The sequence below is a fragment of the Pistacia vera genome, unplaced genomic scaffold, assembly GCF_008641045.1.
Source record: "Pistacia vera cultivar Batoury unplaced genomic scaffold, PisVer_v2 Contig32, whole genome shotgun sequence".
Taxonomy (NCBI): Eukaryota; Viridiplantae; Streptophyta; class Magnoliopsida; order Sapindales; family Anacardiaceae; genus Pistacia; species Pistacia vera.
In genome coordinates, this window is record NW_022196135.1 from 819209 (window position 1) to 884499 (window position 65291).

A 65291-nucleotide genomic window follows, 5' to 3' on the forward strand; every position below is an offset into this window, starting at 1 on the left:
TGATTAGTGTTAGGGATAGCTAGATTAGTAATGTCATTCTCTTCTAAATTATTCCTAACCGTGGATGGCGTGTCTAGACTTGGGTCCAAAGATGGGATCACTACAAGTTCAGGAGATATTGCATATTCAAAGGCTTCAGGGATTTATTGAGATGGGAAGTTTTGAGATTTTGTTTCTGTGAATGGAAAAATCTCTTCTCAAAATACCACATCCTTGCTTGTAAAGAATACACCTTGATCTGGATCAAACAACTTGTATCCTTTTTATAGCATTGCATAGCCCATAAAAACACATCTTCTAGCCCGTGCATTGAGCTTATCATGTATCAATACAATTGTAGCATAACATAAACATCCAAAGACCCTTAGATTAGGGGTGGGATAAAAAATCCGGAAACCAAACCAAACCGGTAACCGAACCAAAAATTAGGTTTTTTTACAAACTGGTTCGGTTTTCAGTTTGGGGAATTCAAAAAACCGGAAAACCGGTTCGGTTTTCGGTTTGAAAACAAATTCAAACCGGTTTTTAAACCGGTTTAACCCTAAATATAAAAGCAAAAAAAAATTTTAACTCCTCAGTCATCAGTCCTCACGTAGTCACGCTACTCCATCCACATTCGTCTTTCTCTGCCTCCATTCTCCAAATCTGAAAATTTCAAATCTCTACACTTCCACTTCGTCAATCCTCAATCGTTTATTCATCACTTCCAAAGTTCCAGACTCTAGTTCGCCGGTAGTTCTAGTCTTCCACACCGTGACTCCATCCACAGTTCGTCAGTTTCCCACCGTGAGCTACTAAGCAGAGCTGACTCCATCCACTGTCCAGTCACCGTGAGCTACATTCGTCGTTCGCCAGCACCCAGCTCTCCAGCAGACTCCACCGTGAGGCGTGAGCAGACCCACCGTGAGGCTTGAGCAAACATAAACTAGCCAAGTGCCACTAAACCAAACACTGACTAATCAAATACTCTCTTTCACTCACTCTTTTCTTTGTTTCCAACGTTGTTGTAATTTCTCGAACAGATTCTAAAGATGGCAAGTGCAAGGAATACTAGGATGAACAATGGCGGTGTTTTTTATTCTTCTCCTAGATTTTCTTCAAGGCGTTTGATTCCAAAGAGAGGTCAAGTTAAGCTGGGGATTGTGTTGGGGTTGGCTCACTCTTTTGCCTCTATCTTCTCTCAATCTCTCTCAATAACAGATGCAAAAGTGCCCGACTTTCTCAGTAATTAAACCCAGAAGCATAAATTTTGATAGGAGTGAGAGAGATGGAGATTATTAGAGGGTAGTGGATGGAGGGAGATGCATGAATCTGTTAATTTGACTCGTTCATGTAATCTAAAGAGCAATTTTGAGTGTTTGTACAAAGGAAAGTTGAACGGTATTAGAATGAATTTCTCTTGTTTAGTATCTCATTTTTTTTTTTTTTTTAATGTTAAAATAGAAATGTATTTTTCATAAAAAGAATACAATAATAATACAAAATAAAAGAGAAATATGAAATTATATATAAAATAATAAATATTTGAATTTAGGGACTTGAATAAACATTGAAGAATTTTAAGGATTAAAGGGTAATTTGAAAACCGGTTAACCGGTAACCGAACCGAAAATTCGGTTCGGTTTACATTCGGTTTTTAACCGAAACCGATTCGGTTTTCGGTTTGGCTAAACCGGTTCGATTAACCGGTTTATCCCACCCCTACCTTAGATGGCTGATATCAAGTTTTTTTTTCCGAATAAAAGTTCATAAGGTGTTTTTCCTTTATGAACTGAAGTTGACATTCGATTGATGAAATAAGCTGTTGTGACCACACATTCACCCTAGAAAAAGTTTGGAATGTTGGCTTGGTATTTTAGGGCCCTAGTTACCTCTTGTAGGCGTCGGTGTTTCCTTTTGACTATCCCATTTTGTTGAGGCGTGTATGTGTAGGACTTTTCATGAAGGATTCCATTGGAAATGAAAAGTGTTGTGCTTTGGTTGTTGGAAAATTCTAGGCCATTATCAATATGGACCCGTTGTACTTTTGTTTGGAATTGAGTTTGTACCATACTTAGGAATTGCACAATATGGGAATAGGTTTGAGCTTTGTTGTTCATAAGGAAAACCCATGTTTCTCTAGTGTAGTCATGTACAATGGTTAGGAAGTACTGAGGTGAGCGGTTCTGGGTACCCTGCATTTTCCGAGGGAACCGGAACCACACAGTGCAGGTTCCCAAAAAAAGGAACCGGAACCAAAACCGTACAGTGCAGTGCAGGTTCTTCAATTCAAGGAACCGGAACCTAAAATGCAAGTTCCGGTTCCTTTCTTAGGCACCCTGTAAAAAATTAATTACCCCCTATTAGTTTAAAAAATGACAAAAATACCTTAAAAGTTTACAAATACACCCCTAACAAATTTTGATTATTCATTCATTTGTGTCCAATGTAACTCATAACATGTAATCTCTAAGCAACACTTGAATTCAATCAATTCATCACAATTCACATAAAATTCATCAATCAAAACCAAAACACAAACAATTATTCATCATAATTCACATCAAATAACTTCACCAAAATCGTTCAATTTGAGAATGGAGAAGAACCAGAAAGGTAGACAATACGGAGAAGAAGATAGCAGAGTCGCAGAGAGAATGGAGAAGGAGAGAATTTGTCAATTTGAGATACCCTAATCGAATTGGGTATTTTGCTTTGATTGTAAATGTAAAATTACAAGATACCCCATTATTTATACTAATTTCTAACATTGCCAAGGGTCTATTTGATAAATTAATTGTAACAACTCCTCTTTAGTACTATTCTTATAATACATACTATGTAAAATATAGATATGTATATAATATGAAAGATAATGGGCTCAAATTTTTCTTTACTCATAAAAATATACTTCTTTACAAATACAAAATACTATGTATTAACAACTTTCTAATTAATACAAAATATCATAGATGATGGACAGTGGTGCCAATACTCTTCGCTCCTCGACGTCCATCCGACCGCTGCTCCTATTTCCTGCAAAACAGAGAAGAACAACGGGGTGAGCACAACAATGCTCAGTAAGTAAATCCTCTACTACTATCCCCGCAACTCACTCTTTGGTTCTTTCCTTACTCGACTATTCTGCTATTTCTATTTCTCATTGTTTTTCTCTTTCTTTCTAATACTGTTATTCTCCTTTAACTATGTTCTGCTCTTTACTCTTTCTTTCTCTCTGTTCTTTTTTCTCTTATTCTTACTCACCATGAAGGACAATCATGGTTCTCTCTTATTCTCATCATACTCACCATGAAGGAAAATCATGGTTCTCTCTTATTCTCATCATACTCACCATGAAGGAAAATCATGGTTCTCTCTTATTCTCATCATACTCACCATGAAGGAAAATCATGGTTCTCGCCTGTATAAGCTCTACATGCAATTAATACAAAAGAACTACATGTTTCTTCTTCTACTCTCTATTCTTTTTATCTCATTCTTTCTCAAGCTTTCTCAAGCTTTCTCATTCTTTAAGTCTTTCTATTATCTCATTCTCATTTCTGTTTCTCTTTTTCATAACTCTTTTCTGTTAACTCTCTCTTTAGTAGTCAGGGCCTCATATTACTGGAGGCACAGCCGGGACTCGCTCCCGCTCTACGTGACTTCTTCTCATTCTAGCCGATCGAACTTGGTTATGCATGGATTCGGAACCCTTGGCCACGTGAGTTTATATCTCTCTCTCGGGTACTCAGGTATAGCCCTCATCCGCATGCACTCTCACGGGCTACACCACTTCTCTATCTGATACTCATGTCGCTCTCTCAATGCGGCGTACATGTGGGCATACTCTACCCATTACTCACAGGTTCCCCATCGCATAACCTACTCTATGCTCTTATCTCTCTCTTATTCTTCTCATGTTTGCTCATCTCTTTCTCAAGCTAGTACTCATACTCAAGCTACTACTCATAATATAGCTTAACTCTTAGCTTTTTCTCATCTCTGTTCTATCTATTTCTTTTCTTTCTCATTCTTACTCATCGGAATGTCACGACCTCATCTGACCGGAGGCACGGCTAGGCGCTACCACTCTACGTGACTTCCGCTCAATTCGCTACCAATCGGATTTAGTTATGCATGGATTCGGAACCTTTGGCCATGTGAGTGTACAATCTCTCTCTCTCTTCTGATGTCACGACCCCATCTTACGGAGGCATGGCTGGAACCTCATGTCCACTCTGCGTGCGCGTCACGGCCTCATCTGACCGGAGGCATGGCTGGACCTCGTGTTCCACTCTGCGTGACTCATCATCACTACAGGTTCCCATCGCACAATTTATTCTCTCTTTCTTAACTCTGTGCACAAGATCTCTACTCTTCTCTAGACTCATCATAAGGTAGCTTAACTCTTAGAGTAATTTCTCTCTCTTCTCAACTTTTCTCTTTACATCAGAGTATTCTCAGCTCTTAGCTTAAGAGTTGCTATTCTTAACATTCTCTTTTTCTCACTCAATATTACTCATAGTTAGCTTATACTCAAAATTCTCTACTCTTAAGTAGTACTCACAAGGTAGCTCATACTCAACATTCTATATTCTTTCTCAAACTACTCTCAATGCACCATTAATGCATGGATGGTTCATACTCATTAATGCACTTTTGAAATGCCAAATGCAAGATTTCCTCAAAACCGTTATTCTGCACAGGTCGCACTAAACAGACCATAACTTGCGTTATACACCTCGGATTGCTACGGTTTTGGTTCGTTTTAAAGCTTAGAAACAGGGCTAAACTTCTAGTGTGGTCTAGCCCAGTTCAATCTGTAAGATGCCCAAAAATTAATTAGAAAGTCACGGCAGTGACAGGGCAGATTTCACTTAGGCTTCATTAAAAAAACTCAGTGCATATAAAAACTCTTCCTAACTACAACTTATTTCTCTCTTTAACCATCCAAAATTGGAAGAATTCCTTCCATGGGCATAATCCCTACCATAGAAGAACACTCCCAAAATACATACTCAATCTCCTCCAACTCATTCAAACTATTACTCATAAACACTTCCCATAAAGGAAATACCCAACCAACATAACATAAAACTCTTCTCAACTCAATTTCTCCACAAATAGACACATCTCTATTCAATTTCTAACAAGCATCATATATACATGCACAAATAAATCTCTACTTAGAATTTCTTAAACTTTAGCTTGAGTTGGATTTACTTACTTCATACTTTAGTAGTTTCCATTAAAGCTCTTTACTCTTGTTGGATCATAACTTTCCCTTATTTCCTAAGCATAAACTTAGTAAGAACTTAAACCTTACATAAATAAAACTCAACTCTAAAGTAGGGATTCTTACCTCTTTTGCTTAGGATCACTTCTTTGTCAAATTCCAACTCAAAACTCTCAAAAATCCCTTGGAAGATTGAGTGAGAAATGAGAGAAAATGGGAGATGAAGGGGCGGTGGAAATGGGTAAAAGAATGGGTTTAGAGAACACCCCTTATTAACTCATAAATTCCACTTTCCCATTTTGCCCTTACTCTTTCTTGAAATTTCACCTTATCCTTTAATTTTTTTTCAAAAACCACCCATTTTACACTATTTTCCATGAAATTTCCTTGCATTCTAACCCCACTTTTCCTGTAATTAGGGGTAGAATGGTCATTGTGCCCAAAAGAAGATTCTCTAGAAAACTCAAGAAACTTTTCTTGGTCTCGTCGCCGCGGCGAAGAACTTTTGTTGCCCGGCGAAACATTCTAGAACCAACACAGAACCAAAGTCGCCGCGGCGAAGCTTCTCCCTCGCCCCGGCGAAGACTGAAACTCCAAAATTTGCTAAGTCTTGATCAATTCCAAGGTACACACTCAACCAAAGAACATGAATCATATATAAACTCATTTAGGGGCAATTCAGGAATCCTTAGGCCATACCGTAAACAGTGGCTACGTATTTCAAGTGGGGGTGTACATTAATAAATTATTAATGTTTATAAATTTTATTAATTTAATGTTATAATTGGCCAATTGGGTATTTGTATTTATAATATACTAAATTTAATTTAGTAAATTTAATATATAAATTATTAATGTTATAATGTAATATATAATGTGGTAATTAATTGAGTAATTATTAAATTAAATGCAATGTTATAATTAATAAGTGATCATATTATAATATAATGTTATAAAAACTTATAATTATTTAAGTAGTTATTTAACAATAAGTAATGTGGAATCAATTAAATTTCTAATAATTAATAATTAATTGTATTTAATGTTATAATGTAATGTCATAATTAATTAATTAAATAAGTAATCATTATTGTGCAAGTGTATAATATAAGTGTTATACTCAATATAAATTGTAATGTTATAATTAATTAGTAATATACTATTTAATTATAATGTAATATATAATTACTTAAGTTGTAATATTTAATTAAGTATTGTAATGGTTTATAATATAAATTATAATTAATTAAGTAATCATACCATAAGTTATAATGTAATATTATAATTAATAAAATTCTAATCATTTAATTAAGTATTGTATAAATTAGTAAATTACTAAGTTTTATATATAATGTCATATCAATTAAGAAATAATTTAATTAGTAATGTTATATAATTATATGATCATACTATAATAGTTAATGTAATATTATAATGATTAAGTAATCATAATATAAAGTTAAAATTTAATATTATAATTATTAAATTTCTAATTATTAATTATATACTGTGTTTATAATAGAATGTTATTTAATAATAATAATATTTAAATATATAAGGTAATGTTATAATTAATTAAATTTTTAAGTTTAATTAAGTAAGTAATATATAGTAAATTACTAATGTTTAAAGTAATGTTATAAATTCATAAATAATTTTTAATCATTTGATTATATAATGTTATAATTAAGTAAGTAATGATGTTATAATTTAATTGAGTAATATTTAACTAAATATAATGTTTAATAATGTTAATAATGAAATGTTTATAAGTAATGTTATAATTAATTAAATTTCTAATCATTTAATTAAGTTTTGTGCTAATGTTTAGTAGTAAATTAGTAATTACTAATGTTTAAAACATAATATCATAACTTATAATCAATTAAGTAATTATTTAATTAGTAATGTTATAATTAATTAAGTGATCACACTATAATGTAGTGTTATAGTGGAATAAGTAATCTGATTATAGATCTTTAAGTTATGTTACAATTAATTAAATTTTTAATCATTTAATTATGTAATGTAATAATAATAATGTAGAAATTATTTATGTTTATAATGTGATGTTATAATTTATAACTATAATAAACATTTAACTATGTAATATTATAATTAATTAAGTGATCATATATAATGTAATGTAATAATATTATAATTAATTAAGTAATATTTAACTATAATGTATAATTTATAATTAAATTTCTAATCATTTAAAAGTAATCATTGTTTAATAATATTTATAATATAATGTCATAATCAATTAAATAATCATTTAATTATGTAATGTATAATTATTATGTAATTAACTAATCATACATAATGAATATAAAATGTTACAATGAATTAAGTAATCATATTATAAGTTTATATAATATTATAATAATTTGTTTATAATAAAATATTAAATTAATTAGTAATCACTAATTATAATGTAATGTTACAATTATTACGTAATCGTACATAAATTTTAATTATCTTGTAATTTATAAAATTCTAATCATTTAATAAGTATTATGCTAAATTATGTAGTAAATAGTATTACTAATATTATAATAATGTCATAATCAATAAGTAATCATTTAATTTAATGTATAATTATATGTAATCATACTGTAATGTAATGTTATAGTGAATTAACATAAGTAATCGTACTATAAATTTATGTATAATATATAAATTAATTAAATTTTAATCATTTAATTAAGTTTGTACTAATGTTATAATGCAATGATAATTAATTAAGTAATTATATTATAAAATATAATGTAATACTTAATTAATTAAATTTCGATATTTATTAAGTAAATACTAAATGTATAACTATAAGTCAATTAATTAAGTAGTAATCAATTATGTAAGTTATAATTAATTACACTATAAATCAATTAAGTAATGTTATAAAATTATAATTAATTAAGTAATCATTTAACTATAATGTAATGTTATAATTGATTAAGTATGATATTTAACTAGTAATTAAATTATTATGTTTATCAATTTATCATATTAATAATATTACTAGTTTATTATAGACTTAGAACTTGATAATTGAAATAAATAACTAAATGTATTATTATTCAATCAAATATGCTATTTTATTCAAAAATAATCTTTTAATAACATTAAAAGTATAAAACACACTTTAATTGGATCATAATTCCAATATCATTAATTAATCAAAACTTTAATATTAATGATTATAATATATTAACGTTTTTATATGGTGTAAATTTTAATGAATATAGTATAATTGTATTAGTATATTTAATTAGGTTATTCTGAAAATTTACTTTTTCTATTTTAAATTTTTTTATATGTAAAATAATAGAAACCCCCCATTATTCACATTTCACAAATATTTTATGGCAGTCCAGGTTTCAAAACAGGTTCCAAAATAGGTTCAAAAACATGTTCCAAACAGGTTCCAAAACAGGTTCCAAAACAGGTTTCAAACAGGTTCCAAAACAGGTTCCAAACCGGGTACCCCCTACAGGTTCCAAACAGGGTACCCTTTTTACAGGTTCCGATTCTGGTTCCTCCATACATAAGAACCAGAACTGGAACCGGAATTGCACAATGTCGGTTCCAAAAAATTGGAACTGGAATCTACCCGCACAGTGCCGATTCTGGGTAGGTTCCGGTTTCGGTTTTTACCCCAGGTTCCGGTTCTACCCGCTACCCGTGCTCACCCCTAGGAAGTAGCAGGACCCATCATGGTTAGGAATGTGATAAGGGCCCATATATCCATGTGAACTAGGGCAAAAGTTCTAGTGGTTGTAGATTGACTAATAGGAAAACTTGGACTTGTTTGTTTGGCAAGGGGACAAATTAGACAATTTCGGTAAAGAATAATACTACTATGACCCAGACGTTGATGATAAATAAAAGAGTTTTTATAGCTATTTTTTGTATTGTATAGAGTAACATTTTTATTGCTAATACAATTATTTAACTCTTGTATTGTATTCAACATTGTAGGAATGGATGACCAGAAGTATAATCCTTGATGAATCCTACCCAAGCCCATCAGTTTGCTAATAAAACGGTCTTGAAATGTACACACAATAGGTAAGAATTGAACATAAAAATTATTGTACGCAAAAATCTTGGATATGGAGATAAAATTAAAAGTAAAGCTAGGGACACATAAGGCATTTTTTAACACTAAATGTTTTGTGAGTGTGATATTTCCTATATGTATGGGTAAGGCAAAGTTCCCATTAGGCATTTTGACTAGCGTGGATGGTGAAATTGGTTTGGGATTGTCAAACCATTTCTAGGTGCAAACGATATGGTCAGTGGCTCCTGAATCAATAACCCATGTATCAACAGGCAAAAAAAAAAGAGTATTTAAGGAAAAATACGTACTAGCATATGTCCCTAAGTTGTTGTCAGTCTTTGGAATCTTATTTAGAATTTGAATGAGTTGATGTATTTATCCTGGCTAAGTATGGGCACTAGGATTTGACATCCTGAATTTATCATGATGTGGTTGGCCATCAGAGATTTAGTTTTCCCTTCGATGGAACCCAGTCAACCATGTACCTTCCAGCTAGGGGTGAGCACGGGTAGCGGGTAGAACCGGAACCGAAATCTACCCGGAACTGGCATTATGCGGGTAAGTTTCGGTTCCAATTTTTTGGAACCGACATTGCACGGTTCTGATTCTGGTTCTTGTATGTGGAGGAACTGAAACTGGAACCTGGAAAAAGGGTATCCTGTTTGGAACCGATTTTTGGAACCTGTTTTGGAACATGTTTTGCAATGAAATATTTGTGATATATGAATAATGGAGGGTTTCTATTATTTTACATATAAAAAAATTTAAAATAGAAAAAGTTAAATTTTTAGAATAACCTAATTAAATAAATACACGAATACAATTATACTTATTACATATAAATTACACCATATTAAAAGCTTTAATATATTATAATACATTAATATTAAAGTTGATAATTAAGTGAATAATTGGAAGTATGATCCAATAAAAGTGTTTAAAATTTTTAATGTTATTAAAAGATATTTTTGAATAAAATAGTATATTTGATTGAATATAATAATGTAGTATTTACTTCACATATCAAGTTTTAAGTATATCTCTAGTAAATTAACAATTAATTAATATATGATAAATTGATAAACATTAATAAATTTTATTATTAGTTAATATCATACTTAATCAATTATAACATTACATTATATAATTAATTATAATTTTATAACATTATAATTGATTATGTATAATTAACAATAGCATTGCATTAATTGATTACTACTTAATTAACTGACTTATAAGTTATAACACGTTATATATTACTTAATTATAATTAGAAATTTAATTAATTATAGCATTACATTATAGATTTATAGTATAATTACTAATCAGTTATAACATTTCATTATAAAAATTAGTAAATGATTAAAATTTAATGAATTAAATTACATTAAAAATTATAATATGATTACTAATTCACTATAACATTAATTATTATGTATTACTTAATTAATTATAACATTACGTAATTAACCGATACTTAATTAATTATGAAATATATATAAATATAGTAGTACTAATTATTACCTAAATATTGCACAATACTTAATTAATTCTTTTACATAAACATTAGCACGATACTTAATTAAATTATTAGAAATTTAATTAATTATAACATTGTATTATAAATTTATAGTATAATTACGTAATTAATTGTAACATTACATTATAATTAAATAATTACTTAATTAATTATAATATTATATTATAAACAAATTAATTATAATATTATATTAAAGATTTATAGTATGATTACTTAATTCATTGTAACATTTCAATATTTCATTATAGTATGATTACATAATTAATTATAACATTACATAATTAGATGATTATTTAATTGATTATGACATTATATTATAAATATTAATTATAACATTATATTATAAACAAATGATTACTCAATTAAATGATTATTTAATTAATTAAATATTACATTATAGTTAAATAATTACTTAATTAAATTATAACATTATTACATTACATTATATTATGATCACTTAATTAATTATAGTATTACATAGTTAAATGATTGCTTAATTAGTTATAAATTTATAACATTACATTATAAATATTAGTAATTTACTACATTATTACATTACTTAATTAAATGATTGAAAATTTAATTAATTATAATATTACATTAAAGATATATAGTCTGATTACTTAATTCACTATAACATTATATTATAATATGGTCATATAATTAATTATAACATTACATAATTAAATAATTACTTAATTGATTATGAGTTATAACCTTATATTATAAACATTAGTAATTATTAATTTACTATATAAACATTAGCACAATACTTAATTAAATGATTAGAAATTTAATTAGTTATAACATTATAGTATAAATTTATAATACGATTACTTAATTAGTTAATTAATTGTAACATTACATCATAATTAAATTATCACTTAATTAATTATAATATTCTATTATAAATAAATAAATTATAATATTATATTAAAGATTTATAATATGATTACTTAATTCATTATAGTATGATTACATAATTAGTTATAACATTACATAATTAGATGATTATTTAATTGATTATGACATTATGTTATAAACATTAATTGTAACATTACATTATAAACAAATGATTACTTAATTAAATAATCTGAAATTTAATTAATTAAACATTACATTATAGTTAAATAATTACTCAATTAAATTATAACATTATTATATTACATTATATTATTATCACTTAATTAATTATAACATTATTACATAATTAGTTATGAATTTATAACATTACATTATAAACATTAGTAATTTACTATATTATTACATTACTTAATTAAATAATTAAAAATTTAATTAATTATAACATTACCTTATACATTTATAGTATGATTACTTAATCAATTATAACATTCCATTATAAACATTAGTATATTAATTAAATAATTAGAAATTTAATTAATTACAATATTAAATTATAGATTTATAGTATGATTACTTAATTTATTATAGCATTACATTTTAGTATGATCATATAATTAATTATAACAGTATATAATTAAATGATTACTTAATTAATTATGACATTATATTATAAACATTAGTGATTTATTAATTTACACAATACTTAATTAAATGATTAGAATTTTATTAATTTTAACATTACATTATAAATTTATAATATGATTACTTAATTAATTATAACATTCTATGATAAACAATATTACAATATTTAATTAAATTATTAACATTTTAATTAATTATAATATTATATTATAATTAAATAGTATATTACTTAATTAATTATAACATTACAATTTACATTGTAATATGATCACTTAATTAATTATTACATTATATAATTAAATGATTACTTAATTTATTATGATATTATATTATAAACATTAAACATAAGTAATTAATTAAATTATTATAAATTTAATTAATTATAACATTACATTATTGTTAAATAACTACTAAATAATTATAAGTATTTATAACATTACATTATAGTATGATCACTTAATTAATTATAACATTACATTATGTATGCGTTTGATTTATTATTTTGGGTAGGATTTTGGGGATAGTATTGGATAATTGAATATGAGAGTATTACGAGGTAAAATTTAAAAATTTATAGAAAAACCGCCTAAGTTTGCTAATTTCATAAATACCCCAACATGTAAATTGACAAGAATACCCCCACCACCTGCAGTGCCAGATTCTGGCCACCACCGTCGGAATCTGGCCGGAAAATCGAGTTACAACACAGACCGGTCGGATCTGTGTCGTAACGAGTCGTTATGGCCTTTTCCGGCCAGATCTACGGCCTGCCGTGACCGTCGACGACCGAAAAAGGCCAAAACGACGGCCAAAGATATGACCGTCGTTGACCTCAACGACGGCCATTTTCGGTCGGCCGTGATGGATCTGGCCGGAAAAGGCCAGATCGGTGAACTTCCGGCCATTTATGGTCGGCAGGTTGGCCGTTGTATAGATTTCGGCTACCATCGACGGTGGTTGCCGGAATCTGGCGAGTATGGGTTGCGGGGGTGTTTTTGATAATTTTTAAACTTTTTTTTTTAAGGTGTATTTGATGAAATTAATAACCTTATGGGGTCTAAAAGTAATTAAAAAAATAGGGTAATATTCTTGGAATAACGTGCCAAACATTATTTGGAGAATAGGATCCAGAATCTGGATAAAAATAGTAAGCCAAACATAGTGTATAATTTAATAATTACTTAATTAATTACAATATTACTATATTATATTATAAACATTATTAATTTATAATATTAAATTTACAGGTTATGAGTTACATTGGGCACAAATGAATGAGTAATCAAAATTTGTTAGGGGTATATTTGTAAACTTTTAAGGTATTTTTGTCATTTTTTAAACTAATAGGGGGTAAAAAAAATTTACAGGGTACCCGGGAAAGGAACCGGAACCTGCATTTTAGGTTCCAATTCCTTGAATTGAAGAACCTGCATTATGTGGTTCTGGTTCCGGTTCTTTTTTTTGGGAACCTGCAATGTGCGGTTCCAGTTCCTATTCCCCGAGAAAATGCAGGGTACCCTGAACCGCTCACCCCACTTCCAGCATGTATCTCAAGTGTGATTTTTTTTTTTGCAATGATCACAATATATTTTACTCTTTTTTTATTTTCTCCCCTGGGGTTGAAATTGCGACTACTGGAACCTTGAGCATTATTTTTAGAACAGTAATCTATGAGGACTGTTGTGAGAGGGATGCACTTGGGGGACCACTTAATATTTTACCATCGCAATCAAGTTTTAGCCATTAGATTGCATAGATTGATCCTGGCCATCTGTTAGTTTATCTATACGAGCTCCTTTTTGTTGTAACCTTAAACCCTTCGCTTCTTCATTGTCGGCAAAAAAATTTCCAGCCATGAAAGCAACTCCTCCTTTGGATTCGTCATGAGCTGCCTGTTGATTTTCATCCTGCACAGTCAATTGATCAAGCCGGCAAAATTTTGGGGTTGTTGTAGTAGCAAGGACTTGAGTGCAAAAGGGAAGAAATCAATCGTTCAATCCCATTAGAAATTTTGTAACACGCTCCTGGTTTTTAATCTCTTGATATTGCTTTAGTGTTTTAGGTGGTCCCTGTAATGGAGTTTCGAAGGCGTCCAAATCGGTGCACAATGTCGAGAGTTTGTTAAAATATGATGCAACAGTTGAGTTGCCTTGCCGGATTTCAATGAGATTCTAATGCAGCAAAAACACTTTTGCCAGATCCAGCTTTCCGTGCATTTCCTTTATAAATCCCTATAGTTCTCTGGCATTTTTTGTTACTGGTAATCAGGCAACTACCTCCTGCGTTACACTGTTCGTCATCCATGATCGAACTAGTGTATTTAGTCATTCCCAAAATTTTTGGAGACTTGGTTATGATGACATGGGGACAGTGCCTTCAATGAATCCAAGTTTATCTTTGATGCTTAAAGCTCACCGAAAATCGCAAGCCCACGATGCATAATTCTTCGGTTCGATGAGGGGTTGTTATACTAGGACTAGATCTGGTCCATCCGACGATGAAGTGTACAAAGGGTCGTCGGGTTCTGGTCGGTTTGGATTGTGAAAAGGAATGAATTGGAAGGGAAATTGAAACGGGTTCTGACCCGGTTGATCTTGGTTTTGGGTCATAAAGGAAATGTGTGGCGTTTTGGAATTTTGGTTTATTTTAGAAGTTGGGATGAATGATCTTGAGATTTTTGGCTGGTTGTCTCCATTTGATTGAATCTTGGGTTGTTGGTTTGATTATGTATCTTGAGGAGTCTTTTGTTTTTTGTAGAGAAAAAAAAAAACAGTGACAGGAGAAGGATAGGCTGAATCAATTTGGAAGAGACAGGCAGAAGATCAGAGTGGGCTCTGATACTATGTAAAGAAGATTTGAGCTAAAGAAGACATAATTTAGCAGAGAAATAATTTACCAGAGAAAGCTTAAATACAAGATGTGAAGAAAAGAAGTTTGTATTTTATTTCTTGTGTATTTCCATGTACAATTGTTTTGTATTTGTATAAGAAAAGAATGTAACATAATGGAAAGAAAATATTTACCATAAAAACGAAATCTGTATGAAGAAGGAAATGTAATATTTGAGAATTGATTTCTATTTTGATTCCTCAATTCAAGCCTTCTTTCCAATATTTCCATAGCTTTTAATATGCATTCAATCATTCACTTTATGACACATCAATTTGTTCTGGAAAAAGGATTAGTTGATTTGTGATTTCTATTTCATTTTTGGTTTTTTTTTTCAAGAAATATATCAATCAAGTTATATTTTTTCTTTTTATATTCATTCTTTTCTAGTCTATAATTTATAGATTATATGGTACTCTCAAAGCTAAAAAAATAACAATTAATGCTACAAACCAATGTTTTAAAACCCGACCCGGCCTGACCCGTTCGGTTCAATCGAGGCCCGACCGGTGAGTCGGGCTAGGTGAGGCTTAAACCTAAAACCTGTTATTATGAGTCTGCCCAGTTACATCTGCGATTGGACTGGTGCACTATAGCACCCGCTGGTCCAACCGAATCTCGTCGCTTCAACCTTCACCGTCAACTGCTTAGTTTGTCGTCAACTGGGGTACCGTGAATCTCCTCCCATTTTGCGATCTTCTCTGTCCTCTCTTCACTCTTCTTCATCGCCAATCTACTTTGTTCATCTGTCATCATCGATCTCAGAGCTACACTGTTGTTCTTGTCTTCTTATTGCTTAGGAATTGTCGCCTCTTCCTCACATTTTCTTGATCTCAGCAGTCTGCTCTTCACACTTTCACAACATAGTTGACACTATTCATAGTCGAGCTCCACCTCTCTAACAGTCAACTGTCAACAGCAGCTCATCTTCACCAGCACCAGGTAACTGTCGCCTTCCTGATGTACATTCTAGCAACAAACCCTTAATTTTGTTTATTAATTGCTTTCCTTGGATATTCGGTCAAGTACTTCGAAAAGAGTGCTTAAAGTTTCCTTTCAAAGTTTTGGTTGAGCTAAAAATGAGTAGAATGTGCATGAAAATCTTTGTTAAGTTTGAGATTTCAATTTGCATGTAGCTTTAAGATTATGGCCTTTAAGTATTTAGAGCTTGTGTTGNTCTCAATAACAACATGCTGATCGGACCTAATTTTAATAATTGATTAAGGAATTTGAGAATTATTCTTAATTCCGAAAAAGTCGGGTATGTCTTGGAAGCACCCCTTCCACTTTCTTTGTCTCCTGATGCCACACCGCAAGAAAATGAAGTTTTCAATAAGTGGCAGGAGGATGACTTACGAGCTCGAACCTACATGCTAGCATCAATGAATGTTGAGCTCCAGGTTGAGCATGAAAAGATGAAAAGTGCGAATGAGATAATGATCCATTTACAAGAGTTGTATGGTGAGAACTCAGTGGTGAAGCAATACGAATTGTGTTTGACACTATTCACAATGAGGCTTAGGGAGGGAGTTGCCCCAGATGATCATGTTATGAAAATGAGTAATATTATAGGGCAATTGCGTACACTTGAGATTGTGATGCCACACAGTCTTGAGGGGAATTTGATTCTGCAATCCCTTCTACCAAGGTCCAGCCCTTCATCATAAATTATAATCTCAATAGGACTGAGCGCACTCTTGCAGAACTGTCAAATGAGATTCAACAGTTCTATAAGCAGGGAAGAAAGGAAAAGGGGCAAGAGGATGTTTTTGCAGCTTCTTCTAGTAAGACTAAGAAGAAGCAATGGAAGCAAAAGAAAGGTCCAAAAGTTGAACCACAGAAAAGGCCTTTTAAGAAGGATGCTTCTAAGACCGAGAAGGGCAAAGAAAAGTCAATGATAAAGGCCAGTGTTTCCACTGCAAGAAAGATGGACATTGGAAGAGGAATTGTCCTCTTTATCTGAAGAGCTTGAAGAAAGCTCCAGCAGGTATGCTCCATTCTTATGTTATAGAATTTGAATTAAATGTTAGTTCAAATGATCATTCCTGGATATTAGATTCAGCTGCTACATCTCACATTTGTGTTTCATTGCAGGCACTATGGAATAGTTCTGCACTGTTAAAAGGTGAAGTAATTTTGAAGATGGCAAACGGAGCAAAAGTTGCGACCGAGGCAGTGGGGACTTGCCATTTGACATTGCCATCAGGACACATTTTGTATTTGTACAGAACTTTGTATTTTGCCAAAGCAACTAGAAATCTCATTTCTATTTCTGTTTTATGTAAATCTAATTAAAAAAAACAGTTTAATAAAAATGAATGTCTAATTTATTTTGGAAATGAATTAGTTGGCAAAGCAATTAATACAAATGGTTTGTATGTTTTGGTAATGAATGATTATGACATAATTAATACCATTACAAATAAGAGATCTCGAAATGAAATTAATTCGAAATTAATTCCTCCCCATGCTGCTACATCCCGGTGGTTCTAGAAGTCGTCCTCTTAATTGTCGTCCTCGTCCAACTTCATCTTAAGCAGAAGCGGGTTCATCAACTACTCTCGAAACCAACACAGGCACATATCAACATTTGATGCATTTCGATAAGTTTTACAAGACAGAAAATGGAGTTCAAGTGAAGAAAGCAAGATGCAAGTATTGGAAATATATAAAGCTGATTCTGGTAATGGTACTAGTACTTTAAAAAGGCATGCTAATAAACATATTACTCAACATGGAAATAGAGAAACCAATCAAACTCAATAACTATATGGGTACACTTAGCGTTATATCTGATGTATATAGGGAACAATTAGCTTTATAATTGCTGCAACTGATCAACCTATTAATATGGCTGAAGATAATATTTTGAAAGATTATTAAAAATTCATTTTTTCCAGGATTTAAAAGTTATTCTAAAACTGCAACTAGAAATGATTTAATAAAATTATTTGGGAAAATGAAATTAGAATTAAAAGATAAAATACATAGTTGTCATGTTATGTGGCTCTAACAGCCGATATTTGGAGTGGTAGAGCTCACAAATTATATTTGTGTGACTAGTCTTATTTATGAACGAATGCAAATTAAATAAATCTTTATTGGATTTAGATTATGGATGTGGATCATAGTGGTCAACGAATTTATAATAAATTTGAAGTTTTAGAAGATTATGATTTTGTTAATAAAGTATAATTTAACTTTAGATAATGCAAGTGCTAATAGTAACAACTATAGTTTTTTTTTTAATTAATCATCATTTTTATGACAATTTGAAGTTTGTTCACCAACGCTGTGTATGTCACATTTTAATTTAATTGTGAAAAGTGGTATGAAAAAATTAGAAATAATATTGATAAAATTAGGATTCTTTACTTGGATTACTAGTAGTAATAAAAGAAATGCTCAATTTCAAGATGCTTGTATAAAATCAAATATGTCTCCTAGAACTTTTGAACTTTTGCATTAGACATGCCTGTTAGATGGAATAATACTTATTAATCTTGATTCATGCTACTTTATGAAAATTTAATTAGTTATTTTGTAGCAAATAATAGAGGCCTCATCATTTGTAGAAAATTAGGATTGGCATTAGCTAAAAAATTCATTCTTTCTTAAATTTTTTTCCCAATCTACTTTACATTTTCTGGTGTGTATTATCCTACTAATCTATCGGTAATATATACAATTATAAATATTTCAGATTTATTTAGAAAAATAGAAACAATGAAATTTTAGCGAAACCAATACGGCAATGGAAATTTTTTTAAAAATATTGGAAACTCATTCCTTTTCTTTATTGTTTAGGTGCTATATTTGATCCTATAATTAAGCAGCAGATTTAGAAAATGGTTTAGACACATTAACTGAAATTTACAAAACGAGCATATGCCAATTTGTTAGCGTTGCCCTAGGAATAAATCGTGTTATTGGTTTCAGGACATTATATCTTGTAAATGTATTTTGAATAAAAACAGTGTTCTAATTTCAAATGTTATTTTCTGCTTCATTATATTTATTATATTAATATCGCATGTGAAATGTCCGGATGACACAGATCTTCAAAGATCAAATCATCAAAGAATTCCCTACGCAAGTAATGTTAATTGGGCAATAACATTGCTATAGGCATGTTGAATTCTATATGAATATCATGTGATGGTATTTGTGTGTGATTATAAGAGTATGTCACTAGGGCATTAGCATAGGATAACGGTAGTGAACTGTTTATCGAATATGACCGATTACAATGAATCACATGGATTGTGTCAATGATGCATCGTAGGATCGTGCTAGTGTTCCACTTATCCTTAGACCTAAGACATCACGTTGGATTTACATAGGATGCATATAGTTCATATGGTGTATAAGCACGAGACTAGTCATCTCTTGTGTAATAACCGGTTTGGTCATATGTTATCCATGCGAGGACAAGTGATGGTCAAGATGGGATCCGTTAACTCAAAATAGTCCAATCTTGAGTTCCCAGATGAATGTCATAAACATTGGAAGGGAAATCTCTGGCCAGATGTATAATGAATGTTAGATGAAAAGTAGTTTCATGTTGACGAGTTCCATTGTATCGATTGACAATCGATTAAAGATTAAGTTAAAGGTTTTGACATACCATGAACCATTCTTAATCGAGATAAGATAACAGAGGGATTTGACTACATGTACGTATGATCAGAATAGGTTCATTGGAGTTTACACTTCATTGTGGTTTAGGGGTTATGGAACTTGCTAGACGTCTACCATAATCATGGGAGTTTCGATTATAAAGAGTTATAACAAAACATATCGAAATCCGATATTAGGCCCATGGCTAGATCACAGTGAACCAAGATGGTCACACATAAAACCAAGCTCAAGGAGGAGAGTAATACATATCATTAATCAGATTAATGATGTTCAAACGTAAACGGTTGCATCCAATTAATGTATTGGTGAGAAATGATTATCCATGGATAGCTAGCACTAACCAGGTAGTAGATTTAAAAATATTATTATTGAATTGAATTCAATGATGGGGGCAAAAGTACATTGGTTTTATTCCAAAGGGTTAGAATACTTAATGGAATTAAAATTTAGTCTAATTATGAATTAACCATAAAACCAAGGACTTGACATAAATGTTTATTCTCAATTTAATTTTAAATTGTTTGAGGATTTTAAATTGTTTGAGGCTTCCTAAAACAATTTAAATTACATTTTGTGCCCATGGTATATAATTAAGTATTATACCATTTTAATGAAATTGCAACAATTGAAAACAAAAAGCACTCTCACTCTCTCGGCTCTCTCTCATCTTGGCTTGGGTGGATTTCATTTTGAGTTTCTTCATTCTCTTTTGAGACTAGACTCCAAGTTCAACATCAAGCTTTTAATAGCAAAAGGAGTGGGTAATTTTCTATCATTTTCTTATTTAATGTCCATCATCTTGATCATCATTTTCTCTCCATTTCCATGTCCAAATGCATGAATCCCAACAATGGTATCAAACATGTTTAAATTCATGCATGCATGTAGCATTTTTGGTGAAAAATGGCTTGGTTTGGACATGAATATGTTGTTGCTTTAGATGCATGTTGAAGTATAGGTGTATTTGAATACAAATGATGATATGTGATATTCATGTTTAACATGCTTCTATGAAATTGATATTTAGAATACAAATTTCTTGTTCTTGAAGTCATATGTAGCATGCATGTTTGTTATTGCATCTTGATGCATTTTTGTTAAATATGAATATTCTCATTCATATGATACATGCATGTGTAATGTGAGTATGTTTGATGCAAAATTTGATGACTTTAAAAGGATAAATTCGGCCAAACATTATATGGATGCATAATGTACTTTGAATGCTTGTTTGAGATTTTATATATGATGTATATTCTATAAATGCATTTGAGTTGGATTGTATTTGATACAAGTTGGTTGATTCACTTTGAGTAAATAATGATGATCTAAATATTGTTTAAGTTTTTTTTGATGATGGTTAATGTTGATTGAATGAAGTATAATGGATTAAGGTGATATGCATGCTTGTTAATTCTTTGCTCATCACATGTTTTCTTTTGGATGGTGATTCAAGTAAAAATCGGTGCATGATCATAGGTTTGCAATTTTTAATTTTATTTGATTGAATGTGATGTGAGAAATTTTTTAATGTGATGGGTAAATATATTTTTTATAATATTATAGTGATAAATTATGCATGTACCTAGTGGTGGATCCAGCCACTGGCTCACCCTCAAATTTTTTTTTTTTTATATTGATATGTAAATTTATATATTTTGGCCCACCCTAACAAAATATTAATGGATAAAAAAATAATGTATAATAAATTTTATTTTGGCCCACCCTAAAAGAAATTTCTGGATCCGCTACTGCATGTACCCTTGGCTTAATCATGGCATATTTTATACATTTTGCATGAAATCCTTAGGATATATAAATGTTTCTTTATATTCATTTGATGGATAATATAATGATATTATAATTTAAGGGTAGTAAAATTATGCATGTACCCTTTGTTCAATCATGACCTATTTTTATGTATTATTACATGAAGTCCTTTATTTATAAATATTGCAACTTGCATAAATATTTATTTATATGCCCTTGATTGAATTAATATTTATTAATGTGATAGATGAATATTAATTAGGGGATGATCATGGGTTTATATTTATTTTTCCCAAAAATATTTGATATTTCGGTATGTAATATTCTTTCAACGGCTTAATAAAATTAATTTTATTATTAGTTTGTTATCCAGGCCTGCGTGTCTAAATTGGTTTATGTAATCGTACAACTGGACGGAGATGGAGATTTGATCAATCACCGGATGAAGATCCGCAAGGAGTAATAGAATTAGGTGAATAGTTTACCTAATTAGGATGTATTTTCAAAAACCCCCATGATCACCGCACCATGTTTTATATTTAGATGGATGCATTTGAATTAATGTATGTGATAAATGTAAAACATTTTTTAATCAAAGGTTAACCTAATATCTCCCTAACAAACAATATTAGATCCAAGTCTTCCATTATGGGCTAATTAATTCCTTGACATAAAATTAGAGATCCCAAGAATTCTATTATGTGATGCTAATTTTATGACATGAATAGTTGTCTTAGTTCTTGATAGAAATTTTCATATACCCAAGATTTATTTATGTGAGGTATCCAAAACTAGAGGCAGGAATGAATCATACCTTATATAGTGATATAAAAGGAAATAGTTTCCTACTTGTTAAATTTAATTAACCAAGATTTCTATTGTATGAGGTTTAATTAAATTTAATAAGAATTTGATTCCCCACTTGAAATTTATTCCAACGAAATTCCAAATCGTCTCTAGGGGAGTATGAGATTTGAATAAAATACTAGGAGCTAATAAGATTAGCATTAAAGGGTTTAAATTTTAAGACACTAATAAAACTTATTTTTTCCTTGTCGTCTCTTTTAGTATTTTGTGATATTTAGTTAGTGAAAATGAGCAATACCTGCTTTTTAAGGATCAACTTGTAACAATTTCTAGTCAAAAGCTCTTCAAAGATCCTTGGAAAATTGAATGAAAATTTGAGAGAATTGAAGGATGAAAGAGGCGGTGGAGAAGAATCAAGTGAAAGGGTTTCTAAAGCTAAACCTTTAATATCTCATATTTTCTCCACTCTTTCCCAATATACCCTTACTCCTTCTTTGAAATTCCACCTAAGACCTTTCATTCTTTGCAAAAACAACCCCATTCAAACTATTCTCCATGCAATTTCATTGCATTTCGCTCCCCACTTTTCCTGCTAATAAGGGGTAGAATGGTCATTGAGTCCCAAAAGAAAGAATTCTCTAAATCTCAAGGGACAATTTCAGTCGAGTCTTCGCTGCGGCAAAAACTCACAGCAGCTACACAAGGGTTGTAGCACTTCATTGCCGCGGCGAAGCTTCTTCTTCGCCCCGGCGAAGGCTGTAACAACAAGATTTCGCCAAGTCTTACAAATTTTCAAGGCAATCACTCAACCAAACCAATACACCCTTTCAACTAAGGGTAAACCAAGCAATACTAACAACATACAGACTCAAATAAGGATAAATCAACAAACATTCAAGCCATTCATCAAACCTTAACTACATACCTCAAGTGGGGCGTTACATGCGTGCAGCCAAACACAAGCGAGCTGCGATACCACGGGCACAACAAGACCATCAAAGCGAGCCGTGTCCGAGGTATGACAATTCTTCATCAAATCAAAACAGGCAAATCCAAATGTAAAGGGGGAAGAAACAAGCGGGGTATGTAATTTTTTATCCAATTGTTATCGGTGCTAAGCACAAGACTTAGATGATGCGGTGGCACTTGGAGAAGAAGCACTCCCAATATATGTAGTTCAGACCGTCCGATTCAACTTTAACCACACCCAGTAAGCAAATTCAAACTCAGCTCAATTTTAATCCACAATCTTCAACTCTCTTACTCTGGCAATAAAATGCACTGAAAGCATGAGAGGCAATAGGAAGTTACATAGTTGCTACGAACTCTCCTCTTTCTTTATCTGAAAATCTTATTTTGTTGAAATGACTAAACATGTTTTTTGTCCAGCATATAGCTCTATTAGTAGAGGTACAAGTAGAAGAGACATACTAAAACTTTATAATTAAATAAGAGATCAACTTAAAATAGGATTTGAAAATTTTAGGAATATATCTATTGCACTTACTTCAGACATATGGGCTGCTAAATCAAAAACAGTTTTTTTGAGTGTCACAATACATTACCTAAATCATAGTTGGCTTTTACAACAAAAATTGATAGGTTTTAAATCATTATATGCCAAACATAGTGTTGAGACTATTTCTTTTACAATTATTGAAGTTTTGCAATATTATTCATTAATTGAGAGAGCTGTGGCGCTAACGCTTGATAATGCAACTGTTGACACCGTGGTAATTTCTTTATTTGAAAAGAGATTGGATCCGCATGGTGACGACAAATTTTTTCACCAGAGATGTGCTTGTCACATCATCAATTTGATTGTTAAAGCAAGTTTAAAATTTATACATTCGAGGATTAAAATGGTGCGTGCAACTATTGGATTCATCACTGGTAGCAATACAAGATGGACTAAGTACGTAAAATATTATCACCAAGAGGAGTCGTCGATTCGACCACATAAGTTATGTACAAACATGTCTATCCGTTGGAACTCCATGTACTTAATATTGCAAAGAGCTATGCCAACCGCAAAACAAATTACAAAGTTCGTCATCAACTGGAAGAACTATTCGAACGAAGTCGTCAACGATGATGATTAGAGGTGGAACAAATGGGCCGGGTTAGATGGGTCAACCCTAACCCAGCCCGCATTAAGGTGGGTTCAATTTGGACCGCCTAAAAGGCGGGCCGGGTGCATATACCCCACCGGGCAGGCTGGGTTTGAATACGTCAACTTGGTGACCCGCCGGGTTACATTTGTTATTTTTTTTAAAAACCTTCCAACCCGCCGAGTTGGTAGTTTTCAACCCGGCAGGTTGGACGAAAAAAATTAAAAAAAAAAATATTTTTTTTTTGGCAAATACCCCTTTTACCCTTGAAATATAATCATTTTATAGCAGTTGGAGAGGTCTTTTCATCATTTTCTTTTCCCTTTTTTTTTTTCTATAAATAGGGTCTAAACTCTCATATTTTCTCATATCCCAAATTCTCTCATTCTCTTATTTTCTCTAATCTCTATCGAAATCTCTCAATTAATCTCTTTGTTGTCAATTTACTCTCATTTTAATTTTTATTAGTTTTTGCAATTTTCAATTCATATTTCCAAATTCCAATTCTCCTTCTTTAATTTTGTATTTCTTCTATATCAAATTTTTTTTTAACTACAATGGAAAGATATTTCCATCCCATCGATTTCGATGACGAAGGAAACTATCCTAGTCCCCCTGAATTTACTAACATAAATGCAGTAGATTCAAATAGTCCCGCTTTCCCAGTCTCAGAATCCGATACACCTCATAATATTCCCCCGATTCCTCCCCATGCTGCTACAGCTCCCGGTGGTTCTAGAAGTCGTCCTCGTAATTGTCGTCCTCGTCCAACTTCATCTTAAGCAGAAGCGGGTTCATCAACTACTCTCGAAACCAACGACAGGCACATATCAGACATTTGAGTGCATTTCGATAAGTTTTACAAGACAGAAAATGGAGTTCAAGTGAAGAAAGCAAGATGCAAGTATTGTGGAAATATTATAAAGCTGATTCTGGTAATGGTACTAGTACTTTAAAAAGGCATGCTAATAAACATATTACTCAACATGGAAATAGAGAAACCAATCAAACTCAAATAACTAATATGGGTACTAAATAGAATTATAATTCTGATGTATATAGGGAACAATTAGCTTTATATATTGCTGCAACTGATCAACCTATTAATATGGCTGAAGATAAATATTTTGAAAGATTTATTAAAAATTCATTTTTTCCAGGATTTAAAAGTTATTCTAAAACTGCAACTAGAAATGATTTAATAAAATTATTTGGGAAAATGAAATTAGAATTAAAAGATAAAATACATAGTTGTCATGTTATGTGGCTCTAACAGCCGATATTTGGAGTGGTAGAGCTAAACAAAATTATATTTGTGTGACTAGTCATTATTTTGATAACGAATGCAAATTAAATAAATCTTTATTGGATTTAGATTAATGGATGTGGATCATAGTGGTCAACGAATTTATAATAAAATTGTTGAAGTTTTAGAAGATTATGATTTTGTTAATAAAGTGATAAGTTTAACTTTAGATAATGCAAGTGCTAATAGTACAACTATAGATTTTTTTTTTTAAATTAATCATCATTTTTATGACAATTTGAAGTTTGTTCACCAACGCTGTGTATGTCACATTATTAATTTAATTGTGAAAAGTGGTATGAAAAAAATTAGAAATAATATTGATAGAATTAGGGATTCTTTAGCTTGGATTACTAGTAGTAATAAAAGAAATGCTCAATTTCAAGATGCTTGTATAAAATCAAATATGTCTCCTAGAACTTTTGAACTTTTGCATTAGACATGCCTGTTAGATGGAATAATACTTATTTAATGCTTGATTCATGCTTACTTTATGAAAATTTAATTAGTTATTTTGTAGCAAATAATAGAGGCCCTCATCATTTGGTAGAAAATTAATGATTGGCATATAGCTAAAAAATTTCATTCTTTTCTTAAATTTTTTTACCAATCTACTTTACAATTTTCTGGTGTGTATTATCCTACTAATCTATCGGTAATATATACAATTATAAATATTTCAGATTTATTTAGAAAAAATAGAAACAATGAAATTTTAGCGAAACCAATACAGGCAATGGAAATTTTTTTTAAAAATATTGGAAACTCATTCCTTTTCTTTATTGTTTAGGTGCTATATTTGATCCTATAATTAAGCAGCAGATTTAGAAAATGGTTTAGACACATTAACTGAAAATTTACAAAACGAAGCATATGCCAATTTGTTAGCGTATGCCCTAGGAATAAATCGTGTTATTGGTTTCAGGACATTATATCTTGTAAATGTATTTTGAATAAAAGACAGTGTTCTAATTTCAAATGTTAATTTTCTGCTTCATTTATATTTTATTATATTTAATATCGCATGTGAAATGTCCGGATGACACAGATCTTCAGAAGATCAAATCATCAAAGAATTCCCTACGCAAGTAATGTTAATTGGGCAATAACATTGCATAGTAGGCATGTTGAATGTCTATATTGAATATCATGTGATGGTATTAGTGTGTGTGATTATAAGAGGTATGTCACTAGGGCATTAGCATGGATAAACGGTTAGTGAACTGTTTATCGAATATGACCGATTACAATGAATCACATGGATGTGGTCAATGATGCATCGTAGGATCGTGCTAGTGTTCCACTTATCCTTAGACCTAAGACATCACGGTTGGATTTAACATAGGATGCATATAGTTCATATGGTGTATAAGCACGAGACTAGTCATCTCTTGTGTAATAACCGGTTTGGTCATATGTTATCCATATGCGAGGACAAGTGATGGTCAAGATGGGATCCGTTAACTCAAAATAGTCCAATCTTGAGTTCCCAGATGAATGTCAATAAACATTGGAAAAGGGAAATCTCTGGCCAGAGTATAATGAATGTTAGATGAAAAGTAGTTTCATGTTGACGAGTTCCATTGTATCGATTGACAATTCGATTAAAGATTAAGTTAAAGGTTTTGACATACCATGAACCATTCTTAATCGAGATTAGATAACAGAGGGATTTGACTACATGGTACGTATGATCAGAATAGGTTCATTGGAGTTTACACTTCATTGTGGTTTAGGGGTTATGGAACATTGCTAGACGTCTACCATAATCAGTGGGAGTTTCGATTATAAAGAGTTATAACAAAACATATCGAAATCCGATATTAGGCCCATGGCTAGATCACAGTGAACCAAGATGGTCACACATAAAACCAAGCTCAAGGAGAGAGAGTAATACATATCATTAATCAGATTAATGATGTTCAAACGTAAACGGTTGCATCCAAATTAATGTATTGGTGAGAAATGATTATCCATGGATAGCTAGCACTAACCAAGGGTAGTAAGGATTTATAAAATATTATTATTGAATTGAATTCAATGATGGGGGCAAAAGTACATTGGTTTTATTCCAAAGGGTTAGAATACTTAATGGAATTAAAATTTAGTCTAATTATGAATTAACCATAAAACCAAGGACTTGACATAAATGTTTATTCTCAAGTTAATTTTAAATTGTTTGAGGATTTTAAATTGTTTGAGGCCTTCCTAAAACAATTTAAAATTACATTTTGTGCCCATGGTATATAAATTAAGTATTATACCATTTTAATGAAATTGCAACAATTGAAAACAAAAAGCACTCTCACTCTCTCGGCTATCTCTCATCTTTGGCTTGGGTGGATTTCATTTTGAGTTTCTTCATTCTCTTTTGAAGAATCTAGACTCCAAGTTTCAACATCAAGCTTTTAATAGCAAAAGGAGTTGGTAATTTTCTATCATTTTCTTATATTAATGTCCATCATCTTGATCATCATTTTCTCTCCATTTCCATGTCCAAAATGCATGAATCCCAACAATGGTATCAAAGCATGTTTAAATTCATGCATGCATGTAGCATTTTTGGTGAAAAATGGCTTGGTTTGGACATGAATATGTTGTTGCTTTAGATGCATGTTGAAGTTATTGTGTATTTTGAATACAAATGATGATGGATATGTGATATTCATGTTTATTAACATGCTTCTATGAAATTTTGATATTTAGAATACAAAATTTCTTGTTCTTGAAGTCATATGTAGCATGCATGTTTGATTTATTGCATCTTGATGCATTTTTGTTAAATATGAATATATCTCATTCATATGATACATGCATGTGTAATGTGAGTATGTTTGATGCAAAATTTGATGACTTTGAAAAGGATAAATTCGGCCAAACATTATATGGATGCATAATGTACTTTGAATGCTTGTTTGAGATTTTATATATGATGTAATAGTCTATAAATGCATTTGAGTTGGATTGTATTTTGAATACAAGTTGGTTGATTCACTTTGAGTAAATAATGATGATCTAAATTTTTGTTTAAGTTTTTTTTTTTTTATGATGGTTAATGTTGATTAAATGAAGGTAGAATGGATTAAGGTGATATGCATGCTTGATTAATTCTTTGCTCATCACATGTTTTCTTTTTGGATGGTGATTCAAGTAAAAATCGGTGCATGATGCATAGGTTTGCAATTTTTAATTTTATTTGATTGAATGTGATGTGAGAAATTTTTTAATGTGATGGGTAATATAATATTTTTTATAAATATTATAGTGATGAAATTATGCATGTACCTAGTGGTGGATCCAGCCACTGGCTCACCCTCAAATTTTTTTTTTTTTTAATATTGATATGTAAATTTATATATTTTGGCCCACCCTAACAAAAATATTAATGGATAAAAATAATAATGTATAATAAATTTTTATTTTGGCCCACCCTAAAAGAAATTTCTGGATCCGCTACTGCATGTACCCTTGGCTTAATCATGGCATATTTTATACATTTATTGCATGAAATCCTTAGGATATATAAATGTTTCTTTATATTCATGTGATGGATAATATAATGATATTATAAGTTTAAGGGTAGTAAAATTATGCATGTACCCTTTGTTCAATCATGACCTATTTTTATGTATTTATTACATGAAGTCCTTTATTTATAAATATTGCAACTTGCATAAATATTTATTTATATGCCCTTGATTGAATTAATATTTATTAATGTGATAGATGAATATTAATTAGGGGATGATCATGGGTTTATATTTATTTTTCCCAAAAATATTTGATATTTCGGTATGTAATATTCTTTCAACGGCTTGTAATAATAATTAATTTTATTATTAGTTTGTTATCCAGGCCTGCGTGTCATAAATTGGTTTATGTAATCGTACAACTGGACGGAGATGGAGATTTGATCAATCACCGGATGAAGATCCGCAAGGAGTAATAGAATTAGGTGAATAGTTTACCTAATTAGGATGTATTTTCAAAAACCCCCATGATCACCGCACCATGTTTTATATTTAGATGGATGCATTTGAATTAATGTATGTGATAAATGTAAAACATTTTTTAATCAAAGGTTAAACCTAATAATCTCCCTAACAAACAATATTAGATCCAAGTCTTCCATTATGGGCTAATTAATTCCTTGACATAAAATTAGAGATCCCAAGAATTCTATTATGTGAGGGATGCTAATTTTATGACATGAAATTAGTTGTCTTAGTTCTTGGATAGAAATTTTCATAATACCCAAGATTTATATTATGTGAGGTATCCAAAACTAGAGGCAAGGAATGAATCATACCTTATATAGTGATATAAAAGGAAATAGTTTCCTACTTGTTAAATTTAATTAACCAAGATTTCTATTGTATGAGGTTTAATTAAATTTAATAAGAATTTGATTCCCCACTTGAAATTTATTCCAACGAAATTTCCAAATCGTCATCTAGGGGAGTATGAGATTTGAATAAAATACTAGGAGCTAATAAGATTAGCATTAAAGGGTTTAAATTTATAAGACACTAATAAAACTTATATTTTTCCTTGTCGTCTCTTTTAGTATTTTGTGATATTTAGTTAGTGAAAATGAGCAATAACCTGCTTTTTAGGATTCTCAATGACAACAAGTTGATCGGACCTAATTTTAATAATTGGTTAAGGAGTTTGAGAATTATTCTCAATTCCGAAGAGGATGGGTATGTCTTGGAAGCACCCCTTCCACTTTCTTTGCCTCCTGATGCCACACCACAAGAAAATGAAGTTTTCGATAAGTGGCAAGAATATGACTTACGAGCTCGAACCTACATGCTAGCATCAATGAATGCTGAGCTCCAGTTGAGCATGAAAAGATGGAAAGTGCGAGTGAGATAATGATCCATTTACAAGAATTGTATGGTGAGAACTCAGTGGTGAAGCAATATGAATTGTGTTCGACACTATTCACAATGAGGCTTAGGGAGGAACTTGCCCCAGATGACCATGTTATGAAAATAAGTAATATTATAGGGCAATTGCATACACTTGAGATTGTGATGCCATACAGTCTTGAGGTGAATTTGATTCTACAATCCCTTCCACCAAGTTTCAAGCCCTTCATCAAAAATTATAATCTCAATAGGATTGAGCGTACTCTTGGAGAATTGTCGAATGAGATTCAACAGTTCTATAAGCAGGGAAGAAAGGAAAATGGGCAAGATGACATTTTTGCAGCTTCTTCTAGTAAGACTAAGAATAAGCAATGGAAGCAAAAGAAAGGTGCAAAAGTTGGACCACGGAAAAGGCCTTTTAAGAAGGATTCTTCTAAGACTGAAAAGGCAAAGAAAAGGTCAATGATAAAGGCCAATGTTTCAACTGCAAGAAAGATGGATATTCGAAGAGGAATTGTCCTCTTTATCTGAAGAGCTTGAAGAAAGCTCTAGTAGGCATGTTCCATTCTTATGTTATAGAACTTGAATTAAATGTTAGTTCAAATGATCATTCATGGATATTAGATTCAGCTGCTACATCACACATTTGTGTTTCATTGCAGGCACTGCGGAATAGTTTTGCACTGTTAAAAGGTGAACTCATTTTGAAGATAGCAAATGGAGCAAAAGTTGTGACCGAGGCAGTAGGGACTTGCCATTTGACATTGTCATTAGGGCACATTTTGTATTTGTACAGAACTTTGTATTTTGCCAAAGCAACTAGAAACCTCATTTCTAGTTCTATTTTATGTAAATATGGTTACAAAATATAGTTTAATGGAAATGCATGTCTAATTTATCTTGGAAATGAATTAGTTGGCAAAGCAATTAATACAAATGGTTTGTATGTTTTGGTAATGAATGATTATGGCATAATTAACACCATTACAAATAAGAGATCTCGAAATGAAATTAATCCAAAATTACTTTGGCATCATCTATTAGGTCATATAGGAGATAAAAAGATAATCAGGTTAGAAGCAAATGGGCTTTTAATCCTATTGGGTTCAGAACCCTATCCAACTTATGAATCCTGTCTTCAAGGAAAAATGACCAAATCACCCTTTAAGGGTAAAGGGGAAAGATCCAAAGAATTATTAGAGGTTGTACATTCAGATGTATGCAGACCATTTAATGAAATGGCTCGAGGAGGTTTTCAATACTTCATTACCTTTACCGACGATTATTCTAGGTACGGGTATTTGTATTTAATGAAATACAAATCTGAATCCTTTGAAAAGTTCAAAGAGTTTAAGAATGAAGTAGAGAAACAGACCGGAAAGAGTATTAAGACTCTGCGATCAGATCGTGGTGGTGAATACTTAAGTACAGNGTTACAAAATACAGTTTAATGAAAATGAATGTCTAATTTATTTTGGAAATGAATTAGTTGGCAAAGCAATTAATACAAATGGTTTGTATGTTTTGGTAATGAATGATTATGACATAATTAATACCATTACAAATAAGAGATCTCGAAATGAAATTAATCCAAAATTACTTTGGCATCATCGATTAGGTCATATAGGAGTTAAAAGGATAATCAAGTTAGAAGCAAATGGGCTTTTAAGCCTATTGGGTTCAGAAACCTATCCAACTTGTGAATCATGTCTTCAAGGAAAAATGACCAAATCGCCCTTTAAGGGTAAAGGGGAAAGATCCAAAGAATTATTAGAGGTTGTCCATTCAGATGTATGCAGACCATTTAATGAAATGGCTCGAGTAGGTTTTCAATACTTCATTACCTTTACCAACGATTATTCTAGGTACGGATATTTGTATTTAATGAAATACAAATCTGAATCCTTTGAAAAGTTCAAAGAGTTTAAGAATGAAGTAGAGAAACAGACCGAAAAGAGTATTAAGACTCTGCGATCAGATCGTGGTGGTGAATACTTAAGTACATAATTTCGAGATTTTTTAAAGGAGAATGGTATAATATCCCAGTTGACTCCTCCGTATACGCCGCAACATAACGGTGTGTCTGAAAGAAGGAACCGTACTTTATTGGATATGATACGATCGATGGTAAGTTTTATGGACTTGCCAACGTCACTATGGGGATTTTCCCTTGAATCCGCTGTGCATATTTTGAATATGGTACCATCTAAATCTATTGAGATGACACCATATGAGATGTGGTATGGTAAACCTCCCAGTCTCAAATATATGAGAATTTGGGGTTGTCCAGCTTATGTCAAGATTGTCAGGACAAACAAGTTGGACGTTAAATCCAAGAAAGGTTAGTTTATAGGGTATCCCAAAAATAGTTTGGGATATTATTTTTACTTCGACACTGATCAACGAATTTCGATCAATAGGAATGCACATTTTCTTGAGAAAGAGTTCTTAGAAGAGAGTAGTGCTGGAAGAAAAATTGTGCTCTAGGAAGAGTCTAGGGAGCCTTAGACCGAAAATACTCAAATGGGTGGTCCCTCTCAAGAAACATTAATACCTGAAACAGTTTCGATTCGTAAATCATCTAGAGTATCTCAACCTCCAGAAAGATATGGTTTACTTCATGAAGAGATTTTTGAATCTATGATGATTGGAGAAGTCAGTCATGGGGATGATCCTAAAAGTTATGAAGAAGCGATATTAGATATCGATTCTGGAAAATGGCTAGAAGCTATGAAGTCTAAGATAGAATCTATGCATGGTAATCAAATATGGACTCTCGTTGATCCTTTAGAAGGAATAGTTCCTATTGGATGTAAATGGATCTTTAAGAGAAAGATTGACAAAGATGGAAATGTAGAGACCTACAAAGCAAGACTGGCTGCGAAAGGTTATACTAAAAAACAAGGGTTGGATTATGAGGAAACTTTCTCACCAGTCGCTATGCTTAAATCCATCAGAATTATGCTAGCCATAGCTGCACACTATGATTATGAGATATGACAAATGGATGTCAAAATAGCATTTCTCAATGGATTTATTGAGGAAAATATCTACATGCAACAACCTATAGGTTTTGTATCCAGTTCTGAAAGAAATAAAGTGTGCAAGCTGCATAAATCCATTTATGGGTTAAAACAAGCTTCAAGAAGCTGGAACATTCAGTTTGATGAAATAATCAAAACGTTTGGTTTTATAAAGAATCCGGATGAACCCTGTGTTTATAAATGGACAAAGGATCATGCAATCATNGATTATTCTAGGTACGGGTATTTGTATTTAATGAAATACAAATCTGAATCCTTTGAAAAGTTCAAAGAGTTTAAGAATGAAGTAGAGAAACAGACCGGAAAGAGTATTAAGACTCTGTGATCAGATCATGGTGGTGAATACTAAGTATAGAATTTCGAGATTTTGTAAAGGGGAATGGTATAATATCCCAGTTGACTCCTCCGTATATGCCGCAACATAACGGCGTGTCTGAAAAGAGGAACCGTACTTTATTGGATATGGTACGGTCGATGGTAAGTTTTACAAACTTGCCAACATCACTATGGGGATTTGCCCTTGAATCCGTTATGCATATTCTGAATGGGGTACCATCTAAATCTATTGAGATGATACCATATGAGATGTGGTATGGTAAAACTCCTAGTCTCAAATATATAAGAATTTGGGGTTGTCCAGCTTATGTCAAGATTGTCAAGATAAACAAGTTGGACGTTAGATCTAAGAAAGGTCAGTTTATAGGGTATCCCAAAAATAGTTTGGGATACCCTATAAACTGACCTTGTTTGGGATATTATTTTTACATCCATATTGATCAAAGAATTTAGATCAGTAGGAATGCACACTTTCTTGAGAAAGTGTTCTTAGAAGAGAGTGGTGCGGGAAGAAAAATTGTGCTCCAAGAAGAGTCAGAGGAGCCTCAGACCGAAAATACTCAAATAGGTGGTCCCTCTCAGGAAACATTAATACCTGAAATGGTCTCGATTAATAAATCATCTAGAGTATCTCGACCTCCAGAAAGATATGGGTTACTTCATGAACAGATTTTGAATCTATCATGATTGGAGAAGTCAATCATGGGGATGATCCTAGAAGTTATGAAAAAGCGATATTAGATATCGATTCATGAAAATGGCTAAAAGCTATGAATTCTGAGATAGGATCCATGCATGCTAGTCAAGTATGGATTCTCGTTGATCCTCTAGAAGGAATAGTTCCTATTGGATGTAAATGGATCTTCAAGAGAAAGATTGGCAAAGATGGAAATGTAAAGACCTACAAAGCAAGACTTGTTGCGAAAGGTTATACTAAAAAACAAGGGTTGGATTATGAGGAAACTTTCTCACCAGTCGCTATGCTTAAATCAATCAGAATTATGCTAGCCATAGCTGCACCCTATGATTATGAGGTATGGCAAATGGATGTCAAAACAACATTCCTCAATGGGTTTATTGAGGAAAATATCTACGTGCAACAACCTATAGGTTTTGTATCTAGTTCTGAAAGAAATTAAGTGTGCAAGCTACATAAATCCATTTACGGGTTAAAACAAGCTTCAAGAAGCTGGAACATCCGGTTTGATGAGATCATCAAAACGTTTGGTTTTATAAAGAATCCGGATGAACCCTATGTTTATAAATGGACAAAGGATCATGTAATCATATTTCTCATACTGTATGTAGATGACATACTATTGATGAGAAATGACCTTAGGATGATGACTGAAGTTAAGTTGTGGTTATCTAGAACTTTCTCCATGAAAGACTTAGGAGAAGCGACCTACATACTAAAAATTCGTATCTATAGAGATAGAACGAAAGGATTGATAGAATTATCCAAAAGATGTATATAGAAAAGATGCTGAACAGTTCGGCATGCAAGACTCCAAAAAGGGAATTTTGCCTTGCAGTCATGAAATTCATCTTTCAAAAGATATGAGCCAAAGACTGATTAGGAGTGTGAGCGGATGTGTGAGATACCCTATGCTTCAGGTAGGTAGTCTCATGTACGCTATGCATGTGCTAGGCTGATATTGCATATGTTATGAGTGTTACAAGCAGATATCAGTCTGACCCGGGGGAAAAACATGGTCAGCTGTTAAGACGATCCTTAGGTACTTAAGAAGAACTAAGGATCAAATACTAAGTTATGGACATTAGAGTTAAAAATTGAAGGATACTCTGATTCTGATTTTCAATCAGATGTGGATGATATAAAGTCTACATCGGGTCATTTTCATATGCAAGGAGGGAGCAATCAGTTGGAAGAGTTCTAAACAGTCAACTACTGCCGATTCCACTACTAAAGCTGAATACATTGCCGTTTCAGAAGCAGAAAAAGGAAGTTGTCTAGATGTGCAGTTTATGACTGAACTTGGTGGTGGTTCCAAACATGGTTTATCTGTAACGTACTGTGACAATACTAGTGCTATTGCACAGGCAAAGGAGCCAAGAGCACACAGAAGTCAAAACATATTCAGCGTAAATATCACTTTTGAGGTCTAAAGAATAAAAAGATAATCAGGTTAGAAGCAAATAGGCTTTAATCCTATTGGGTTCAGACCCTATCCAACTTATGATCCTGTCTCAAGGAAAAATGACCAAATCACCTTTTAAGGGTAAAGGGGAAAGATCCAAAGAATTATTAGAGGTTGTACATTCAGATGTATGCGGACCATTTATGAAATGGCTCGAGGAGGTTTAATACTTCGTTATCTTTACCGACGATTATCTAGGTACGGGTATTTGATTTAATGAATACAAATCTGAATCCTTTGAAAAGTTCAAAGAGTTTAGAATGAAGTAGAGAAAACAGACCGGAAAGAGTATTAAGACTCTGTGATCAGATCATGGTGGTGAATACTAAGTATGAATTTCGAGATTTTGTAAAGGGGAATGGTATAAATCCCAGTTGACTCCTCGTATATGCGCAACATAACGGCGTGTCTGAAAAGAGGAACCGTACTTTATTGGATATGGTACGGGGATGGTAAGTTTTACAACTTGCCAACGTCACTATGGGGATTTGCCCTTGAATCCGTTAGCATATTCTGAATGGGGTACCATCTAAATCTATTGAGATGATACCATAGAGAGTGGTATGGTAAAACTCCTAGTCTCAAATATTAAGAATTTGGGGTTGTCCCGCTTATGTCAAGATGTCAAGATAAACAAGTTGGACGTTAGATCTAAGAAAGGTCAGTTATAGGGTATCCAAAATAGTTTGGATACCCTATAAACTGACCTTGTTTGGGATATATTTTTACATCCATATTGATCAAAGAATTTAGATCAGTAGGAATGCACTTTTTTGAGAAAGTGTTCTTGAAGAGAGTGGTGCGGAAGAAAAATTGTGCTCCAAGAAGAGTCAGAGGAGCCTCAGACAAAATACTCAAATAGGTGGTCCCTCTAGGAAAAATTAATACTGAAAGGTCTCGATAATAAATCATCTAGAGTATCTCGACTCCAGAAAGATATGGGTACTTCTGACAGATTTTGAATCTATCATGATTGGAGAAGTCAATCATGGGGATGACTAGAAGTTATGAAAAAGCGATATTAGATATCGATTCATGAAAATGGCTAAAAGCTATGAATTCTGAGATAGGATCCATGCATGCTAGTCAAAGTATGGATTCTCGTTGATCCTCTAGAAGAAATAGTTCCTATTGGATGTAAATGGATCTTCAAGAGAAAGATTGGCAAAGATGGAAATGTAAAGACCTACAAAGCAAGACTTGTTGCGAAAGGTTATACTAAAAAACAAGGGTTGGATTATGAGGAAACTTTCTCACCAGTCGCTATGCTTAAATCAATTAGAATTATGCTAGCCATAGCTGCACCCTATGATTATGAGGTATGGCAAATGGATGTCAAAACAACATTCCTCAATGGGTTTATTGAGGAAAATATCTACGTGCAACACCCTATAGGTTTTGTATCTAGTTCTGAAAGAAATTAAGTGTGCAAGCTACATAAATCCATTTACGGGTTAAAACAAGCTTCAAGAAGCTGGAACATCCGGTTTGATGAAATCATCAAAACGTTTAGTTTTATGAAGAATCCGGATGAACCCTGTGTTTATAAATGGACAAAGGATCATGTAATCATATTTCTCATACTGTATGTAGATGACATACTATTGATGGGAAATGACCTTAGGATGATGACTGAAGTTAAGTTGTGGTTATCTAGAACTTTCTCCATGAAAGACTTAGGAGAAGCGACCTACATACTAAGAATTCGTATCTATAGAGATAGAACGAAAGGATTGAAAGGCTTATCCCAAAAGATGTATATAGAAAAGATGCTGAAACAGTTCGGCCTGTAAGACTCCAAAAGGGGAATTTTGCCTTGCAATCACGAAATTCATCTTTCAAAAGATATGAGTCCAAAGACTGATAAGGAGTGTGAGCGGATGCGTGAGATACCCTATGCTTCAGCTGTAGGTATTCTCATGTACGCTATGCTATGTACTAGGCCTGATATTGCATATGTTGTGAGTGTTACAAGCAAATATCAGTCTGACCCCGGGGAAAAATACTGGTCAACTGTTAAGACGATCCTTAGGTACTTAAGAAGAACTAAGGATCTAATACTAAGTTATGGACATTTAGAGTTGAAAATTGAAGGATACTCTGATTCTGATTTTTAATCAGATGTGGATGATAGAAAGTCTACATCTGGGTTCGTTTTCATATGCAATGGAGGAGCAGTCAGTTGGACAAGTTCTAAACAGTCAAGTATTGCCGATTCCACTACTAAAGCTGAATACATTGCCGTTTCAGAAGCAGAAAAAGGAAGTTGTCTAGATGCGCAAAGTCATGACTAAACTTGGTGTGGTTCCAAACATGGTTTATCTGATAACCTTGTACTGTGACAATATTAGTGCTATTGCACAGGCAAAGGAGCGAAGAGCACACTATAAGTCAAAACATATTCAACGTAAATATCACATTTTGAGAGAATTCATTGGAGCTAGAGAAATTTTGGTGCAAAAAACACCTTCAGCAGAGAATGTAGCTGACCTACTCACTAAAGTGATGACACAAAAGCAGTTGGACTATCATCTTTAGAAGATGGGTATTAGATACCACAACGATTGACTTTAGTGCAAGTGGGAGTTTTGTTAATGTATGCCTTAGGAACCAATCATGTTGTCGGTTTCAGGACATTATATCTTATGAATAAAAGAAAGAGTTATTATTTCACATGTTGATTTTCTGCTTCATTTATATTATATTATATTTAATATTGCATGTGAAATGTCTAGATGACACGGATCTTCAGAAGATCAAATCATCAAAGAATTCCCTACACAAGTAATATTAATTGGGCAATAACATTGCCTAGTAGGCATGTTGAATGTCTCCATTGAATATCATGTGATGGTATTAGTGTGGGTGATTATAAGAGGTATGTCACTAAGGCATTATCATGGATAAACGGTTAGTGAACTGTTTATCGAATATGACCGATTACGATGAATCACATGGATGTGGTCAATTATGCATCATAGGATCATGCTAGTGTTCCACTTATCCTTAGACCTGAGACATCACGGTTGGATTCAATATAGGATGCATATGATTCATATGGTGTATAAGCACGAGACTAGTCATATCTTGTGTAATAAGTCAGTTTGGTCATATGTTATCCATTTGCGAGGACAAGTGATGGTTAAGATGGGATCGGTTAACTCAAAATAGTCCAATCTCGAGTTCCCAGACGAATGTCAATAAACATTGGAAAAGGGAAATCTCTGGCCAGAGTATAATGAATGTCAGATGAAAAGTAGTTTCATGTTGACGAGTTCCATTGTATCGATTGGCAATTCGATTAAAGATTAAGTTAAAGGTTTTGACATACCATGAACCATTCTTAATCGGGATTAGATAGTGGAGGGATTTGACTACACGGTACGTACGATCAGAATAGGTTTATTAGAGTTTACACTTCATTGTGGTTTAGGGGTTATGAAACTTTGCTAGACGTCTACCATAATCAGTGGGAGTTTCAATTATAAAAAGTTATAACGAAACATATCAAAATCCGATATTGGGCCCACGGCTAGATCACAGTGAACCAAGATGGTCACACATAAAACCAAGCTCAAGGAGAGAGAGTAATACATATCATTAATCAAATTAATGATGTTCGGACGTAAATGGTTGCATCCGAATTAATGTATTGGTGAGAAATTATTATCCATGGATAGCTAGCACTAACCAAGGATAATAAAGGTTTATTAAATATTATTATTGAATTGGATTCAATAATTGGGGCAAAAGTGCATTGGTTTTATTCTAAAGGGTTAGAATACTTAGTGGAATTAAAATTTGGTCTAATTATGAATTAACCATGAAACCAAGGACTTGACAAAAATGTTTATTCTCAAGTTAATTTTAAATTGTTTGAGGCCTTCCCAAAACAAATTAAAATTACACTTTGTGCCCATGGTATATAAATTAAGTATTATACCATTTTAATGAAATTGCAACAATTGAAAACAAAAAGCACTCTCACTCTCTCGACTCTCTCTCATCTTTGGCTTGGGTGGATTTCATTTTGAGTTTCAAGAATTTAGACTCCAAGTTTCAACATCAAGCTTTTAATAGTAAAAGGAGTTGGTAATTTTCTATCCTTTTCTTACATTAATAAGTTAATGTTTTAATTGTTTGTTTTCTACCTTATGTCCATCATCTTGATCATCATTTTCTCTCCAATTCCATGTCCAAAATGCATGAATCCCAACACAATCAACTAGGAGAGGTAAGAGAGTGTCTTGCAAAGGTATATTTACAATATGAAAACAGGTATGGGAACCAGCAAAGAGGGGAAATACTCGAGGAAGTTGCATCAGAAGAAACAAATGAAGACTTCGACTCCTGGAGTACACTTAATAGGCCGAAGAGGACCCAAACCCAAAGCACAACCTCCTCTTTAGAAGCACCAACAACGAATGTACTGTCCTCTATGAAGGTACAAAGTAATGAGCTTCACTAATATTTGGGAACCCCCGAAGTGTTACCAGCAGATCCACAATAATAAGCCAACTTTGATGTCTTAGAATATTGGAAAACCAGAAAATGTATTTTTTTCGATATTATCAAGACCTGCCTTGGATGTTTTCTCTGTTCCTGTCTCAACCGTCTCATCCAAACAAACATTTAGTGCAAGTGGAAGAATTTTAAATGAAATGAGGAATAAACTTTCACAAAAAATGATTGAAGTCCTCATATGTCTTCGAGATTGGGAACGATCACACCATCAAGATCAATACGAGGTTGTCGACGATACTTTAATAGAATCATTTCAATTTTGTAATATAGATGATACAGATGAGGTAGATCCTAGTGAACCCCCAAATTAGTTGTTTTGTAAATTAATTGTCAATTATTGCACTCTTTTTTCCTTATCAAGTTTTTGTCCCATTGGGTTTTTCTTGGTAAGGTTTTTAACGAGGCAATAATTATTGTAATTTCTTATTTTATTTTTTGATATATGAATAAATCTAATTTTTCTTATATTACAATTTTACTGTATTAAAATTGAATTAATATTTGAAATGTTAACAAAAAAAAAATTTAATTTAATTGAATTATTGATATTTGAAAAGTTAACTAAAAACAATTACAAAGAAAAAATAAAAAAAATTATGGGCTAACCCGGTCCGGCCCGCATCAAAACCCGTCGGGTTAGGGTTGGTGGGCCGGGCTGGGCCAACCTTTTTGGCCAAGAGGCGGGCCGGGTTAGGCCCAGCCTGCCAATTGCTATAACTCGCCACGGGCCGGGCCGGACGGGTTATTTTTCCACCTTTAATGATGATTGGTCGGTTTGCAATGTTTTTCATTCATTTCTTAAAGTTTTTTATGATTCCACTAATAAATTAAGTGGTATTTATTATCCTACTACTAATATAGCGTTAGATATTTTACTTCAAATTCTAAAACTTTTGCTAAAGATAGATATGATGAAAATTTAAGCAACATTGTTTCACAAATGGAAACAAAATACTAGAAATATTGGTTAGATATTTCATTCTTATATAGATTAGGTCTTATTGTAGATCCTAGATTTATATTAAATGTATTTAAATGTATGATTACTGAGATAGGCCAACATTTAGATCATGACTATAGTTCTTATTTAATAAACTTTAACAAAAAAATTGGAAAGCATTTTTTTCTTTATATCAGACTAGGTACAGTGGAACGCCCAACAGAGACGACTAGCGGGACCCTGATAAAGACATTTATCAATAAGGATCGAGTATGTGAACGTATATGGAACTCAGTAGTAGTGGTGGTAGAACACTAAACAAAGCATAATTTTCCATAATAACCTCAAGAAAAGCATTTAATTACCTTTACAAGAACATAACCAGCAGCTATTACTGCAAATACAACTATAAATCAAATAAACAGTCCACTTTCCCAGCTGTTAGCAGTAACCTACAACATGCACAATTGAAAAGAAAATGATCCAAATTACAAGGAAGAATCAATAACAATAAAGCAAGAGTAATAATAAATGATAAATGAAAAACAAACTAATTCACAGTGTAAGGAGTCTTAGTCAAAGTTAAATGGAGATAAACATACGAGCAGTGTCCAAATATGCAACAGCAGACATGGAATTTGTGCGTCACATTCAATATTTTTTTCTCCTTTGTCAATAAAGTGGCAAGTAGTAAAATGAACTATAACTTTAGCAGTGCGCTTTGAAACTAATGATAAATTTGGCTAGCATTAATACTGTAGGTCGTCAAGTTTATCACATCTAGATTTATTAAGAACTATGGATCTACCAATATAGGATGAAGCTAAAGTCAATGATCATTTATCAATGAAGAGTCAAATAAGTAAATTGCCAAAAAGATTTTTCAAAACTTTTATATATCAATGAAGAAATCAGTAAATCTCCAAAGAGAGCTATCAAAACTTGCCCAATAAATTAAAATGCTATACTTTTTTTTAATCAACAGCCAATGGGAGTGAGAACCAGAATGCGACTATTATAACAAATAAGAACTTAGAAAGGGGAAAAAACCGTAAAAGATCCAATAATAATTAAAGAAATTNTATGGATCTACCAATATAGGATGAAGCTAAAGGCAATGATCATTTATCAATGAAGAGTCAAATAAGTAAATTGTCAAAAAGATTTTTCAAAACTTTTATATATCAATGAAGAAATCAGTAAATCTCCAAAGAGAGCTGTCAAAACTTGCCCAATAAATTAAAATGCTATAAACTTTTTTATTTTAACAACAGCCAATGGGAGTGTGAACCAGAATGCGACTATTATAACAAATAAGAACTTAGAAAGGGGAAAAAACCGTAAAAGATCCAATAATAATTATAGAAATTTGTTTAAATTTGATTTATTTGTAATTTAATTCGTTTATTGAACTTTTATTTATTATTTTTGTATCCCAAAACATCCCTAACAGGGTCGTGCCTAATTTTGTCAGCCCTAATGGGGTGGATTAGGGTATTCATTAAAGAGGTGGGCATGGACATGAAAGTCTTAGTCTCCAACCCAACTCCGTCCCATTGACATCCCTAGAAGCGAATTAGATTTTAAAAATCACAAATTTTATGGTTTCCATAATTACTAAACGACATGTACTGAAAAACATTTCTTGTGTTTGCAATTCTTACCGGTTGCCTAATTTGTCTTTATATGGGTTTATAAAGGAGAACACTTCTCTCTTGTATGGAGAAAAGAATTAAAGAAATTGCATAGAAATTGTGAAGGAGAATCATCTTCATTTCACAGCTTCCTCGATCATTCATTCTCTGGTCAGAAAAGAACCCACTGAATTTCTACACTGCATTAGGCCAAAAGACACCCACAAAGAATAATACAAAGTACTCTTTAGAAAGATATTATACAGAATATATTGATATAAAATTGGATAAAGTAGGGCAAATAGGATTATGATAATGCAAAAGCAGTAGTTAAAAGACAAAACTACCCTTTCTTTCTCATATAGTTGGCCAACACATAGAACCACCACTAATTTCATCTCAAGTGTTTTTCATTTTGCTTTTAGACCAGTTGCTCTCGAAAAAGTAGATGATTTGATCCTCTCTTTCAAGACTTCTTCATCTTTCCATTCAATTTCTTCCTTCTTAATCCATGGATACTGCTCAGTGGCCACAGGTAAAGACCACCTTTTTTATTTTTTTCTCAACTTGAAATCATGATATTTTTTTTTTTTTTCTTTTAAGTTGAGATTTTCAAGACCAATTAGAATATATTTTTAGCTTTTTGTTTTGATAATTTTCTTGTTGATTAACCGATCTATCTCTCTAAAGTTTACTTTTTTCCATGAAGATGATGTTCAGCCCCCACTAATATTTCAATTTTCTGTTGCTGTCTTTCCTTCAAGATCTGTCATATGTTGTTCATGAAAGTAGTACTCCACTTTTATTCAATTTTTTTTTCTTCTTTTTTCAACTATCTGATAAAGGACCCAGAAAGTTGTTATAATTTGTTTTTATTGCCGTTGCAATCTTCAAAGTGTAAAGCAACTTCCCTTGTTTTTTTCCTTTTACACTTTATCTCTTTCTCTACAAATTATTTTGTTTGATCATCAACAAAACTTATGGCTTTTTTCCCTTTCTTTTTCTTTACTCTTTTCTCTTTTTGTGAATATCAGGGAATTGGGTTAGTTAATAATCCTATGGAAAGTTCAAGGTCTTTAATGGAGAAAAGAGCAAGACCACAGAAAGATCAAGCTTTGAACTGTCCTAGGTGCAATTCAACCAACACCAAATTTTGTTACTACAATAACTACAGTCTTTCTCAGCCAAGATATTTCTGCAAGACTTGTAGGAGGTACTGGACTGAAGGTGGATCTCTAAGAAATGTTCCTGTTGGTGGAGGATCAAGAAAAAATAAAAGATCTTCATCTTCATCAACATCACCAGCTATATCAAAGAAACTTGCTGATTTTACCCCACCAAATTTCCCTCAGTCTGCTTCTCAAAACCCTAAGATCCATCAGGGTCAGGATCTCAACCTTTCTTATCCTCCAAGTGATCAAGATTATCAAAACACTAGTACAAACTCTTCTTCAATTCCTGCAAGGGGGTTTACTGCCTTTATGCCTAATATTCCAGCTAATTCAGAGTCTAATACAATATTCCCAGCTGGGTTTCCATTGCCAGAATTCAAACCAAGCCTAAATTTTTCAATTGAAGGATTTGAAAGTAGTGGGTATGGAAATGTTCAAGGAGCGCAAGCAACGGGTGCAAGACTTTTGTTTCCTGTGGGGGACATAAAACAGCAGGTTGAACTGAATAGAGGGCAAGGGAATCATCAGTCTGCTGGGTATTGGACTGGAATGTTGGGTGGAGGCTCATGGTGAAATGAATAGTAAAGAAAGTGAATGAACAAGAAGAAGTAGGTGTTTCAATTTGATTTATCTTTTTCTTTTTCATTTCACATTATGAGTGACTTTGTTAAGAGTTGTTGATGATAAAAAAACTAACACATAGGATTACATGCATCTTGTTGGTTTTCTTAGTTTCTTCAGTTTCAACTCTGGGTTTTAGCACTCTCCCTTTATATACAATTTGCTGAATTGTTTCTTTGCTGGCTGCTGTGTGATCATTTGGAGACTTGAAAAGAAATGAATTGTAATCATAAAACACTGTATAAAAAGAAAACCAGATACCAAATTAGACTAAAATCTCCAACTTCTTGAGCTTCTATTCCATGATTTTATGATTGTTAATAATATTATATGCAAGCAGAAAAAATCTAGAATATAACGAGGATATTACTACCCTTTGATAATTCTATATCACTTGTAAATTTTGTCTTTCTCTTATAATTTCAAATTAGTTATGATAGATAGTTATTGAATGTAATAACCATTTGCATATATATTATCTGATGATATCACATCAATAATATCACGATAGTATCATACATCAAGAGTAGTAAAGAAATCAAATGATAGTGTTTAATTTTTGTTAATAATTTAAAAATTGGAGTTTGAGATAAATGGGTTTGACTGGTAATCAGTTAAATGAGTAGATTCTTTAATATTGCTTTAGCTCAAAGTCAGTTGGAATGATGGGTGTGAATCCTTTACAGCAAACTTTTACTTTCTTTTTGGTTGCCAACAGGTCAGAAGTGTCAGGTCATATCAGCACTATCTATAAGTCTTGAGATTCTTTTCTCACATAATTAAAAACAAAATTTGATGAAGAAATTGCAAGTAGGATAGGATCTCAAAGATTTAAGAATACCTTGATGAGTTACATAAAGATGTATTAGGTATGACCCCATCAACCATACCTTCACATGCTATCCCACTTTTAACAGAATTTCATTGCAGCCTTTACATTTACGCTATTATCACCTCATACATTCTTATTTCAGAACTTTTGGAGACCAGGTATTTTGTTTTTCTTACTGAACCTTAAAAAAAAACTCTCTATTAACATGGAGTTTTTTACTATTGAGTGATTTTAAACCATTTGTATTATGAAAAAAAAAAAAAAAATCCTATTTAGAAGGCTTCTTTATTGAATGTCAGCAACAAAAACTATTAGAAACTCTTTGAGAGAGCAATTTTTATTTTTTTTCCAATTTAAGGGCGGTTTTATTAATTTTAAAAAATAATGGATAATCTCTCCTAATTTCCCAACTACATATACTCCCCCATATTAATATTTTTTCTTTCTTTTATATATTTAAAGACAAAAGAAGCTCTTAGCTTGACTGGCACTTCCCATCTTTAGTTCTTCATGGGACCTACAAACATTCCTCTTGATAATCGTGCTTAAGAATTAACATTCATAATAATCTCTACCACTTGTCAAAATCCTTTCAGATCCAAACTTTGCTTTTAATTTATTATTATTAAAAAATAGTAACCAGTACATATGAAACATGGAGTCCCCATTTATGATAATTTATTACTATTATTTTGTCTAATGTGTCCACCATTAACCCTAATTTTTAAAGCCGTGAATGAAGGAGCACCACCCCATATTGGAAGTCCTTTTCATTCTTGCCAAACTTAGGTATCAACTCTGTTCATTTTACTTTGCTTCTTTTTTTCTTTTGTTCTTCTAATTTTGTTTTTGACATGGGGCTTAGGTGTTTCTATATATATCTATTCCATATTCACTTCTGATTCTGTAGTGTCGGTGATAATTAGTTAAAAAATTTCAGGCTTTTTTTTTTTAGTATATTTCATGGCAAAATGTGGATTAGGGTTTTTATACGGAATATCAAAACTACAGTATGTTATGCTTTGAAAAAAGTGCATGCTTTTAGTTTTTATTGATTACATGCATTAATTCAGTGCTTTTAGTTTTTATTCATCACATGCATTCACTTATTTTACTCAAAGTTTTTACTTCTTTGCTCAAATCGTTTTGGGAGCGTTCGCTCTGGCGTCCCAATGTCTAACACATTCGTTTGGGAAAATAACTTTTTATTCACGCCTTCTACATTAGATAAATACTATTTAATGTTAATGTATAATCTGAATGTCAATGTTAGCTTTTGGCGTTGGGATCTGCATTGATGAAGACAAAGTTTACAATGGTGATTGTGCAAACTACAGATCAAATCAGTCAATAGAAATTTGTATATAATATTTATGATTAATTATTTTCAAACTTAAAAGAGAGAAAAAGAAAAAGTAATGAAAAGCAATTATCTAGTTAATCAAATATTATTAAACAATAACTCATTATCAAATTTAATACTTATTGAGACACGGCTTTAACCAAAGACTTAAGGGTCAAGTTGATGGTTCTTTTCGTTAATTAATACAAAAAAAATTAAAGGGAAAAAAATCGTTGATCATGGTTTTTTTTTTAGCTTTCGCAAAATGTCAAAGATTTAAAAAAAAAAAAAAAAAAACATATATATATATATATAAACACTGTAATAAGCTTTGTCAATATAGACGACAGCCCTCTCAACTTAAATGTGTAGGGACTAAAAGTTATAATCTTATCCGAAATCAGTAAAGTAAAGTAATAAGTTAAACACGTTAATCTCATTTATTGTCATAATCATGTAATTAATTAGAAGTGTTATCAATTATCTGATGACTCACTTCTATAGAAAGAAATTCGTGTTGGTAAACAGGTATCAGCTAAATCAGTTCTAGATTTATTTTGTTGACTATAAGAAGTAGATTTCACATTTGGGATTTACATAATAAAAACTCTAGAAACAATGTTATATTTCTGAAAATTAATTTTCGTAAGTCAGTCAATAAACAAATAATATTTGTTATTTCAAAGCCAAAAGGAGTAAATATTTCATTAAAATTGGGGACATTAACCCAAGAGTTGTCTATTTTAACTGGTGGAATTAATGCTCCTTACAAATTTTTTTTTTATTTGTTCTTACCTGGGTAAATTTTAACTTAAAAAATAATGAGAAAACACCAGCCAAAATAGAAATTGATGAATAGGTTAATTTTAGCCACCCAACTAGCGTCGGCATCAGATAAAAGTAGCTGATATATAATCTGAGGTAAAGTTACCTGGATTCATTAGCGGATTTTACGGTAATTAGACATCAAAGGTTTATTTATTTATTTATAATCATAATACTACAGTAAATTAAAACTTATTGTAGAGTTTATCTAGATTTATTAACTGCTTTTATGGTAATTAATGGCACTATCAAAGGTTTATTTATGACCATTGTTATGCCTTAAAAGGTAAGGCTGATGTGGAGTCTTGTCAGCATGGGATAGTCAGAACTTGGAAAGGTTCTGCGACCGTTCAGACGTAGCCATGTCGCATAATGACGTAAGTGGCACACCCTTGTCAGTGCAGTTGGTGAGTGCTAGGTTAGCAGATGGTTGGAAATCGTCCACATGTCCAAACCCTGCATAAGTCGAGGAAATCGCTCAGACAGGTGAGCAATGGAACGTAGAGAATGATTTACACGGTACCCATCCACTCGCAGATTTTGTAATCATTACCTTGGTTCAGTCCACTATAAATAGAGGCATTCCCTCTCATTTGCGGGATTGGCTAATTTTACGCTAAAATAGTTTACTCTCTCTCTCTCTCTCTCTCTCTCTCTCTCTCTTATATTCTCTTTAAGCTGTAACTCAGCTCGCTTAACGCGACCTGACCTTAGTCTCATTAATACAATATCAGTGGACGTAGGATTCACTTTTGAGCATCTGAACCACTTTAAACATTGCCTTTCACCCTTTATTTAACTAAACATTCACATATTGCATGTGACTTCTAAGTCTGCTTAGCATTTCTCATGTGCGAGTAGTTGGTGTCAAAATCAAGCATCAATAGTTTTAGCGCTAGAAGGAGACCCTGATTTATTACCTACTCTTCATCAGAGAAATCTCTGACTAATCGGTCCCACAATAGCAAATGGCTCGCGATTTTGAATCTGAGCGAACCGATCATGGAAATGAAGAAATCCCCCAGATCCAAGAGGACACTTCCCCCGAAATGCCGCCAGTCCAGCAAAATATCTCTGGGGATATTCCTTCAAGCTCGCAGCTCAACCCAACCGTCATGAGTTACCTGGAGAGGTTCAATAATACTCTTCAAACGGTCTGCCAAAGGCTAGACCGATTGGATCGGGTCATGCCACTCGAATCCAATGAGGCGGTGCCACTGCCGAAAACGCCTGCAGGTCGCGTGAAAGTGCGAAAAAGGGCAAAAGCCTATACCGCGAGCACTGTAGTGCGTCAGAGAAAGGGAAAACAAGTGGCACACAGCGGAGCCAAAGGCTCCGAAGGACTAGCGAACATCGACCGTGCCCCTGGTAGAATACCCATGGCATTGCGACTCGAGACATGTCGTAGCATGAGCTGTCCTGCACCACGTCGTACTCCCACTCCCACCAAAGTGCAAGGCGGGGAGATTCCTAATATTGCCAAAAGGACGACTTTGATCGTCATCGTGCAGGGGATTCCTATCGTCTATGGGTAGGTTCGTACCACTACAGAGGTCGAAAAGACTATCCGAATCACTCGATGCAATCACACGACTCTAGCCATCGTGTGCCAAGATTGGCCGGAGCTCCCGACCAAGGTGAGGAAGAGTCTGATTTACGGTCTTTCCTTAACCACAACCGTGAGGGTCGAACCCACGTTGCGGAAAGTGATCCCCAGGTAACTCCGCTGCCTTAGATTGAGGAGCTATAGCGAGCTCTAGATCAGCTTAAGGCTCAGTAGCATGAGCAAGGGCAAGTCGTAGAGGCGTCTCCATTTTCTCCGGTAGTATTAGCTGCCCCTCGCCCATCAAGATTCAGAATGCTCGACATGCGAGCATTTGATGGGAATTCCGATCCACATGATCATTTATACGAGTTCAACGACCTCATGGAACTCCACCAAGTCTCTGACTTAGCGAAATGCCACTGTTTGGTAGTAACCTTAACTGCTCATGCCAAGTGATGGTTTAGGTCACTCCCAGTAAGGTCAGTTAGCTCATGGCCTCAAATGAGCTTGACATTTATGAGGCACTTCCAGGCGAACATGAAGTTTTCAATACCGCTGAGCTACCTAAGCAATATACGGCAAGAGAGGGATGAATCCCTCCAATCTTATATAGATAGGTTCCATGGGGAGCTCCACAAAGTGGCTCATACTCCCGAAGAGTCTGTTCGGACTCTCATCATTGCGGGAGTTCGTCCGCAGACAGACTTATGGAAGGAACTGCAATCTAAGGATGATGTTTCCCTCAATCACTTCTACAACCTTACTGAAAAGTACCTCCGCATTGAAAACTCTGTGGTTACACTCAACCGCCATGACCCCGGTCCTTCGGGCAGTGCTTCCAATCGAGGGGAGAACAGGAGGGCTAATCGCAGAAGGGCTAATGATGATCAGCAAAAAGGAAAGAAACAGCGGTACGAGCCCAAGAAATCTTATGCACAAGTTCCCCGTCACGATCACGACAAGAGTCAATACACACCCCTGAATGCCTCGGTATCTGGTATTCTAGATAAATTAGAGAAGGTCGGTTTGCTCAGAGAGCCTAAGCCTATGAAGAATCCCACGTCAGCCAGAAACAATAAAAAGTACTGCCATTATCATCGGGATAATGGGCACCACACCGATGAGTGTCGGGCCCTCAAGCAAGCAATTAAGGACCTCATTAAATAGGGGCACTTCAAAGAGTATGTTGATGACTCAACCCCCGTTCAGGAGAAAAATCAAGAGGAACCAGGGAAGAGACGTCATGGTCGCAAAGGTCTCTACTGTGTGGGGATCATCTTTGGAAGGTCACACCTCACTGAAAATTCTCGAGGTGCCCAGGAAAGGTATGCTTGCGCAGCTCATCATGACCCCATAAGTGTGATAAGCACGACGTCGCGACCCGCCACAGTTCGAAGGGATGAGGAAATCACCTTCTCCGAAAAAGATGCGGTGTGATTGCATCATCCCGACAACGATGCTCTCGTCATTGTGCCTGAAATAGGTCAGTGCAAGGTCCACAGAATGTTGGTGGACAATGGAAGCGCCGTGAACATCTTGTTCCAGCGAGCATTCGAGAAGATGAAACTGGACGAGGCATATCTGAAACCCGCCTCTATCCCTCTATATGGTTTCACCGGGGATCATTTGATTCCTAAAGGGACGATCTCGCTCCAAGTCACATTGGGAGAGATCAATGAGATGACCAAAATGACTAAGTTCTTAGTAGTGAACTGTCCATCCGCTTTCAATGACATCTTGGGACGACCTCTACTACGAAACTTCAAAGCAGTCACTTCAATCTACCATCTGAAGATGAAGTTCCCCACCCCGACGAGGATAGGGGAAGTAAGTGGATTTCAACACATATCTCGCGACTGCTATGTAAGGGTAGTGTAAATGACATGCAAGGGAAAAAGAACTCCAATCGGTATCCTTGAGTAAGCAATGACGATCAGCAGGATCGAGCCACAGCCTGACCTAGTTGAGGATAACTTAGATCCTCGTATCTAGGAATGCCCTGGCAGTGAGCCGATCGAGGACCTATCTGAGGTGTCGGTTGATCAAAGAGAGCCAAGTCGAGTGTTGAGAATCAGAAGTAATCTCTATCCTCAGTTCGCCAATGACCTGACAAGTTTCCCCAGGGAAAATATCGACTTATTCGTATGGACTCGCACCAACATGGTCGTGATCAGCCCGAATATTATATGACATGCCCTGAATATTATTAGTGCGGTCAGGCCGGTTCACCAGAAGAGAATAGTAATGGACCCCAAGCGATATGCTGCCTTGAAAGTTGAGGTAGATAATCTCCTCTTAAACGGATCCATCCGAATGGCACTTTGCCTGAGCTGAGTTGCCAACTCGGTCTTAGTAAAGAAGCCTAATGGCAAATGGCGGACCTACGTTGACTTTACCGACCTGAACAAAGCCTGTCCGAAGGATAGCTTTCTCTTACGGAGGATCGACCAGCTCGTTGATGCCATCTCCGGGCATGAGCTGTTGAGTTTCATGGATGCATACTCGGGATATAATTAGATTTCGATGTACGCACCGAACGAAAAACATATCTCATTTGTTACAGATCGGGGGTTGTATTGCTATAAGGTTATGCCCTTCGGCCTAACGAATGTTGGGGCGACTTACCAACGACTGGTTAACCGAATGTTTTCCGAACAGATCAAAAAATCGATGGAAGTCTATATTGATGACAAGCTGGTCAAATCGCATGTCACTTCAGATCACATAGCACATCTCGCTGAGATGTTTGGTATACTCCGAAGGTACATAATGAAGCTCAATCCTCTCAAGTATTCGTTCGGAGTATCCTCAGGAAAATTCCTAGGATATATGGTTAACTAGAGGGGAATAGAAATCAACCCTGAAAAGATTCAAGCCCTCCTCGATATGAAAAACCCGACCAATTGAAAACATGTTCAGAGTCTCAACAAGAGAATAGCGGCTCTCAATCGCTTCATATCAAGGGCAACAAATCGCTGCTTGCCGTTTTTCAATATACTCAAGGCCAACAAAAAGTTCGAGTGGACTCTGGACTGCGAACAGGCTTTCCAGCGCATTAAAGAACACCTCGGAAAGCCACATCTCATGTCCAAGCCTCTCCCTCGGGAGATTCTTCTTTTGTATTTGTCCATCTCTCAACATACAGTCAGTGCAGCCTTAATTCGGGAAGAAGACAGAGTCCAATGACTGGTATATTACGCGAGCAGGCGACTACTGGATGCTGAGATACGGTATCCAAAGATGGAGTAATTAGCTTATGTCCTGCTAATTGCCTCCAGGAAGTTGCGACCTTATTTCCACGTCCACACAATCCATGTATTGACCAACTATCCGCTTAAGCAAATCCTTTAGAAGCCAGAAGCTTCAAGTAAGTTGCTCAAGTGGGCGATGGAACTAAGTCAGTTCAATCTGCAATACAGACCGAAAGCAATCATTAAAGGACGGGCTGTTGTTGATTTCATCTCGGAGTTTACATACCAATCGACTCAAGAATCCGAGCAACAGGCTAGTGAAGTCACCCAGAAAGCTGTCCAAAATCTATTGACTTGGAGCCTCTATATCAACGGTTCCTCGAACAGGAGGAGGGTCAGGGCAGGCCTTCTTCTCCTTAGTCTCGAAGGGACTCGTATCCACGGTATTCTTCGGTTTGGGTTCAAAGCGACCAACAATGAAGCCTAGTACGAAGCATTGCTTGTTGGTCTGTGGTTGGCCAAAGAAATAGGGTTGACCGCAATCAATATTCACAGCGACTCCATGCTGGTTGTTAACCAGATCTTAGGGGAATATCAGGCTAAGGAAGAAAACATGGTCAGTTATCTAAAGAAAGCTAAGGCAGCACTCGAGTCTTTCAAGCATTTCACGATCACGCAGATTCTGAGAGATAGTAATTCTGTCGCAGATGCCTTGGCAAAAACATCCTCGTCGTTGGACTCAGATGCACCAGAAAGTATTCCTGTTCGGTACATAGAGATCCCTAATATCAGTTCCCCTGAACAGGCTGTGGCTGTAACGGAATCAGTTTCCTGGATGACCCCAATTATTCAGTATCTTCAAGATGGGACCTTGTCCAACGACAAGATCGAGGCAAGAACCCTGCGAACTAGAGCTGCTCGTTACACACTTATAGGGGATCAATTGTACAAGCGAGGGTTTAGTGCCCCTCTCCTCCGATATGTAACCGATGAGGAAGCAGACTATATCATGAGAGAGATACATGAAGGGATCTGCGGTAACCACATTGTCGCGCGATCTCTCGCTAACAAAGTTGTTCATCAAGGGTACTACTGGCCCTTACTCCAAGAGGATACCTTCAACTTTGTAAAAAAGTGTAACAAATGCCAGCGGTTTGCAAAAATACAGCGAGCTCCTTCCCACCAACTGATAACCATGACTAGCCCTTGGCCATTCTCCATGTGGGGGATTGATCTTATTGGACCCATGTCAGCCGGAAATGGAGGGGTTAAGTATGCAGTAGTCGTGGTGGATTACTTCACCAAGTGGGTCGAAGCTGAACCATTAGCCGCGATCACTACCAAAAAGCTCAAGGACTTCGTCTTCAAAAATATAGTGTGCCGCTACGGAATTCCTCATACACTCATATCTAACAATGGGAAGTAGTTCGACAACGAGGAATTCAAGCAGTTTTGCGATGAGCTAGGGATACATAAAAAATTTGCCTCAGTTGCAAGACCGCAAGCCAATGGTCAGGTTAAAGCTGTCAACAAAACCATCAAGCATACTCTAAAAGCTAAGCTTGGCGCTGCCAAGGGTAATTGGGTCGACGACCTCCCAGAAGTCCTATCGGCATATAGGACAACTCCAAGAACCTCTACTTCAGAAACATCTTTCTCGTTAGCATATGACTACGAGGCAATGATCCTAGTGGAAGTAGGGACTGGTTCACTTCGGAGAGACCTATTCAATGAAGCAGACAATGAAGCGCTTATACGTGCAAGTCTAGATTTAGTTGAAGAATATCGCGGCAATGCTCAGCTAAGGATAGCAGCCTACCAGCAACGCGCGAAAATATTCTTCGACTCTAAAGTCAGGAGAAGAGACTTCCAGGTCAGCAACCTAGTTTTCAAAGAAGTTCTTCTCGGTACAAGAGAACCAAGTGCAGAAGTATTGGAGCCAAATCGGGAAGGTCCATACCGCATCGCTAAAGTGATACGACCAGGGACTTATCACCTTAAAAGGCTTAACGGTTCTGAAGTACTGCGAGCTTGGAATGCTGAACATCTTTGCCCTTATTATCAGTAATTTCGACTCGTTTTTTAATTTTCTAGTAAAGAGTTACTCTTATTAAGCTTTATAAATAAGGTCACTCTTATGTAATATTGTTCCTCATATATGTACCTTTCTGTTCGCATATGTAATATTTGTATAAGTGTTATCACAAATAGTTAGAGAGCGACCTTATGTCCACATGTGTAATGTTTGTGAGGCACGAAAGATTATAAGTACTCAGAAATGATTAAAGAAATAGTCTCTTTATTGATTAAAGTTAAATGCAAATACAAATGTGTGAGCACATGCACGGTTGTGAAAAAGAAAAGCAGAAACAATCATTGGCCTTCGTTCCCAAGCCTTGAAAGTGCGACCTCGGTGTCTCCAGGTTGGTCGCCGACCGCCTGGTCAGCTATCAGTTCCTCCAAGACATACTCCTCCGGATGCTCATCTTCCGGATAAGGCCCTTAACCTTCTTCCTCGTCGTCAGCCTGCGCCATGGAAGCGAGGATCCTCTGGTAGTCATCCAAGAGATCGGTGAAGTCCATGTTCGGATTCTTTGGTTGCAGGGCATAAATGGACTGAATCGACCAGTCAGCGGCTCTCCTCTCAATTTCTAGTTCTTGTCGCTTCATCTCTTCGGTCAATGAAGCGACACGCCCTTGGGACAATTCTAGTTCCACCTCAAGTGCCCACCTCTGCTTCTCAGTGGTTTCCCACAACTGCGCTCTTTCTTCTTCTGCTCGCAAGGCCCACTCGGAGTTCGCTTGTAGCTCCAACTCTTTCTCGCTAGCCTCCTGGGTAAGCCTGGCCACTGTCCTTTGGAGCTCTTTGACCTTTTCTCCCCTCTTCTCCAACTCAGCCTTCTGAAAATCCACCATACGGAGCGTAGCATAGCATTCCTCTTCGACATGTACTGGTTCCCCTGAACGGTGGACAGATTTATCTCCTTCTGCACAGCTTCTAAGTCCCGTTTCAGCTGCGCATTCTCCTCTTTCAGCTCAACGAGCCCCCCAGCGGCTTCCAGTTGGTTCTTCTACTAGGCCAAGTGCATAGCGAGCAAAGACTGCATAGCGAAGGAAACAAGGGGTTAAGTTCCATCTCATTGAAAAAAACAAGTATAAGAAAGTCCTCGATGAGGATGAACCCTCTTACCTGGCTTTGTAGCTAGAAAGCAATGGTCATCAGGTCCACAGGGTTGGAAGACAAGTGCATAGCAAGCAAAGATTGCATAGCGAAGGAAACAAGGGGTTAAGTTCCATCTCATTGAAAAAAACAAGTATAAGAAAGTCCTCGATGAGGACGAACCCCCTTACCTGGCTTTGCAGCTAGAACTCAATAGTCATCAGGTCCACAGGGTTGGAAGCCACGAACTGTTCAAAGGCCTCGACGAGCTGGCACTCTAGGAGGGTGAACATAACCGACTGCAAGTGTTCCAAGAATGGCCTCATAGAGTCCAACATAGGCGTGCTAGCTCCCGCAGCAGGTGGCGTCTCGCCCACCATTTCTTTACCCGCTCTCCTCCCAAGAGCCGCAGTCTCCCCTTGCCCCCTGCGCAAACCCTCAAGGGCAAGTGTAATTTCGGTCGTGCACCTAGAGGGCCCTTCCAAGGAAAACACTTGGTAAGGCTACGACCTGCCAAGCTGCATGCCCAAGCCCTCCGGCTCGGACTCTGATTCCTCGACCTACAACTGCTTCCTTTTCTTGGATTTTTGGGCCACGGTCTTCTGTTTAGGACGAGTAGCCACAGGCTAAGAGGCGTCCACTCGCTGTTCGGTGGGAGTTGGTGGCCCGTCAACGTTCCTTCAACGAGGGTACTACTGGGGCCCACCTCAACTGGTCCCATGGCACCGACCCGAGGAGAGGCGAACCCCCTGGCTCTCAGTGATCTGGGCACTTTGGGTGGCATGGTCACTGCGTGCAAGTATCGTTAGTAAAAAAGTTCGCTGCGTGCAAAAATAAAAATAAATAAAAATAAAATAAAGATTGGCTAAGGTTGCGGACACTTACGAAGAACGGGTTTCAAGTTCGCTTCGGAATTAAAAAAGTCGTACTTCTTTAAGTTAGCGGTCGTCACGAGCAGTCTTGCATCGCGACTCTGATCAGGTAGGTGACCAAAAGCTGTTATTCGATTAAAGTCAGTAAGAACCGTCAACCTAGTCATCTTGTTCACTATGAAGAAACGGAAAAGTTCGTTAGCAAAGATTTAAAGAAAAGAAAAATTCACCAAGTAAAAGAAGGGAAGACCTACTCAGCTCCCTAAAATGGCAAATGCCATCGTAATTGAAAAAGAAAAACTTCGTTTCATATGCCTTGACATTACTAGGGTAATTGAATATGTCTCCCTCGATCGTGGATCACTTTGAGAGGTAATAAAAGTCCTGTCCTTACTCTTTTCAAATAATACGAGCAAGCGAGCTCTAGCACAGTCAACTCGCCGAGACCGTTCTTACCACACGCAATATACATAGCCACGACTATCATATACGCATTGGGCGTCAGCTATAAAGGTGCGACCCCGAAGTGATCGAGGATCGACCTTATAAAGGGATGGAAGAGAATCAACGCTCCGCATTTGAATATATTCTTAGAGATCACTGCCATTCCCTTTGGCAGATTCCGAGCTGAATGTGACCTGTACTAGTAGATGTCTACGCTAAGTGCGTATTGGTTTACTGCCTTCTGAATTTCCTCTCAGGTGGCCACCAACAGAATTTCTTGCGAAGGACCCGCTGGGGCATCTTACACCGGCTAGCTCGCCCCCTCAACTGTTCTGGTCACTGAGGGGTCCATCTCTTCTACTGTCTGAAAAAGAGCGACATGAAGGGATTACTCAGTCTTTGTACAACGTTTCGTACGATGACGTGGAAGAACAGAAAACCACAATGTGTCTTCCTTAAACCTTAGAAAAACCCTAAGAATCCTTGGGGACCACCCCCAAAGATTCATGCCCTAAAAGAAAACCCATTCTCCGTTCGACCGCCCACAAACACCCACCATTATCATCTGGTTATCTACAAAGCAGAAAAGGGAAAGTAATGGAAGGATCTTCCTTACCTCTTGGGTGTGGGGATTGAACTTCCTACTATGAACGTCAAATGCGCACCAACTGGAAGGATGGAAAATCTAGTCTCGCGAGAGCTTCTTGCTTTTTCTGAAAGAGTGAGTGTTGTGACATTGCTTAAGGCGAGCCTGGGATTTTATAGTGGAGAAAATGGCGATTGGTCTTCCCGAAGCCAAGCGACGTTTGGGCAAAAATCATCTCTCGCCGTTGATCGCAACCACGTGTCATCAATCGATGAGAAGGAGTAACCGCCACGCTTCAAGAAATTCAATCGTCACTTCTCTCCATTGAAATAATTGAGCGACGGCTCGATTCCCTCCTCCATATTAAATGCGCTCTAATTCGCATTTAATACCCTAATAAAGAATGTCGTTTCAGCATGGCTTGCATTTAATGCGCATGGCTAGCACTTATTGCGCATAGGACACATTTGTCAGAATAAAGGATACTTCATTAATGGATCAGCTGTCAAGCGCAACAGATAACATTTGAAGAGGTTGTTGGAATATAACACTCTTCGTCGCATGTCAATTGCAAAGCGATATGATTTCTTGCCTTCAGCAGAAATATCTTAAGTATAACCAGGTCGTAGACCTCGGTTAAGATAAGAGGCGCATCGATACGGCACTGAATAGGGTCTGATCCAGGTCGTCGACCTTGCGGAAGAAGATCATCTCAGGTCGCTCGTATGAAAACTTTTAGCGTCCTCGTTGTTGCCAGGTCAGATCGACCTGACGTCATTCAGGACATATCAAATCGAGGCATAATTGTGAAGTTCTCAAGGTTCGATCCTCAAACCTTAAAAACTAAGGGACTTCTGTTATGTCTGAAAAGGTAGGGCTGACGTGGAGTCTTGTCAGCATGGGGTGGTCAGAACTTGGGAAGGTTCTACTACCGTTCAGACACAACCACGTCGCATAATGACGTAAGTGGCACGCCCCTGTCAGTGTAGTGGGTGAGTGTCAGGTTAGCAGATGGTTGGAAATCATCCACATGTCCAAACCCTGCATAAGTAGAGGAAATCGCTCGACCAGGTGAGCAATGGGACGTAGAGAAGGATTTGCACAGTACCCACCTACTTGCTGATTTAGTAATCATTACCTTGATTGGCTAATTTTACGCTAAAATAGTTTACTCTCTCTCTCTCTCTCTCTCTCTCTCTCTTATATTCTCTTTAAGCTGTAACTCAGCTCTCTTAACGCGACCTGACCTTACTCTCATTAATACAATATCAGTAGACGTAGGATTCGCTTTTGAGCATCCAAACCACTTTAGACATTGCCTTTCACCCTCTATTTAACTAAACATTCACACATCGCGTGTGACTTCTAAGTCCGTTTAGTATTTCTCACGTGCGAATAGTTGGTGTCAAAATCAAGCATCAACAACCATGATGATTTAGTAAATTAATTTGTTATCGTCAATTTACATGAACGGATTGTAACACATTATGTCACAATTTTTTTTTTTAATTTTTTTTTTTTTTTCACATTCTTTTATCAATGATCATAAGTTTGCAGAGTAGTTTTAGAAATAACATTTATATGATAGATTTTTAATGAATGAGATGTTAAGACATACTTCAAATTTGAATTTTGATTGGATTTTTTATTTCAATAATAATTTTATTTGTTATAATATTAACGAAATCCATTTCACTTTATTATCTTATTTTGAGTTAACCTAACTATAGTTTTTGAATTGATGTAATTTTCTCAAATTTTACATTTTAAATGACGTTGATTTGCTCAAAAGAATCTCAAAATGCATACATAAATTCTTAAAAAGCATTTATCTTTTTCTAAATTTTATCTTTTATTACACATAAAATTTGTTCGTAAAAACTCTACTATATAAACTGATCTATCACTACTTTATATTACAATCACATTATCTCATTAATTGTACTGATTTTTTTTTTTTATTATTATTTTTACTCTCCTTAAAGTAAAATATTATTCATGAATTATGAAGTAGAAAATTGGACGGGGATTTGCAAGTGCCATTTGCACCATGGTTAAAAAATATGAAAATTAATGCTACCTACATCAGCTACAAAAGTTATTGTGGAAGGGTTGGAACGAGTAATTTATTTTGGAGAAATATGTTTTGAAATAATACTTTAGTATATTATATTTAATGCCTTCTAGAAAGAATACTAATAAATAAATAAATAAACAATCTAAAATTACAAGAGAACTGTCCAATGGTATAATTGGTCATGTTCCAAGAGCATGACCTAATTGACTATGTTCCAAAAACAAACAACTTGCGTCTCGGATCTTCTATATATTCAATGTTTCCTTGAAAAACGTGGAATCATACATAAGTATGATGGTAAGTCAACCCACGAACTCCACACTGAGTTTTACTTGAGTCAAGTATACAGCAGGTTAGGAACCGATTCATGAAGAGTCTCCTCCAATGACTGAAAACTTAGAAAAAAAAAAAAAAAACCAATAAGGCGATTGGTTCCGAAAATATTTTATTACTAAAAAGATAGGATTATCAATGAGATAATAGAAAATTACTGAGAATATTATATTATATACATTTGGTTAGATTAGTGGATATAAATACTTAATATATTTGGTTGGGAGGAACAAAAGAATTTTGGAAGAAACTTTTACTGAGTTGCCTTTCCTTTTTAATAATATTATTATTATTTAAATTATTACATTTAACCCCTTATATGTGAGAAAAGTTAACAAAATAACTCCAGCCACCCAAGACGTTTGTTGACCGTCGGCCACCACCGGTGGCCACCGTCAACATTCTTCGGATGGCACACGACCGGCCAGATATGGTCGGTCGTGAGTCGATATGGCCGTAAAAACGCCACATCCATTTTGGTGGGAAACGACCAGATATATTCTCGCCGTTTCCATGGCCGTTGGCAACTAGATCCTTGGATCTGGCCAGCCACTGATCTAGCCGGAAACAGCTAGATCGACAGCATGGCCGACCAAATCCGGCTGATCGTGCACCATTTCAGTGACTATTGGCTACGGCTGGCAATGATGGTCGGCAACCGGCAGTCGTCTTGGGTGGTTGGGTGTTATGTAAATAGTTTTCAATATAAGAATATTATTGTCCAAAAAGTTTATTACTTAGGGGTAAAATTATAACAAAATTAAGATTAATTTTATGTAAAATGGGGGGTATTTTTGTCCCAAAAATAATTTATCAGGGTATAGAAGTAATTTCAATCAGTTGGTCTATTTGTTATTTGGTTGACATGCGAGGGCATTTATGTCTAAAATTTTTAATAATTAAGGGTAAACTGGGAACAAAATTATTATTACCCTGGTAATAAAAAAATAACACCATTTCCATCAGTAATTGAATTACCCCCAAGTTTACTTACAGTAACCATTATGGGTGCGTTTGGTTCAAGGAATGTTGGATTACTAGGAATGTTAGATTACTGGAATCTTATATTACCTTGAAGATTATTGGGAATCTATAGAAAAATGTGTATGGTTAGTTGGTGGGTGTATTATATTAATATGTTTTGTTAGGGGGAATAAATTGGTGGGTATGTTATTTAAATTACTAAATTGCCCTCTTTTTAAATATTAATATAATATTATTTTTATTATTAATTTTTGAATAATTTTTTTTAATCCCCAATATTTCAGATTTAGCTAAAACATCCCCGCTTATATAAAACTTTAATTTATGACAAAATCACCCCCACCCCCTATCGTCGCCAGTGCAAACTACCGCCGGAAGTCGTCGAAAGTCACTATGAGTAGCTCACCGTGACCGCAAGGCTCCGATATGGTCGTTTCTGGCCATATTGATGGCAAAAAATGGCCATATCAAGCCAAATCTAGCCGAAAATGGCCAGATCTATTCTGGCCATTTCGCGCCAAATCGATGCGGCCAGATCCTTGGCCATTATTGGCCAGATCTGGGCGAGATCTGGTCGTTAACGACCATAGACCTAGCCGTTAACAGCCAGATCTATTCCGAGCATAATAGATCTGGCCGTTAACGGCCATATGTGGCCTGATATGGCTATTTTCGGCCATCAACATGGCCAGAAACGGCCATATCGAAGCCTCTCGGAGCCTCCCAGCGACTCTCAGTCATTTTTAGGGACTCCGGAGACTTCCCAGTGGCGGTCCGTGGTGGTTGGCCGGCTGTAGACAATGGTGGCTGGGTGGCTGGATGGCGGTAGTGGTCTGTAATTTATTTTAAATATAAGGGCATTATTGTCCAAAAACTTAATTAAATAAAGGTAAAATTGAAATGATATATTAATGTAAATTGATTTTAAAACAAGGGCATTATTGTTCAAAATTTTTATTAATAAAAGATAGAATTGTAACAAAAATAAGATTACCTTAGTAATCTTACAATACTTAAGAAAATAGAGGTAATCAGATTATCTCCAATATTACCAATAGTAACAACTATTGATAATGCAAGATTACCAGAATCTTATATTACTTGACAACCAAATATGGTAATCAAGTAATATAAGATGACATAACCCCAGTAATCTCATATTACCTCTAACCAAATGCCCTCTATTGGTATTTGAAGATTACCAAAATATTTTTTACTTTACAATCAAAGATGGTAATTCTTAGATTAAAAAATAGATTACTGAAGTAATCTTTTATATAAATGTCTTGTCATACGAATTAAAAAAAAAAATTGGGATGATGAATAAGAAAAAGTAATGATTTTTTTTTTTTAATCAAAAGAAGATCGATTACATAATTTTTTTAAGGATTGATATACAAATTCTTTGCAATTGTCTTGTAACGTAAGAATTATGAATTCTTGTCTGAGATGTAATAACAAAGAAAGAATAATTATTTTAAAGAAAAAAATATGTATATAAAATAAAATAACGATTATCTATCATTCTTTTGTTCAAGAAAAATCTTTAGTTAGCCCTTATGAAATATAACTAATTTTATAAAACCAAAAAAACAAATTAACAACCCAATGTTGTTGGTAGTCTTTTGGAATTATTAATATTTAGAAATTACATCAAAATTAGGATGTGGGAGATGACTGTCCAATAAGTTTTGAAAGACATGTTTGAAAAATAATTAGCAGAGTATGATGTAGGACACATTCCTATTTTGCTTAGGAGTCTGATCTTATAGTCGTAGAGCTAACAAATCCTTGTGATAGTTAAATTCCCCATTTTACTTCACCATATCTTATCAGGACTTCTTAGTTTTTTCAATTTATTGTCTTTAATTTTCCTATTTTACTTTCCTTATGTAAAAGTAATCTAATTATTAGTAGGAGAGTCTAACCTAATAAAATCAGTGTTCTTAATGTTATCGAGTCATAAGAATTAGTAAAAATAAGAGCTTTTGCTAGCCTAAGATCAGTCATTCAATTATTTTCATTCATATTATTGATAAACTTGAGAGTTAAATTTTTTTAAGAAAGCTAGGTGTTAGCTTTTCTTTCATCCTTTTTGCATTTCCGCTTCGTCAAGTGGTATCAAAGCGAGATATAATCCTATCAAGGCGATGGCACCTAATGATCAGGATAGCAAGTAACAACCATCCTAGTGACGAAGAGTAGAGGATGAGGGCCATAGCAACATAAGTTGTTAGGGACACCATTCAAAATCTATTGCAACCAATCATTCAGAGATTGGTGGCATCAGGACTTGAGATCAAGGATATAGAAAGACAAATGAGACCCAAACTCATGGTCCAACGTCTTTGAGAAGAAATCTTGAAAGTAATCAAACGATTTGAAAAGAAGATTCAAATGAAATGAGGAATCAAGGGAGATAGGATTTGTTCAACAAGAGAGACGAAGCTACAATGACTATAAGTAAATAATGATCTCCCTATCTTTAAAGGAAACTTACATGTAGAAGACTTTCTTACAATGTGGAGATTACATGGAGGATTGAAAAGCAAAGATTAATAAGGCAATACTTACCACCAAATTACTAGCAGCAGTTGTATTGACAACTACAAAATTGCAAGTAGGGAGGTAGGTTCGTTGCTAAATATGAAGAATCTGAAGGAGACTGAAGATTGCTAGATTTATTAATGGATTACGACAAGAAATTCAAGATCGTGTATCTCTTCAGACATTCTATGATTTGGCATCAACAACCAACATGGCAAAAAAAGTAGAACCAATTATGCCAATTATAAGTGTTTCTGTTATATGATGCCTAGGCACCATTCTAACAAATGCCCCAAAAAAAACCGAAGATATGCCAGTTATGTTGCAATAGATGATGAAGACTATAATCAGATTGAGGAAAACGAGGTAGTCGAGTCGACATTGAGAAATGAAATAAATTGTTTTCTACAAAAAAAAAAAAAAAAAACAAAAATTTGTTAGCCCTTAAGAGAGAAGAGGAAACTCAATGACACAATTTTTTTTAGTATATGTGGAACAATTAAAAACAATGTTTGTATCGTGATAATTGACAATGGTAGTAGCAAAAATATCGTATCTAAGGCTCTAGTTAAAGCTCTGGGGCCACCAAGGTCTTGTTAGAACCTATTTATCCCTTTATAGGTTAAGCTAGGTATCTTAGCTTACTCTAAATTAAAAATTTTAAACTAAACCCTAAAAGATTAAATGTAACTTAGAGATTGAAATTACCTAAAATTGAAGCTTTTCAATCTTTATAGATAAACCCACTCAAATAAAACAGAACTAAAATTCTTAATTGATTTGTAAAGTAAGAATAATTGTGGGGTAGTAACTAGTAATGTGTTAAGAACAAAGAGGAAACCAAGAAAGGAAGAGAAGTGCAGGATGAGGAAGACAAAGAACATCTTTTCAAAAAAAAAAAGTTGAAAGCACTTTCTTTGGTTTATTATTCTAATGCTTTTTAAAATAGTATTTTGGAAAAAGTAAAATTGAGTTGAGTTTGGTTATTTTTACGAGAAATATAATTATTAATTTTTTGAATTGAATAAAATAAGATTTGATTTTGAGAATATTGAAATAAATGTATTTTTAGGTTTTTAGGATAGCATAGTAGAAAAATAGTGAAACAAATTATTGTCCATTGCGAAAGCATGGTATGCACCATCCTAGGAGTATTTCCAAATTTGCTAGAACATCATTTGTAGCAAATTTACTTGCAACGATTCTAAGCCATAAATTATGTAAAAACTTGGCTTCGGACTGCTTTCTTTTTTCCAAACTTTTTAACTTTGATGTAGAGTTTGTTTCTTGAATAAAACTATTATACATAGTATTAACTTAAATTGCTATCTGGCCATGTGCAGGCCTTGTTTCATGCTACTTAGTCCCATCACCAATACTTTTAGTAGCCCAAC

The 65291-nt window shown here is 34.4% G+C and overlaps 3 protein-coding genes across 4 annotated transcripts; all 3 read left to right on the forward strand.

The window, feature by feature from the left end:
- Positions 1-30707: 30707 nt before the first annotated feature.
- LOC116136803 lies at positions 30708-31256 on the forward strand. The gene has a single exon (XM_031422471.1). The coding sequence runs from the start codon at positions 30708-30710 to the stop codon at positions 31254-31256; it is 549 nt and encodes a 182-aa protein (XP_031278331.1).
- A 6858-nt stretch (positions 31257-38114) lies between these two features.
- LOC116136804 (secreted RxLR effector protein 161-like) lies at positions 38115-38561 on the forward strand. The gene is made up of 2 exons (XM_031422472.1): positions 38115-38299; positions 38402-38561. Exons 1-2 carry the CDS (start codon positions 38115-38117, stop codon positions 38559-38561), a joined length of 345 nt encoding a protein of 114 aa, XP_031278332.1.
- A 5185-nt stretch (positions 38562-43746) lies between these two features.
- On the forward strand, positions 43747-45327 carry LOC116136772 (dof zinc finger protein DOF3.7-like). 2 transcript variants are annotated; one of them, XM_031422444.1, is made up of 2 exons: positions 43747-43900; positions 44400-45327. In XM_031422444.1, exons 1-2 carry the CDS (start codon positions 43877-43879, stop codon positions 45108-45110), a joined length of 735 nt encoding a protein of 244 aa, XP_031278304.1. In that variant the 5' UTR covers positions 43747-43876; the 3' UTR covers positions 45111-45327. The 2 variants fall into 2 exon arrangements, with proteins under 2 accessions (XP_031278304.1, XP_031278305.1); XM_031422445.1 differs by lacking the exon at positions 43747-43900 and adding an exon at positions 43985-44262.
- The last annotated feature ends 19964 nt before the right edge of the window (positions 45328-65291 follow it).

Excerpts from the sequence above, each read along its gene's own strand:
- LOC116136803 (XM_031422471.1), top strand. The coding sequence starts at position 30,708 with ATGGAAAGTGCGAGTGAGATAATGATCCATTTACAAGAATTGTATGGT.
- LOC116136804 (XM_031422472.1), top strand. The coding sequence starts at position 38,115 with ATGAGTCCAAAGACTGATAAGGAGTGTGAGCGGATGCGTGAGATACCC. Across the intron at positions 38,300-38,401 it reads ACTGTTAAGACGATCCTTAG|AAAGTCTACATCTGGGTTCG; the intron begins GTACTTAAGAAG and ends TGTGGATGATAG.
- LOC116136772 (XM_031422444.1), top strand. The coding sequence starts at position 43,877 with ATGGATACTGCTCAGTGGCCACAG. Across the intron at positions 43,901-44,399 it reads ATACTGCTCAGTGGCCACAG|GGAATTGGGTTAGTTAATAA; the intron begins GTAAAGACCACC and ends TGTGAATATCAG.